The sequence below is a fragment of the Hirundo rustica genome, chromosome 5 (assembly GCF_015227805.2).
Source record: "Hirundo rustica isolate bHirRus1 chromosome 5, bHirRus1.pri.v3, whole genome shotgun sequence".
Lineage (NCBI taxonomy): Eukaryota > Metazoa > Chordata > Aves > Passeriformes > Hirundinidae > Hirundo > Hirundo rustica.
Window position 1 is genome coordinate 34,940,030 of NC_053454.1, and position 72,089 is coordinate 35,012,118.

The following is a 72,089-nucleotide window of genomic DNA, read 5'->3' on the forward strand; positions in this document are numbered from 1 at the left end:
ATCTTTTCTAATTAGCCTGTTTCTATTACACTGAATTCAGGCAAATTATTTCCTTTACATACTGATAAAATATTTCTACAAACTCCATGAAAGCTGATGCCGAAACTTTGGAAACACCTCCTACTTCTATAGAATCAAACTGCTACATTGGAATAAGTCCAGAGGATGAACACTTTAAGATATGTGCAAAAGAATTGCATAATTCTCCAAAATTGGAACCATGGAGGTACATACAAAAAGGGAATATTTAGGTAATGGATCAATTCAAAATTTCACAAAAGGTAGTATGGTTAATTACCAGTTTAAACAAAAGCAAATAAAGCATGGAGCAATTGTACATAATGATAGAGAACAAAATCAGATTTTTTTTTGCCCAATTTCAACATCAAGATTAAGGAAACTGTAGGAACAGTGATACAATAATTTGATGTAAGATGGTAGTCCTACGTTTTTCCCACTGAAGGACACAAATTGAGATCTGAAATGAGTAATTCAAGTGAACAATGCTACAAGAGAGAAAAAGGATTTTATCTGTATGCAAAATCATGGCCTGAAATTCAGTTTTGAAAAAGGAAGGCAATAGACAAGTAAAAAGATAGAGCAATATAAAACACACATTTTTAAAACATTTATAACATTTTAAAAACATGTGTTGCTAAAAAGGAAAATCCCTACTGGCAATTAAGATGTTAAGTAGCTACCCAGTTCTTGAAGTGGACAACTTAAACAGAAGGCAGAATCCAGGAAAACTAACTGGCATAAAATGTAAAGACAGTAATACAACACATGCAAACCAGGAAAAAAGAAATTGGGGAGGGAAGAATGCATTCTTATATTTTGAAAAGCAGAGACATGCTTAAGGATGTAGAGCAAAGGTGGAGGAGGAGCTAAACAATAGTAATCATAAACAATTTATGTTTGAAACTAGGATTGTGGACATATATAAAGGTGGACATAGACTATAACTAATCAGAATAAAACTTGGAGGTACATGGAAAACATGAGGACAAGTGGATGGGATAGAGCCATAGAGTAGGGAGCTACAGTGGGGAGAACTTAGAATGGAAAATAAATGTATGCCCAAACACTGTGTGGCTCCCCCCACAATGAATGAGCTTTTAGAGAAAACTAAACTGATGATGAAGGAAGCACAAAAATTAATGAGAATCAAAAAGAATCCTAAAGAAGGATTATAGAATTAAGTTTGCTAAAGGAGGATTATGGAATAAAGTCTGCAAATGAGAGTCAAGATAAAAAATCAGACAACAAGAATGAAAGTTAAATTGCACAAGGGGTTAAAACATACAATAGAAGATTTTCTAGGAATTGAAGAAGACATTACTAAATGTAATTGTAATAAACTACAACTGTTTATCCAGTCCAAATTCTCTTTGCCATTAACACATGTTGAAATCAATGAGATCAATGGGTTCAGCTGAAGCCTTTGAGTCACTCTTATTCTCCTATAAAAGATGTCTTAAGCTGTGAGCTAGATGACTGCTGTAAAGCCTGAAAGCAATAGCACATGAAGAAATAAAATGCTTTCTTTTACAATGTGCTTATTTTGCATATTTGTCAGCCCTTGAGAATTATCCACATCACTGGTTTGCTGAGAGTTTTCCTTCTTCATCTCTGCAAAACAAAAGTGTATGCCAATAAAAGCAATAGCAAAGGTGGAACAGAGAAGGTAGCAGTGAATTCAGATAATACAGAAGAATGTAAAAATTTATGTTAAGAAAAGTCTGGCATGCTACGTACACTGGTTAGCTCAAAGGTAAGCTCAGCAGGACTGAATAGCTGGCGCGGTGTGCTACTGCAATAGCCCAGCACATGGACCCTGAAATATTACCTGTCCTGAATAGTCAAAAGAAAGACACTAAATGCCACCAAATGGTGCTAAAATCAGAAAATGGTTGAAATATGGCGGAAAGAAAGAACTACACTTGTACTCTGTTTCTAACAGACTTTTTGTGCGTACCTATAATAATTTTGGTAAAACTTGCACATACCACTGAGTCTTTCAAGAGAGAGAAAAGACCCCTGCCCTGCTGGAAGAATTTTGGGCCCCCTGTCTCTCAGCCACCTAACATTGACTCATTTTTTGTTCATTTTGGCAGAAAACCTTCAGCTCTTGAGTTTACAAGAAGAAAAATCATCTCAGCTTTTTTTATCCTGTGGCTGTTTAGACTAAAAGCTATCCATTTAATACATAGTGAGTTTTGTTCATATTTAAGGATAGGACATAGTAGAATAATTTAAACAGTGATTTAGAAACATTCATGTAGAAAGGTTGAGAGATATAAAGTTCAAGAAAAGACAACACCCATAAAATTTTGGCCAGAGTTACACTGCAGAGGGGGAAAACTTATAAAGTCATAGCATACAGCTTAATAGAATTTACATTATTCTATAACCCCCAAAGCAGGGAATCAAATCTAAAATGGAGAAAAAAGATCCAGCACTAGGAAAGTAATAGAGAATAAGATCATATTTGGAATAATGGGCATCATTGTGGTCACTGTATTATGGAAGTGTTGAAACCTCATTGGCTGACATCTGATATGAGGCGGTTTTGGATGTCGCCCTGTTTCTTCCATTATTAATTTTGTGCTCGAGGGCAAATGCCAGCAGTGCTCATTTTAGTTTTTACCTCCTGCTGCAACTTCAACTGTCACAGAGACAGCAGGAGTCAAAAATGAAAGGAGCCACCTTATAGAAATGCTGTGCCACTATGTCATTTTTAAACTGACAGCTTTTTACAGTCCAATTTCTCAGGGAAAGAAAAAAAGGACTTTCATTTTCACCTCCCACTGCTGCTTTGACAGAGAAAGACATTTACCCAGGTTTGAATGCTGGTGGGAGGCAAAAATGTAAAACTGTGTTAGAGTGTTTGTAAGTGGGCTTTGACTACCCTGTAGAAGGATAAGCTGATTTGGGACAAGTTGAACTCTAACCTTTGCTTACCAGGTGGCAAAAGAGAAAAATGTGTCCATCTGCCCTTAATGCAATTGACGGAGAATATTCTGAAGGTTGTAAGTGAATACAGAAGAGCCAGATGCACCTAAGGATTTCAGTTCACCTGAAAACATACAAATGGATGGTTTATTAGTTTTTGGCCTTCAAGAAATTGACAATTGAGAGAACTCTTCAATGAGAACTCAGAGATGTTTAAAAGGAGGAAATTAGGAAAAAAGTGTAATCCTTACTTTAGTAGTGTATAGTAAGGAAAATAATTTCCAATCATGAATGCTGAAGAACCACACAAAGTAAATTTTCTACAGTTTTTAACAGGTACAAACACAAAGTTATTATGATGGTGAAAGCAAAGCAATAAGGAACAGTAATGCTAAAGTGCATCTACTAGAGGGATCCCTCTAGCACTCTAATCTATCTAGCTTCTGTGACATATAGTACTTAGAAAACTCAGAATCCAATATAACATAATACAATTTAGTAGAGACTATAAAAGTAGAAAAAACATCTCCTATTCGCTGCTGGATTTAGCTTTTCATTTTCAAAGTATCTGGTACATACTCTTCTGAGGTCAGAGTTAAAATTAATTGCAAGTGACAATGGTATTCAGGATAAAGGAATTACTCTCCTACAATATTAAACTGTCTACTGTTAATCTTTCATTCCTTGTTTTGGATCTCTGTACAATGTGCATGACCTTGTATGGCTTAGAAGGATGCATTTGAGTAGAACGTGCAAAATGTTTGGCTCTCAAGGACAAGAACACTGAGTATCTCCAAATGCATCGTTTATTCACGCTGTCTAGAACAGCAACAGAGTTGTGGTAGCTGGAAAACATAGCTTTCCAAGAAAAAAACATCAACATAGATGGGGTATGCATTTACATTTAAAAGTATAAAAGAATGTGTGTTAGACACACAAGTTTTACCTGGGATTTTCTAATGCAAGTCTGGAAAACTAAGTCCTGTACGCATCATTTATTGCAATGATATCTCAATTTGTAATTAATGTCTGACATTGTTTCAAATCCATGGGATAGAAAAATAGCATTCTGAATGTAAGACATTTTATTTTCTGTTTTGAAGCAGCACAGAGAATTTACATGCCATCATATCTGAAATAACAGAGAGCATCTTTTTATGTAGGTGGAGCTTATTTTGTAGTTGCAGCTAAAAAGGATATAATTGGCTTCTTTTCTCCCATTCTTGGCTAGCCACTGCTCCAGAGAAATAAGAGAGGCAGACAGCTGGAGGGGAGGCAGAGCTAGCATGGGACAAGGCTTAGGGGAAATGGGGAGGGAAGAAGTTCTCAGGATAAATGGAGCAATTGTCTCAGAGACATGAATCTTAGAAACAGAGTCAGAAAGACCAGGTATCTTCAGAGGTAATTGTGTGGAATAATAGAGATTGATTTGTCCTAAATAATAACCTTTGGAAAGAGAAGGTTTTTACCATTGATAGCAAAAGCAGTGAAATTGCATAAAGAAGGGGTTTGAGTTTTTCTTTTCCTCTCATGTGCTTAATCCAGTTTCTATCTGAACACAGAGCACCTCATCATGCCTTACTGCCTTCCCCACTTACCGTACAATTTACACTTTACAGTGTACATTTACTCCTGAGTCAATTTTGGACAACAGCTTCCGAAAGCAGCATACCTATGAAATATCTGCATATCCAGTGGTTCAGAGGAGGGCCCAGTGGAACTTGTGCTTCGCAAGAAAATCCCATCAAACACTAAAATAATAAGGCAATTCCAGAAAATTTCTGATGTTTCCCTATTTGTTTTAGAGCATTAAACACTCCGGTTGTTCACCAGACTGATAAAGCCACAGGTCAAGTCAAACTGAGTTGGGGAAGGTGATTCCACCCCTTTCTCAGCCCTACTGAGGCCACATCTGGAATGTCGTGTCCAGTTCTGGGCTCCTCAAGTACAAGAGAGACACGGAGCTTGTGGAGCACACCCTGTTGAAGGCAACAAAGATGATTAGGGGACTGGAGTGTCTCTCTTACAGGGAAAGGCTGTGCCTCTTCAGCCTTGAGAAAAAATGGCTGAGAGGAAACCTCATCAATGTCTGCCAGTATCTGAAGGGAGGTGCCAAAAGGATGGAGCCAGGCTCTGCTCAGTGGTGCCAAACAATAGGACAAGAGGCAATGGGCAGAGACTGACACACAGGAAGTTCCACCTGAACAGGAGGAAGAGCTTCTCTATCGTGTAAATGACCAGAACAGATTGTGACTGGAACAGATCCAGTCCAGAGAGGCTCCACAGAGGTTGTGGAGTCTCTCTCACTGGTAATATTCAAGAATCATCTGGACACAGCCCTGTGCAATATGTTCTAGTATGATCCTGCTTGAGCAGGGAGGTGGAACCTGATGACTCCCTGTGGACCCTTCCAACCTGACCCAAACTGTGACTCTGTGATATGTGGGGTGTACACGGTGAGTAAAGGGACGCAGCTGGGAGAAGGGAAAAATCCAACCTCCCTACCCCCCCACAAAACAACAACAACAACAACAACAACAACAAGAAAAATCCTAAAACAATATTGGTTTTCACTTTGCATAGATACCTCCTGATAAGAATTTTAATACAACATATATGAAGAGCAAATTCCTCTTTTATTTGCAGTGATAGCTAAAGGAAATATTTTGACTGGCAGGAAGTCAGTTCATGTTCTGACATACAGCTTTTCATTAGTATAGTGTTATATAAGTTCAGCATGAATCCCTGAGAGCAAATCCCTTGTATATCCTAGCACATTGTTCTTTTCACTCCTGACTGCTGAAATCCTAATTGAAATCTTATGTTTATTTATTTATTTTCCAGATCTTTCTTTGTCTCACTCAAACCTCAAGTGATTTCATTATGATTTCTATCTTTCAATGACTACTTGACCAGCTCTGAAGCTTGCTTTATCCACACTAATGCAAATACTCTGATGAGTTTCACAGGTCCAACTATACAAGTGGCAAAGACTCATTTCAGTGTGTTTGCAGGGTTGGACTTTTGGTTGGTAAATTATTCAGGTTCTAATATTAAAGATATTGTTATTTAACTGGTAGATTGGTTGAATTATATAACTGCAAGGAGCTATGATTTTTTGTTGTTAAAATCCTATGATGAAATGTTTGAGCAATGAAAATCATCAGGATCTGGCTGGAATATTGCAAAAGATGAAGCAGCAGGTACAGATTTCACTTGACAAAGGAATTGCAATGAGCCAGCAAGAGAAAGGTTCAGTTCAGCAGGAAAATGGATGCTACGGTGGCCGGCAAAGCGTAGTAATGAGAACACTTTCTATCAACACACTACCCTCCTCCACAAAAAAACCCCAAAAACACAACCAACCAAAGAAACCAACAATAACCACAAAATAGTAATTATACTCTATATTTTACTAAGTGGGGAAATCAGCTTTATCCAGTCAATTCACCAAGGTACCTCAGGAACATTAATCATTTGGAAGTATGTTAGGAAGAATCACACCTAAAAAGAAACCTTCATTGCCCTTTCTGCAAGTGGAAGAAAGCTCCATGTAAATCATCCCCTCTGCATCATGGCATCACTTTTGCTGTGGATTATGGAGTCACACAAAAAATTTCTTCCCTCCAAAAAACTAAACAGAAGATGACCTGAAACTCAAGTTGTACCTCATGATAACATTATGTTAATGATAACATTACATATCTGACTCACCCAGAAGGAGTTGCAATTTTTTTTTTATTTCTAAGTAGTATTTTAAGGATTTGTGGTAGCTTTTTTCCCTGATGGAAAGACAGAAAGAAAAGAAAAGCTCATGAGAAAATCTCATTCAGTATTTTTCTATACTCAAGGGATTCAAAGGCTTGGAGAGACTCATATTTTTACTCTTTTGTAAACAGAAATGAAAATAAAGCTATCTTATTTCATGACCACCCTGCAGCTATTTAAATTAATGCATATTATTATACTGATATTCTAAGGTATAGATGTACAAGTTACTTAGCAAGTCTAAGCATCTCAGAGTAGCAGCAAATTACACTGTTGTACAAATTATTGAGCTATTTGGATATGTTTGAAAGCATAGTACCAGAAAACGTTGAAACAATAATAAAGAAGGACTTAACACGGAACTTTTTATTTCAGGCAGTTATATGTTTCTCCAGTCATATGTATACATGAATTCAAACAGATACAGACATACATATGAATGTATTTGGATACAGTTTTTAACACAGCACAAAATTCTTAACACAGCAACCACATCCCTGCCATGGGGATCAGAAATATGCATCAGAATTAAACAATATTTTAACTTTTCAAATTCAGAAAAAAATTCTCCTAAAGTTGTCTCACTAACCTCTGTTTTGAAAATCTTATCCAATGGACAGAGAAGGAAGCCCAGACTAAAAGCAGTAAATTTCACTTCTCTGGTAATACAGGTAATTTCTGATTCTGCCAGGATAATGCATATTGAAGCAGTAAAACTGGGCTGCAATTCTGTACCATTTAAAGGAAAATTTCTTCGACACTTTATGGAAAAACCATACTATTGTCACACTGATGAGGAGATTGTTCACCTCTTTCAGAAAGCCTAGAATGTCCCCCAAAGTGCTAAATGTTTTCTAAAATAAACTTGATCTTAGAATAGATATCTCTGTTCTGAGAACTTTGGGAGCATCTATCTGTACTTATATGAATTTTAATTACACAGCACAGACATTCGTATACTCTGATTTCAACAATTCACTTGCTATTAATTATTATTTTAAAACTTCAATAATAGCATGAAATGCAATATGCATTTATTCTCAGTTAGATCTGTAAAGATCAGACTCTAAGTAAATTGAGGCAAAGTTCAATTGCTATCTTTCACTGCCTAAAATCCACAGCAAAAGAAAGGTAACATTGTCAGTGTTTTCTGACTTTAACTCAGTTGGGAGGCATCAGTGGCAAGATTCAACTGCTGAGATGCATTTGATGAAAATCTTAAAAGCAATTGAGTAGTCTAAACTGTTGACTTTTATGAATTTGTATTGCGAATTACTCTTTGAAGGCTCTTTACCTGGGAGACTTTGAACTGCCATTGTTGTGCTAAGCTTCCTGTATTTGGAGATAACAAAAAATTAACTTTTCAAAGATTCAGTAGTCTGGAAACTGGGAAGTTATTTAAAAGGTTTAGTTCCAAGAGTATAGCAAACCCTCAACCCTTAATGACTGGAGAAAATCTTTAATGCTTATCATCCAAATAAGCACAGGTCTATTCATTTTTTTTTCAACAGATAATCTCAGCTCTTTCATTTGTGGATTAGTTGGATATTGTTTTCACAAAATTTTATGGATGATTTGATATGGGCTTTGAAATGTGGTGGGGCCCTGCTGTATTTCCTTCATTTTCCTTTTATCCCTGTAGAACTTTTTTACACAGTAATTAGGAACATAAAAGTAGCTTCATGGTGAGTTTATCCCTTTCATTTTTTAAGGCATTCCCTGAAGGTAAGACACATTTATTATTATTATTATTTATAAACATAAAGGATCTGATTCTGCATGGTAATAAGTACTTTTAGCTCCCTTCAAAACTAACAGGGAGAGAGGTTTTTTGGCGTATTGTAAAAGACACCCTGCAGGATGCAAATCTGTGTTCACAGTGATTTAAAAAGACAGTATGTATTTTGAGTCACATTTCTGCACAAGAAATCTATTCCTACATGACCAAAGAACTAATCAGGCACTCACCTTCTTTCCTCCTTTCTTGTGGCACATGAGACCATATATTTAATAAAACCATATATTTAATAAACTCAGAAGATACATAGTTCAAGGTAGCAGGATAGCCACTGCAGTGCAAGCCTATTCAATCAACCTAGTAAGACAAGTAGATGTGGGGAAAAAACTCTTTAGTATCTCAAGCTTGCCTGAACTTGCAAAAAATGCAATTGTTTTTAACACCTGAAATACAGATGTTTGAGATTTTGCCTTTGCCTCAGCATCCAATGTAAAGTTTGAAAAGAATATGCAGCTTTTCCAGAGGCTCTTTGTTATGATTAGGGCTTTTCACAGAGTATTTCACAAGAATATTTAATTTTCAGTTTTGCATAGTAGAGGGCATGTAGAGTCCTAACAGCTATCTAAAAACTTAGAGTGCTAGCAGAGACGCCAAAGTATGAAATTCAAATCCAGGATGCAAGTGTCTGACATGAAACCTCAATATGATACAAAGATTGTGTTCTTTCAAGAAAAAAAAAAAAAAATAGCAAGATACTTATTTTAAAAATATAAAGTACCAAAATGAGACTTTAGCATTTTTGAGACAAACTGACAGTTTGAAACTGCATAAAGGATTCTAGAAAAAATGATAATTCTTTCCTTTACAGACACTGTCAAGTCCACAAATGTGAACAAAATGTTTTGGTTAGCCAGAGCCTACCTGCCACACTGAGAAGCCTTAATATCCTCAGCAGCCATAATACAGATCTATTCTCAGGTCAGAGGACAGAGTCAGCAGAACAGAGCTGAAAATTGCTAAGCCAAATATCAGAAGAACAGCTCCAGTTAACATACAGTTTGACTAGGACAACATTTATGGTCACTAATAATTTTCTAACACACCTAATCTTCAGATGAGGAGTGGTATAACATACAGCAAGAAGGACAGAAGTCCACAAAGCTGATGGAAATGAGTGAAAATCCTTTCCTCTCTAATTGACAGGATCTAATGCCAGATGGTCTTGCCCTTTAAACAACTGTTCAAACACACATATATAGTCTGGGAGGTGAGGAACAGACAGAATGTACTATTAGTACTGATTTCCAGCTGTTGACTAGGGGTAATAAGATTATTTAAGTTTCCTCTTCCTTTCTCCATCCCTTCTATCTTCCTCAGCCTGTTAACCTACTGCCTCATACTTCGCCTCTCTGAAGGGATATTTACTTAGACTGACTGGCAAAAAACATAGGTAATGCGACCCAACACAAGGCTCTTCTAAATACTCCCTCTCATTGTAATTATATCTTATCTGAAAAGAAGTATGAAAGATGTTTAGCACACAAAGACTTAAAACAAATTTTGATAGGTTTTATCTTACTTCTAAAATACAAAGTAAAATTCAGGTCATGATTCTAACAAGCTGGCTAGGCTTGTTGGATGTCCACACATCTTAACTCCCAGACTCCCAGAGTAGCCCTGACCAGGGATATTTCTGCATTCACCATAGCATTACACCAAGCAAAGCAAACTAGGAGAAAAATATGGAACCAACTAAACTAGAGACAGTCAAAAACCCATTCAAAATCCACAAAACAACTGGACATAAATATATTCAAGCAACACTACAAGAGTAAAAATAAAAGAAAGTATATTTTTCTTTTCCTCCACACAGCTGCAAGATACAGACTGGCAGGCATCAATATCAATTCATGGGATGAAATACTGGAAGTGTTCAGCAAACCCAGGAAGATGGAAATCACAAAGATAAAAGTTGAAAAGGTGTTTCAAAAAACTACTGGAACACAATTTTTCTTTTCCATTGAAAACAATTGCCCTTTGTTCATCAGATGTCAATCCAACTCGCTACAGCTTTCATAATAAGGGCTTATGAGTAGGTGTAAATGAAAGAAGTGTCTCTGTCATTTAAATTGAAATGCTCTTGCAATTCCTTGGTATGTAAATTGCAGATTATGTTATACCTTGATAGAGGTGGTATAAATAGATCTGCCAGAATCTAAAGGGACCTTTTGAATTGCTCTGAATAACACACACCTTGTCTGAATTTGGCCTTGAATACAGACACAGGGGCAAACACAGAAAGGTTTAACTGCTGGAGATAATTAAAATGTAAAAGTGCAGAAATGAACAAGCACAGAAAGGAAGATGATACATCCTCCCTTACACTCAGGGTCAAACAAGAGTATCAGTACACTTTATGTGGAATAGAACATTTCACAAACCACTTAAGATTGAACGGGACTATGAGCAGCAAAGTGTCTCCAAATGACATCAGGACCTAACACCTTGTGAAATCCAACCCTGCTTAGTACCATTGGAGATGTAAAGCACAAAAATCCACAACACAGAAAACCTTTATAATGATGATAAGTATATTTTTTGTTATAAAAACTTCCATAGAAGCATGAGCTTGTTAGTCTTTTGGGACATAACACATGGCCTAGAATTTTACAACACCCTTGTTTCTTAACCGAGAAATGAAGCATTCTACACTTGGAAGTTGCAACACTTGGAAAATTTAACAAGTCTGCTACCAGTATACTGAACTTGTGCAGAAGTTTAATACTCTGGCCTTTCTTCATCTGTAGATGATATATGCTACGTTGGAGGATAATATTTTTTACCCTGTCCCAGTCATCAAAACTGCAACTGACAAGGAGAAACTAGAGGCTGGGCTAAATAAAAGCAGTATCCTGGCTTTAAAAGAAATGTTACATATGAATGCAGTAGAATACCTGTATTGAAAGCTACATGCTAAAATGACAGAAAAGTCATTTACAGAAAAAATTACAGTATCCTGATATGAGCAAGGATGACAGAATGATAAAACACTTAGGGGTGAATTCATAAGGTTATTTAGGTGTCAATCTGCCAATACTAACTCATTTCAATGGAAATCCCCTCCCCTCCCCTCCCCTCCCCTCCCCTTCCCTTTCCCCTTCCCCTTCCCTTTCCCCTTCCCCTTCTTCTTTCCTCCCCTCCCTTGCCCTCCCCTCTTCTCCTCTCCTCTACCCTAGGATATTTCCCACTACTCTTGTTTAGCAGTCATGCTTAGAAACATTACATTTCAAATTGTAGTCAGTGTCTACTATAAGCAACATGTAATGGCCAAAAGAGGAAAATATGAGCATAGAAAAAAGATGAAACTATAGCAGCCAATAAATCTGTGTAATAATTTTCGAAGGAAAACTGATTTTATAAGCTGTTTTAGAAAAAAGGTCTTGTTTGCATAACAAATTCTGTAGGCATTTGTGTGAAGTACGCAATCAATATAAGAAAATAGTTTTTTATCCTATTCCAAAATATAGAAAGAAGAAAGAGCACAAACGCATAACTGAAGATCTTCCTAAAGGTTTTAATTAAAATCTTTCATATCCTACCTGGGATATACAAAAAGTGTAGGTAAGTTTTAAGTGCATCCCTTTGACAGAGGACATCAGTATTAGAAACACTTTAGTTACTTTTTTAAAGTTTCCTTGTATAAAAGTTTTCTTGTGCCTCTCAAAACATCAGAAATGCCAACACCTACAGGCACTTGAAAAGTCCTCTGCTAAAGATGCTTCAATTCTGAAAAAGTTTTAAGAAAAGGAAACTATAGAATGTTCTATTAAATATGAATAGATGCTGCTGAAGAAATGCTGGTGAAAGAAGAAAAGTTAAGCAACCCACCACAGTCTTGACCTCAAGTCAATGACAAGACTGACACTCCAAATCGGTTCTGACAAAGCGTATTCCACAGCTGCATGAAGAAGGTATTGGGACACAGTGGTTTGTAATTCTCTGAACAAATGAAAGCACAACATTTTTACACTTCAGCAAAATTGGACCTGGACAATAGGGAAGCAGAAACTCATTTGGATACATGTGGTGTTTTAAAACACATCACCGGGAGCTTCAAATCGATCCAATACCTAATGGCAGGCAGCACTGAGATATCAGTACAGAGACATATGATGACCAGGTATTGTATAAGCCTGAAATCTCAGTGGTCACATTATTGTACAAGCTCTTATTTTGTGAAAGGAGGGCTGAGCGAGACCTGCAGGCAGGGAATTACAGTAATCCAGACGATGTCACAGAAGCATGAATTAATGTTTCAGTATCTCTATGCGACAACGCACTCAAATGTGTTATATTTCTCAGTTGATAATAGGAGTTTTGTTCCCCCTGAATGCATAGAATCCCCAAAGAAAAGCCCTCAATTAAAGTTTACCTCTACATTTTGCACAGATGAAGACCAAGCAGTATTTATGTGCAGTACCGAGAAGGGACAATCTTCAGACATTGTGTTAACAGCATTATTAAGCACAGTGGTCTCATCTTTTTCATGTTTAAAGCAATTTTGGGGTAGTCAGAGCTACACTTCATAAGAAATGGGGATCAGATGCTCCTATGGAGTCTGTAGCAAAATAATGTAAGTCCTCTTTTCAATAGCTGTGCAAGCTTTTTTCTTCTACTCTTCTATCTTCCCCTGGATCTTATTATCCCCTTTTGTCTACAATGCTTCATCAGAGACACAGCAGTTTAAACTGCTATATGACCTGAGAGATGACTTCTTTATCACCTCTGCACTTTTATAACATAAGTAAGTGACAGATAAATTATATACGAAAGCCTAGACTGTGACCTGAGCTAATAATTTTTGCGGGCTAAGTCTTGGCATTGTAAGTCTTGTACAGTGCTTGTTCAGGCAAAACCCACACAGGAGCAAGTAAGACTTTTTATCAGAGTCAAGCCCAAATGAAAACAGATTAGAGTCCTCAAGATTTGCCCCCCCTGGGACCTCTGAATAGAATTTCTTGCAAGCATATTGGGCCATGTTTTCTTAAGTATTCAGAAGAGTGAGAGTGCTCTCTGCTATTTTAAAAAAACTCAACACTTCTGTACCTACACTATTGGGGTATGTACCAGGAAATCCAATATGCTACATATTTGATATACAATACCACTTCAAGTTTGCCACTAAAATAAAAAAAAAACTTTTGAGTGGCAGGGCCTGTATATACAGAAGTGGGTGGTGTACCCAGGTGATCCGTGTGCTTCTGCATATTGGGAAAACATTTTCACACTTGTTCACCCTGGGGACACTACAGGAGCCTCACCCTTCTTGGGCTTTCAGATCTAGCATAACATATTTTCTTCTAACAGAACTAGTAAAAATAAAGTCAATACTGGTCATTTTGTAGCTTTCCTTCACCTTCTATATCTTTGACCTAAGTCAAGGTTGGGTTTTTTTTTTTCCGTCCTAATTCATCCATTCTTTAAAGTTATAAAGCTGGTTAAAGGTAATAGCAGTTCTGCTCAGCTCAATAAATATGGATTTGAATGGATAAAAACCCAAGCAGTTTACTATTACCATTTACATACTTCATCAAGAATTTCTATCAATGCTCAAAAGCCCTGTGAATCCTGCAAGAAACCTCTGAGCAGTTTCATTCCTCAGTATGCATAGAGTAAATACTATTGGCTTTGATATCCTAGGAGTGCTAGCCTTTCTAAGGACCATAAGTTATGTTCAAGAAGGGCACTAATTCTATTATTACCAAAAAAGCAGATGTTCTCTTATCTGCAGCTTGGAAAGTCAGCTTCATTGAAATCAACAATGCACAAGATAATTTTGCCTGCTAGTATTTTTGAATGCTTTTCCTTTGCTTAAAATCTCTTTCATTTGTCTCATGGATGTCCAGGATCCAGCAATTACCCTGAGCCCAAAACAGAAGGTTTTTCTTAGACACCATAATAATTTTTAAATAATTTTATATTTTTCTTTAGCCTACTGTCTTAAAAAGCCTTTCAAGTCATATGATTGCCTTTCAAGGCAATCAGGAGAAAAAAATAATTTAAGTCAAATCATCAGTTATACCTTAAAAATTCAAAACATACCTAACTCTTAAATTTCTGCTGTATTACATTGCCAGTGGACTTCCCTACTAAAACAGAATGACAAAGAAAGATTTTAGCAGAGTTTATAACATTCTGGTGGGGTTGGGCCTCACTGTCCCCGAAATGAGGGCCAAAAGAATTCTGACATTTTGGGAATTTGTTTACTTTTAATATGGACAGCAAAAAGAAATCTAAAATATAGCATAAATTACAAGTTCTCCTTAATTTGAAACATGCATTTTAACAATAAATGATTTCTTAGTTGGTCCTATAAAATACACGAATCAAAAGCACTGGAAATTCTCAGATATATGACAGGCCTAACCCAAAAAATAATTAAATGTCCTAAATAATTATTGTCTATTTGAGAATTACAGCAGGAATACAATCTATCAAATGAATGGAGGTATAATTGAGAAAATCTGACTCAGGAGCAAGTGCTCAGGACAAAAGATTTCTGGGTCAGACAGACTAAACAATCAGGGTTATAAAGCATCATGGCAGCAAAACCTAAATATAACCTTCGCCAATTTTACTAGTCAAAAGTAAAGACAGCTTAAAAGACAAAAAATTAACTGCTCAAGTCACATAATAAAACTGGAGAAAGCAAAAGTCCGCCTACAGGGAACAAGGCAAACAGTCAGCCTTGCATGAGGACGTTCTGAAAACCAACAAAGATTGAATCTGGTTGACATAAAGTATTCATTAATTCACAAGACAAAGGAGAAAAATAACAACTTGGTTCTATAAAATAGAATGTTTTTATTTTAACTCTTCAGATTTATGTCTATAAAAGGAAGATTAAGCACTGAAGTGAAGCCTATCCATTGCACTATGGCAGTGCCATAGGGTATCTGACGCTCCTATACATTCCATGCACAATGAGTCTTAAAAGAGGGACTGCAACTGATCCTAAGGGTGGTTTCTAGCTCTGCTGTGTCCTATTCTGGCTCCATAGTGCAGACCTCATTTTGCCACAGGTCTCCAGGAGACAGCTCTGACCAGTGTAATTAGTTGGTGCAGCTACTACCTCTATCCCACATCTTTGAAACTCCTGTGGGCATTTTCTAAAGCATCAGTATTACAAGAGAGAAACCCAAGGAACTCACAGACAAAGCTATACACATTTTTGTTCTGCTGTGAATCAGTTTTCACATCAATGCTTACAGCTCTGATATGATCAGAGCAGATATACTTCAGCAACCCATCTAATAAAACATTTCTAATTCCTGTCTGCAATCAGGCTTCTCTCACTGACTGAAATCAACTCTTTCCCCTGAGGCAACTGAGCTACATATGCTCCTGTTTACATCACACTCCATCCCTGCCCTGGCACTTCCAAACGAAGTACTAGAGATGATGGGGTCCACTGGGTCCATGTGACTCTTACGGCTTTGCAATCTACAACAATCTCATCTGTTTTCTACTTAGGTTGTAAATAAAGTATACATTCTTGTGAGCATATTTTTTAAAAAAATAGACTAGGAATTAATGAGCATTTCTTTATTGCAATCCAGTGTAAAACATTTATGTAGTGCAGTTATTTCTGATTGGTTCCGCTCGGCTGTAAATTTTGGACAAACGAGGTACTACATTGCCACCTAGTGAATAAATTCAGAAATTCAACTTAAAAAAAAATTGTCTATTGAGCTGCAGCTTTGTGATAGAGATAGCCATAAAAATAGCCATCTATAGCTCCCTTTTGATAGTCATGTGGCGTATAATCAGGTGTTTACTGACCATGTTAATCCTCGTGCCTGTGTGCGTTTGTGCACGTGTGCACTGCCCTGCCTAATCACTATGCACATACGCATAATAGACAGAGACATCAGTTTTACCCTGAAGAGTAACTGTGTGTGCACTGCCACCAGTACCAAGGAAGTAGAGAAACCTTTACGTGGTGCAGTCTGCTGTGATTGCCACCAAACCACCTATGCCTAAGTAACATTAAATATGATTTGTTAAGAGTGATGAAGCAGTCCAAATTCTGCTTGTACACACAGTGCTCACAAGACTGTGCCGTTTACTTGGACTCTGCTGCCAACAAGATGGCCTACCAGAAGATTCTCCGTAATTGCTAAGATAGATTGCAGGGATAAAAAAAAAAACCTGTGGAAAAGCTCCTGGACTGACAAATTGCAAGTGATATCTTGACAGTCACCATATGAACTTTCATGCCATGCTTAAGGCTGTTTCAGAACTTACACTGGGACACACCAATGCCAGACAAGAGGAGACTACATGAAAATGTGCTAATCAGAAATTATTAAGCCATAAGGCAGCGTTGTACTGAAAATTTTGAATGTACTTCATCACCCTGACTGCCAACAGACTTGTTTCAGAAACCATCTTCCTCACCAGCACTCTCCACCAAATAGGCAAGAACTTGAGAAGTTCAAGGACCAGTTTGTCATTATTTTTTCTAGCAGGAAACATTCAGCTCCTAAACAAAAGATGACAAAATTACTTACATGACAGAGACTGCCTGTTTGGAAAACTCTGCATTGTTACAGAAAAATAGCTGTTGGCATATTTTGTAATTGTGTCTATACAGAAGGATACATCCATACAAAAATACAATGTCTAATAAGCATGAAACAAGTGTAAATTACTGGTGGCATATATCTGAGCCCAGATGTTTTTCCTAGTATTGCTGAGGATTAGGAAATTGGGATTTCGCATTACTGGAGTAGTAAAAAAGCAAAGTATGCTTCACTAGCAGCTGGAAATGGAAGAAGTTCCTTGCAATTATGTCCTCCATTTTAAGTGCATATACACAGGCATCAAGGAGCAATTAAATGTTAAGATACAGTTTATAATGTTTTGTCCTCAAAGCCTGTTTGTCTGCATGCATGCATATATTTACAATTTTAATTGTCCTCTCAAACAGCAAAGGACAATAGAGCCAAAGGCAGCTGATCCAGCCATGCACCTATTACTAAGTCATTTGCTGATCAAGTAATTTTCAGAGGCATACCTTCTAATCTGGATTAATTCTTCTTTTTATAAAATAATCAGAACACAATCAAATACATACAGCGTATGGAACAAGATGCTGCTTCTGTTTCTCAAGTAAAACAATAAAAAAGGCTGCTTAAAAGTCCATACATATCTTAAAACACCAAATAGAGAGGAAATTCCATGTCCCATCTGGTTTCCAAGAGAATTTTATTACAAATTTTAGACACATCTTTCAGCTTCTGGGTATTACGTTTATTACATGGAATTGATCTGTAATCTGTTTTTCTCCTTGACTGAAACCTGGTTTTATGAGTGAGACACTGAAATAAAATGCCCTTTCATCTGCTAGTTCTTACAGACTGTAGGCAGAATCATAATTTCATACTATCTGTAGACTAGCAGGAGTCTATATTTGATACTTCAAAGCCAAATATGTGCAGAGATAATGAATGTAAGTTCTTTAAACACAAGCAGAGGATTGCTTATAACTAAAGCTTGTATAGTTCTAGGAGTAAACACTAGTCAAAGACGACACTTTTGTTGGTATATCTCAACAAACAAAAATTAATTGCAGGAAAAAAAGGTCAGACTTCTAAAACTCCAGACTAACTACACATTATTTGATCCATTTCATGCCTGATTAATATTCCAGATTTATTAGCAAATTACTGTACAGTAATTTGATGTATTTGATTTGATCTCTATGTATTTTACATACTTACTTACCACACATACTTAATAGATATGTCACAGAACATATCAGAAGACACAGAATATACAACAGTATAGCAGTCCACACATCTTTAGAAAAAATGCAGTGATAAAAAAGTAGCAGATTAACTTTGAAAATGTACAATAAAGTAAACTGAAATTGCTAAGATGATAAACATCATAAATTGAAATGACACTTGTCATTTTTTAAAGGAGTTGAAGCCTTTGTTTTAAAAAAAAGCATCTGAAAGAGCAGCCTATTCCTATTGTGTCTTGATGGAGACATTTTTAGCAATCCACTGGGGACTACTTCTGATATTAAAAAATAATGCAGTCCCCGATCCTCTACTTTTTTGTGTGTGTATAGTAAACAAAATTCATACTGATAGGGAATGATACACTATTAGAATGCATATTTGATCAGAGCAAACTCTGATCAGAGCAAACAATAAATAAAACATAATACACAATTTTAGAAAGTGAGTTAGAAAAGTGACGGCACTCATGTAACAACAACCATCTTTGCCCCCAGAATGGTTTTACTCATTTAAGTAGAACATTTGGACATGATCCTGATTCCAATACAAGGATTACTGAAATTAACAAATGTTAGAAGAGATTGTCAAATAAATTTTCTCTCAAAGCCTGTAAGTAGTTTCATCTGAAGTAATATTTGCTGGGATAAGCCTTCTGGACAAAATTTAATTAAATAATGCATCACTTATGGATTAAATCAAAACTTAAATTTAAAAAATAATTATATGGAAAAATCAGCCACAGTTTGTTCAATTTGTTATAACACAGGGCAAGAGCAATATCTCAGGATCCCACACTTCTCCTCCCTGCTGTCATACATGCAGTAATTTATGGTTTGATGAAAATACATTAAATGGCTACATTTTCAAAAACTTTTTAGCTGTCATATGGTTTTGTTTTCTGAAGAAACTATGCTTTATCTGTTAGTTATATGTTATTACCGTTATTATTATTATTATTATTAATAATAATAATAATAATAATATATGCATGCAATTCATTAATGGTGCACAAAATACATTAAGACACATTTTTTGGACTGAGATCATAACTTTTAAAATAGACATAGGAAAGAAAGGTACAATGGAAGAGAAAAATATTTCAAGGAAGTTCATTTAATGTGATTTTGATAGGTAGAAATGAAGAGTACTAGGCTCTTAAGAAGCAGGGTGGAAATACTTGAGTCTTCCATATCTCATTCTAGATAGCTCTTTCTCTCTGTTTTCTAATGTGTGCTGCTCTTCCTTAGCGAATCTCACAGCCACACTAAATCTCAAGTTTTCATTTGTCTTCCCTAGAGATGCTCTGTAGCTGTGCAGGCACTGGTGCAGGCACTGGTTCATGCAAGGACAGAGAGTCCTCTGAACATATTTACGCATGGATATAACTAACGTGAAAGATCCATGGGCTCAGACAGTTCTGCACATCTCTCATAAGACGCAGATCTAGAGACAGTGTGTCAGCCTGTCCTCTATTTAAGTTCAGGGTGATCTGTTTAGACTAACAGGAACACAGAATTATTTAGGATGGAAAAGACCCTTAAGATCACCAAGTGCAGCCACTAACCTAGCGCTGCCAAGTCCACCACTGAACCACGTCCCTAAGAACCCCTACAATTAGTTCACTGCTGTCTGTTCGGGGGATAATATTTCAAAGTCACGTCTTTGATTTAAGTCAATTTTTCAGAAATTAGCCATAGGCCAGGCCACACTTACAAAAGGATTTGGGTTCTTCTTCCTATTGTGTCTGGACTTTTCACATACTTTGTAGTTTGGGAACCAAAGCGTGAGAGTCAACAGCTTAAAATAATTTTGTGGAACTAGGCTTAGTCCATGACTGTACTGCAAACTGTCATATATTTGAAATGTCATATAGTACAAATATATATTTGCAAATATAAACTATGTTTCTCCATAATACATCTCTGGTAACTCTGCTTACAGGAGAATCAGTCATAATAAATTAGTGCTATTATGTAAAGCACCATAAGCATGAAAATCCTGGGTATTTTCTGGTGAATTAATTGTCAGTACAAAGGTTAATCCAAGCAAAAATACATCCACTAGTCTTTACATAGATTTCATGTAAACAAGCTCATAGAGTAGTTCCAGCAGAATATTAGACACCCCTATATTTCTGTTGCTTGTGATCATGCGTTTGAATCTCCAGGTGAAATACAGTCAGCTAGAACCAGCTCAACAGATACCCCCCCAAGCTACATAGCTGTCCCTCACACACATGAACAAAAGAGCACATGGTAGAACATATAATACATCAAATATGTTTAGATAAATAGAAGGAAAGCTGATAACATAATTCACCTTAATAAGAAATGTGTAGTTTTTAGGCACACATATATTTTAAGTGAAAATTCTGGTAAATTCTCTTTACGCCCCAAATCCAAACAACATTAATTCTATTTAAAAGCTTGATAATTTTTATCAAGTCACAAAAGAGGTGTTTGGTGCCAGAGCAGCTCAAAATCAAGTCCTGTTTGAATGAAAGCCTATGGTAACACCATAGTTTCAGTATAATATATCCACCCCTTAATCAAGTCTTACAGCTCCTTTAAGTAAAGCCTAGAGTGATGTTATTGCTACAGCGATTGACAAGCTTGTTAAATATTGATGCAAATCTAGATTTCTTCTAAATAAAGAATATGGAATATTGGGAAAATTATCAGACAATGAAGATGATGGTCTTGACTAAATTTAGGAATTTTAGTATAGTGATACTTCGGTTAATTATTTTAAGATTTTTTTTCTGTAAAGGTGTATGTTAATGTTTTCATGAAAGTCGAGATAATGTAACGATGACCAGAGACTATGGTAATTTATGAATTCAGAAATGGTGTCTCACACACTGTTACACATGTTATTAGAGACCAAGGGAGTTGCAGGTCAGTAGGTCAGATATGCATCCCTTTTTTCTCATATGGCCATGTCCCTGCACAGCACAGAGCTCCAGGCAAGTGCCTGATGTGCCTTGTAGCTTAACAAGGGCTGCTGATGATGAGGAAGAAGTCATTTACCAAATATTTTTCCAATGAAGCCAGTGGGGCCACCAATGGCTTTAAGGGTCTGAAAGGTCAATTTAACTGTTATTCAAACCTGAAGTCGTGTTTATGCTACAAAAACAATGTAGCCTCTCCTTTCAAGTCTAAAAAGAAATTGTAAAATCAGAACCCTGCAGAGAAGAAAACTAGGAAGAGATATATTTTATTGATATTTATGTAGGATATATTATGAGTCTAAGTTACAACATCATCCCAAAAGTGAAAATCAAAGATGAGAGCAAATGCATAAAACAACTCCTTTCTCTCAAGTAAGAGCTTCTGGAATTTGAGAAATATTTATATAGAATGAAAACACAAAATCTGAAGCAAAATTCTGCTCTTGTTCAAACCCACATAGTCTCCTTTACATTCTGTGGTGAGGCACTTGTGTGACCAGAAAAGGTTGAGATTATTACACTCATACGAACAGACTAAAGACTCACAAACTAAGTGAATTCAGACTCACACCTGCTGCTTAACCACTGGCTTGCCCTCTTGTCTCGACATTATATCTTATGATTTAATCAGTAGAGAAGATCAATTTCTGGCACAAAAAATGAACTTAAAAATGTAGTGGTTGGTCATAACTTTGTATTTCTGTGCTTTGTATCTCAGGCATCTTATCTTAAAATATAGCTAGTAAAATGTAACCGAGAGGATCTTTTGTTCAAGACTCTAGTTTGTCAGTCCAAAGTCAAAAAAAAGACTCATTTCCCATTTAACAACCCCTCTGATTGACATCAGACTTCAGTGGAACTTCCAAAGGACAGTAATTGAATGGTTGGTACATTGCTGAAGCAGATTCTCAAAACAACCTTGACCTAATTTGTACATTTCTTCAGTGGTTAAGAAACACTGCACTGCTGTAGATATACCCAGATCAGACATCATGGAATAGGAATTTGCTCTTTATTACTTCTCAGATGCATTCTTAAAACCAATCTTCAAGGTTTTACAACACTTGAAATGAAATTTCAGTTTACACTTAACATTATGGGGATGTGATACCTTAGCAAGCTTTACATGGCTGAACTTAAGTAGGAGACATGGAAGCCAGTATAAAACAAGGGGGGTGGTATATACAATGGAATGCATGGGAAAAAAAAAAAAAAAAACACAAAATGACATTATTAGTGATATTAGTCCTAACAAAGACTACAGTGAAAAACTTTGGAGAAAACACTATGCAGACAACACAGTTTTCTTTTCAAAGATGGGACTCACACATTGTAAATTACCTCCAAAAGCAAATACTTACTGCTTTTCCATGGTCTAACCATGAAAATATCACAGTGTTGCATGCATTTATATACATTCTCATGTTAGACAACCCTAACTCAGTAAGAATCCTAGTTAAAAATATTAGTAGGCATATTCAAATCATTTGAAACAGATAAAGACATCTTAAGTTGCCATATTCCTATATTAATATTTGTATAATAGAAGTTTGTGGTTAGCTTCCTTCCAACACTGAAAACTTTAAATATGCTCATTTACCAACGTCAAGACAACTTTCAGACTTGGGTGAAGTAAAGAGTAACTGTCTGGATGTCCAAGAAGTTTATTTTTGCCATGGATTACATTTATGAAGATATCAGAAATTTAGAAAGAGTTGTAATTAAAAAACAAACAAATAAACAAATAATCAAACACTTTCAAAAATGTACTGTGGTCCATTACACGTTCCACATGACAACTTTAGCACAGCAGTGGACCAGTATAGCAATTACAAAATGGACATATATTACCCATAACTTGTTTTAAGACAAAATGCAACAGACCAAAATGATACTTCAGGAACATACCATTCTGTGACACAATGTGAGAATAATTATTTTGAGGTTACAAAGGAAGAAAAGAAACTACTATAACTTAGAATTTGATTTTAAAAAAAGAAGTGGTAACAAGAGGAAATGTAGCAATGGAAGCATTGCCTTTTTTTTTTTTTTTTTTTTTTGTGATTATTGATAATAATTTTTGTTTGTTTTTTATAATTAGCAGCTGTATTTTTTCCTCATTATCAATTTTAATGCTCATTAACATATTGCCAAGGACCAGAGAGTGCTACAGTAGCACACATTAGTGCCATACACAGTGCAAACTTATAATGGAATGACAACTCATACCCAAAAGACCTGACAGTAGAAGTGAAAGAGAACATGTAACATAGAAAAAGATTGTTGAGAAAGACATGGGAACAGTATGGGATGCAGAGGTCTAGCTTGTGTGATTTAAATTTTATACACTTTGACAGATCACACACTGATGATGGCTTTCATGGGGGATTCAGGTCAGGATAACTAAGTGACTTTGAAAATGTTTACACATAGATCTTCTCAAGCATTAGAGAAGGCATAAGGGTCTTTCATAGTAGATTTCAGAGGTAGTTGATGGAGCCATGCACTTTGAATAAATCTGTTCATTCTTTCCAGTGTTGTTCAATGAATGAGTGAAAATATATATCATAAGCCAAAAAAAGGATTGGAAGAGAAAAAAAGAATTATTTTAAAACCCAGGAGTACAGTGCACCTACAAATCAACTCAAAAGAGAAAACCACAACACTCAGTTATTTAAAAATATATTTTAATTAGCAAGTGCTAATCAAACTTGATTAATTTTATTACGGAAATTATTCTCATATTTGCTTTTCTTGTGTTTATGTTCGTATTAGAAATTGTAACTAAAATGAAGATAAAAATGTAAACAAATTATATAACTACAAAACTTAATTAGATTTCAAAGCACACTGACAGAAAATTTGAGACAGCAGAAAGGAGCTAGGCATGCATTTTTTTAACAGATGATGCTAGATCAGGTCACACTGATATAATTGAGGTTAGAATTTGGCCACTGTAGGAACAGACCCTCTCAGTGAAAGAGGTGAATTTCCTCCTGTGTTTTTCCTTAATTACTCAATGCCATGCAGTCACAGTGTTGTCTGCTGTAGATCCTCTCAGTAATCCCTTGTCCATACAAGTATTTCTCTAGAATACTCTTTCAATACTTTACATTTGAACAAAAATTCTCCTTGTAGAAACACTGATTTGCTTTTTAGCAGCAGAGACAAAGGCTTATTAGCATCACCACTTATCTTAGCTACAGTCTATTAAGATAACAGTAAGTACAGGGAACAAACAGATGAAGGGGCATTTCCACTGCTGATGCAGGAAGGACTGATATAAAACAACAGGTAATTTTTAAGAAAATACAAAGAATTTTTAAATCCCAAGAGCAATTTTAAAATACTTTATGTGAGAGACAGAACATAAATCAAGAGACCATGGATGTAGAAGAACAGACTTGCAGATTTGTTTTGGAAAGACACTGCTCAAATTCTCCTTACCATTTAGCATGTAGAAAGAGAATTTTATTGACCTGCTGTTGCTGTTGTGAAAGTAGTGTTTGCTTTGTTTGTTCATACACAGTATAAAAATATATTTAATAGCATTTTATACAGTAAAGCATGGATTCAGGAGTGCATTTATTTCTAGCAGGAAGTCATTTACATTTGAGTGCCAGTTAAAAAACATGCCACATGCTTAATTTCTGCATGAGCCTCAAAGCATAAAGTTATGCTGTTTCAAGTCATACAAAACATTCTCTCCACAGCTGTGCAAGCTCAGCCTGCAGATGCAACCATCACAGTCAATACTTTTACTTGAATGACACTCATATTAAAATGGTTTTCTTTCATAATGGTCCATTTTATCCACTAAAAGAAAACTGTATTTGAAAAATATCATTAATATATCCACTTTATGAATGTGTTGGATTATATTTCTCTTTTTACTTAATACTACATTTATTGCCTGAAAATATTTTGCTCTATTTCCCTTCAGCTAATATTAATTCGGATCTGTGTTTTGGCCTATCTCCCTTGCCTAAGCTTTACACAGAAATACGTGACAGAAATAAGAACAGGTAACAGTATTTACCTGAGTAAAAGTTTTTCTGTATTACTTGTAGTTTTGTTTTTGGGAAACAGCTGAAACCAAGGCCATACCATCACTGAAGTCAAACCCAATACAGTATTTTATTATTTTGCAACTTCTGTTATAAAGGAAAATACATTTCATTGGTGGCAATCATTTCATTCCAAAGGCTGTGGAACATTTTGTTAAAAAAAAAATAACATTGCTTTGGGCTTCTTAAACCAGCTTGGATGCACTCACAATTCACATATGCCTACAAACTGCAGGTTGTCACACATGAGGTCCATGTATCCGCTCAGTACAAATACAAGACCAACAACATTGCTACTAAACTGTAACTGAGTTTGGCCTATCATATACTGAAAAGGAGTAATTAGGACAAGCCAAAAGAGTATTTGGAAGGAGAAAAAAAAAAAAAAAAAAAAAAAAAAAAAAAAAAAAAAAAAAAAAAAAGAGTAGATTTATATACACATAGGAGCAAAAAATCACCTTTTTCACGTTGTTCAGATATAATAGCTGGTTGTTAATCAGTGGCTCCTTGAACCTAATCAGCCCGGAACACAAGCCAGTGCATTGCACTTACAGCAGATAAGCCTTCGGACCTGGAAATTGTCAGAGTGCTATAGCAATGGGTCAAATGACTTTAAACTATTGCTAATTGTTTATCATGAAAAGCTTGAATTGCAGGGGCAGAATTAAGAAATTACTTGTTATACATTTAATGATTTCTGTAAAGCAAGGCTTTTCAGAATTTTTCTCTAAACTATTTGGCTGTAGTAGGTCCCAAAATAACGCCCTTTGCTGAAATGTCTCTGTGCCATAAGGCACTTTTGACAGAGACATCCATGTTAGCAAGCTAACACATGAAGATGCTGCAAGTGGATCTCACGAGCTCAGGGGGAGATTGTTCCCACCTTGCAGCCCTGCTGCTGCACAGCTTCCCCCAAACCACCACAGCTCATTTCACACAATTTCATCTGCAGCTGGGGGCCCTGCACAAGCAGGCTGGCTGTAACACGTACCCAGACTCAGTAAAAAAGCTGCATCAAAAGCAGCATGTCCAGCAGGTTGAGGGAGGTGATTCTGCCCCTCTCATCTGCTCTGGTGAGATCCCACCTCAAGTACTCCATCCAGTTCTCTGGGACCCCAACACAAGAAGGAGCTTGACCTGTTGGTGCAAGGCCACAGGTTGATCAGAAGGATGGAGCACTTCTCCTATGAGGAAAGGCAGAGATAATTGGAATTGTTCTGCCTGGAAAATAGAAGGCTTCAGGGTGAACTAACTGCAGGCTTCCAGTACCTGAAGGGAACTTACTGGAAAGTTGAGGCAAGATTATTTAGAAGAGCAAGCATTGATAAGACAAGGGGAATGGATTCAAATTGAAACAGAATAAGTTTAGATTACATATTAGGGAAGAATTCATTACTGTGAGGGTGGTGAGGGACTGGAACAGGCTGCTTAGGGAAGCTGCACATACCTCATTCCTGGACATTCAAGACCAGGTTGGATGGGTCTCTGAATAATTAGGTCTACTGGAAGGTGTCCTTGCCTACGGCAGGGGGCCGGAAACGACATGATCTTCAAGGTCCCTTCCCACCCAAACCATTCTATCATTCTGTGAAAAACAAATTGCATTTGTGGGCGTGGACCTCGGCCTTTGCTGGAGGGTTAGCTTTTCCCGGCAACGACACCGTTTCCGGGACTGCAGAGCGCCCCCTTCGCAGCGCCCGCGGGCAGCGCGGTGAGGGCCGGGCGGTGCGCGCCTGCGCTGCCGGAGCGGCCTGGTTGGAGGCGGCGGAGCGGGGCCGGGCCGGGCCGGGCCGGGCGGCGATGGCAGCGGGACGCGGCGGGTGCCGGCCGGGGGCAGTGGTCGCGCTCCTCTTGCTCTCTGTGCTGACGCCGGCGAGCGCCGCCTCAGCTGCCGCTCTGCCTGTAGTCATCAACACCTGGGCATTTAGGACGGCCGCAGAGACAGGTGTCCCGGCGGGGGCCCGGGCTGGAGCGGGGCGGGTGGGGGCGGTGCTGTTCGCGCCGCTCGGTGCCTTTCGGGAGCGTCCTCCGGGCGCACCTGGGTGTTGGTGCTGCTTGAGGAAAAATGAGTCTCTGAGAGCTGCTGTGTGGCCAGGAGCGGGCTGTGACCCGGCTGCCGAACGGCGCTGGCTGCGGAAGGCCCGGGCTCTGCTCCCCGCGCTGCCCCGTCAGGCTCGGAGGCAGCCCCGCTGCCCGCGGGAGGTGCTTCGGCCGCCTGGGAAAGCGTTACGCTTCCCATGGGAAGGGCCGAGCCCCTTGCCCTTCCTTCTCTCTGCCGCTGGGAGCCTGCAAGCTGATGGTGTAACTTCCCACGTTGGGAAACAACGCTAAAAAAACCTTACCAAAACCCACAAAGACTAAAGAGGGTAGTTATGAACTGAGAAAAGCTAGATCGAAGACGTACTTTTGCTAATAATGTGGTTTGAACTCTCGTGCAGTGCTTTTTAAAGGTGGGGGTTTTTTGAGATTCCTTTTTGCCCCCTAAAGAATTAGGTAGTTATTTCTTTGTAACTGTTGTTTTGTGATGTGTTATTGACAGTCTAAGAAGGCTTTCCTATGGCAACACACATGAGTTGTGAATATTAATTTTCAAAGACGTGCAGATTATTTTATTACAGCCGTGCTAAAGTAAATAACCCCTTACTGCAGAATGCGTGCTTGTGAAACGAGTTACCAATAAAGTCTTGTAATGGTCAGAAGTGAAATACACTCATGAAAATTGCAAGGCCCTTTGCAGCTTCTGAAAGCCTGTGCTAAGATTACTCACAGCAATAAAGGTAATAGGAAATCAGAAAACACTCCTCACACTGAAGTTTGCAATCGAGGCAGACATGTGGAGTTGGATGCATGGTCTTACTTCTTCCCTGGTGCAGGCGACTTCATGTAGTTGGCATGCAGCATCTGTGATGAAGCTTCTTGAGGTGGTTTACATCGGTGAATAGCTGGCCGGTGGGCAAGTGCTGCCTTCCCTCTGCTGGGTCTGTCAGGTGATGGAGAGCCAGCACAAATAGGAGCAAAGCAGGGCTGTGATTGACAGTGGCAGCAAGCTCAAGCATCTCTCACCTGAGGTCCATCCTTGTGAAATCTCCTGTGTGCACTGCCTTCAGGCTCAGTGTGTTAAAGTCATGTCATTTGACAGGACTGTAATATCTTATAAAGCTGCACCATGATCTAGATCCTGAACAATAGAAGACCAAGGGTTGAACAGGAGAATGTGGAGACGTAATTTCTTGTGTATAATTTTCGCTTTGCTTTTGTGCTTACGTAGTTACTGATGTAGGTTTATACCTTTTTATTCTGCAGTTGGACACTTAATATTCTCATATAAAGCTTTTGAGGGCAGCTCTTTTTTTAGCCTTTTTTTTTTTTTCTTTTTTTGAGTTGAAAGATTATTTTTTCTTTCCTTCTTCTCCTAGAAGAAAGCTTTAGACAAGCAGTGATAAATTAACAATTGGTTCTGGGCAGAGAAGGGTATTTGATATAGAGAACTTGTGATAGTTGGTAATAAATAATATCTCAGTCAGAAGAAAAGCTCTGTTTCTCAGTCAGAAACACTAACCAGTTATGCAAGAGAAAGAATATTTAGAAAAGTGATGCTTTACATTCTTTTGGTTATATTTTGACTTCATAATTTATAGTTTACTGGCTTTTACCCACTTATGTAGTAGACCTGCATCATGTCCATATTTAGGCAGCAGTGGAAACTGTTTTCCCTAGTGACATTTAATTATTTGTGTTGATTACAGCTTGGAGAGTATTAGAGTCGGGAGGTTCAGAGCTGGATGCGGTCGAGAGAGGCTGTGGGCAGTGTGAGATCGATCAGTGTGATGGGAGCGTGGGATATGGAGGAAGCCCAGATGAAAGTGGAGAAACAACTCTGGATGCAATGATTATGGATGGGTAAGGAAACGGTATGGAGAATAGAATGATCCCTGCTGTTAAAAACGACTCAGACCCCAAGTGGGAATGAGTTATAAAAGTTTTATTGAGATCAATTAAAAAGTTCACAAAGCAAAAGGGACAGGGCTGGGAACGTGGCCAAACACCAGAGGCTCATCCACGAAATGGTGGCCTTTTATACCCCTGGTGCTGCATCAGCTTGATGCATATTTATTTTGATTTTACATAGTCTCACCGTGTCATTGTCCTTGGTGCCAATGCAGTTTCATCACTGTGGTCCTCGGGACCATCACTGGATGAAGTTCTGCTCCTTTTAAGCATGTCCTTTTTAAGGTCATGTCTCAAAGGCTTGGCCAGCAACAGTCTGTCCAGTGTAAACTCACAAACCCACAGCACAGCACACAAAGCCATCCTCACAAAAACCAGCATCACACCTAGGCCACTGCAACATCAACCACTCCATAACACGTATCATTATCTCGACATAATATTTAATCAGCAATATAATTAATAATATAATATCAATTCATATAATACCCAGCGAAAGCCAACTTCCATTAACTTGCTTCTCACACCTGCCGTTTTTAGTACACTTAAAGGTCATTACAGGATCTTGTTGCTTTGGGGCTGACTATGGGACAAGCTAACTTGTGGAAAATGGAAAAATAACATACCTGATTGTTGAAGAGTAGGAAATGACTCTTCACTTGTAGAGCATTAATCCAGTTCTAGGTGTAGCAGTTGAAACAGATGGTTTCTAGCATTGTTAGCTTTCCCTTTACATTCAGTCCATAAATATTTCACTTTTGGAGCAATTGCCTTCCACAATTTATTTGCTGTTTAAAGCTGTCCTGATTAAAAAGTAATTGCAAGTGTGTGGTTTATGTTAGGAGTTTATGTAACAAAATAGTTACTGTACTGAAAATATTACTATGAATGGAAGTATTGTTTCTTGAGCAACATGTCCATGCTTGTGAAAGGAAACAATACATGTAGGAATTCTTTTCCTGCTCATGTGCTGACATCTGTCTGTGACATAAAACAATTAAAGCATTATGTTAAAGAAGCAAATTTTTTGATGTAGATGAGAACAGATTTTGTCTAGTAAAAAATGTGCAATTATTCTTGTGGTTTTAATAAGTTTTAAATATTCCTTATTTCCAGCAACACTATGGAAGTGGGGGCTGTTGCGGACCTCAGGCATGTGAAAAATGCAATTGGTGTAGCACGAAAGGTCATTGAATACACTAAGCATACATTACTAGTGGGAGAGTCAGGTAATTACTCCTTTAACTGTTTCCAAGTCAAACCCCCAATTCAAAACACTTCCTAATGAAATTGCCATGTTTTCATCTTGGTAATATGGGTGGAAGAATTCCTTGACAAATCAATCTACTCAAATAGTTCAAAATGTTTATTGTTTCATTCTGTCTCTGTGAAATAGGTTTATTTTTAGAAGGAAAAAATATTTTTATGTTTTTTTCCATCAGCTTAACTGCAAATATTGACTTGTAATTCCAAGGCTTTGCTAATATCACTGATATCCAAGTCACCAAAGATGATTTATTAAAAGATATTACAGAAACTGTTAGATGTAAATGTTGCATTTAAAACTATGAAGTAACTTTTTCTAATGAATGGCAGAAACTAGAGTTAAAATTAATATTTTGATATATATTGAGTATGATTAGTGTATTTCATAGTTTAAAAGTATTAATGAGAGCTTAAATATACAAAAGCTCAATAGAGGCTGTACTCCCAGGCACAACAAAAGAGCAAGAGTAAATGGGAGGCTTAGTGGAGCTTTTTAAATACAGGCTGCTGTTGGTAGAATAGTACCAGTTTCAAAAAGAGATGTTCATTCTCTGGAGGTGTGTGAGTGGTGAACAGGTTTCTTGGCTTTTAAGAAGCCTGCTCTGAGCCTGTACCTGCTCAGAAAGAAATACAGAGATAAGTGTGGAAAATTACATCCGAGCATTAATGGTGATTCAAGTGTTTTGAAATTGATAAGAAAAGATAAAATATTCTTGAAGGAATTGGCATTTACAGAAGTGCATGAACAATATTTTGATGGAGAAAAATGGAACAATTTCAGGAGGTGAGGATACAATTTGACTGAAGGTGTGAACAGAGAAACCTTTAGATTCTATTTAATTTAAGGCAATTGACCATGATTATGAGTGGCTTTTCTAAGAGGTAGTTCACATGTAGTACAGAAAAAGAAATTGGTCAGGTGTTCAATAGTGGAGGGAGAAATACTCCTAATACTCATTGGCTCCTCATTGTTAGTAACTATAGTATTTTTAAATTTTAAGTAGGAGAATGAGCAGAAAGGATAAGGAAAATGAAGAAGCAGAAGGATTAAAGTGTTGACTTAAAATACATCTTCCAACCTAAGAAGATAGCTCGTTGCCTAGTGGAGGCATGTGGACAAGTTTGTTATGCTGAGTCCTTACTCTCAGTGATGGCTTGCTCAGAAGAAAATGTCTAGCAGTAATGACAAAAGAAAGATGTGAAAGCTGAAGATGTATCTGAGTAAAAAATTGGAGATGTTGTTTAATGTTAATGAATTAATGAAAGCAATGGAGAAGTTGAGAAAGACTATTTCTTTTGAAGAAATATTTTTGTCGAAATTGGAACTTGGATAAGAGAAACTGGTCATCTTCACCAGATGAAGATGAATAAAAAGAAAATCCATTTGAACCTTCAAACTGGCATGTGAGAGAGCTAACAGTTTATTTTCTAAATAGAAATACTTACATTACAGAAAAGATAGCTAGAACAGTAAAATCTTTTTGTTAAATTGCGTGTAATCTCTGCAGGCATTTTTTATTCAAGATGCAAAATTAGGAACTCTGCTTCCTGGAATAGAAACAATTTTTCAAAAATTATGAAAGAATTCCTGACAAACATGCACAAGTACAATTTTATATTAAAAAAAAAAAAAAAGCAGTGAAAAACTCCCAAATTCTGCCTGTTTGTTCTATAAGTGGGAAAATACTTATTTAATTGAAGCTACTAATTTTCTTTTCCTCTGAGTGCTGATACTTTACTTGTGTCAGTTTTTAAGAAAAACATAGAAAAGCAATCCAGAAATAATTGAAGGCTTCTCTTAATTCTTGGGCTGGATATGTTTGTTCAACTGTGTGTTGTAGTGACATTGTTACCAAGGATTGATAATATAAATTCAAGCATCTGAACCTACCAACAGTATCGGTTACTGGGTAATATCAAAGGTATCTACAGCTAAAAGATGAAAGAAGAGTTGATCTTTTTTCTTTTCCCTGTGCCTAATGATAAGTCATTCTTAGAAGTGTCGCATTCTTTCATGGCTTGTGTTGGTATTTCTTTTGCTCTCTTGCCACATACTATATTAATTCTCAAAACAAGAAAGCAGTCACTTTTAAAGTTGCTGGGAATGTGATATAAGCTGGTGGATTGCTTTCTTCAAATATCAGTTTTAATGGTAAATGTTGTGTTGCGGTGTTATTTATATTTGATAAAAACTTGCTTTTTAAGGAAACTATATTCGTATGACTTATTTATTTCTGTGGCCCACACAGCCTAGGCCATTCTTGCTATACGCTCTTAGTTGTGTCCAGTTAATTAACAGAGTTGAATCTGTTTCTCTTTCAATGGGAGAACTTTTATGTTACTGCCTGTGAAGCAAGAGTTGCCTACTGTGATTGTACATCACTCTAATGGCTGATGCTGCTCCCTGAAGATGCATTTCTCATCTCCAAAAAAAGATGTAGAATTTCTTGATTTCTAAAAAGAAACCATAACATGAATGCATTATCCTAAGACCCACAAAACTGTGAATAAGTCAATGATTCTTTTTTATTTCGTTCTTGCTTTTCAAGCCTCCCTGTTTGCTGTAAGAATGGGGTTTCCATATGAAGATCTAACTACTCAGAAATCCCTTTCGCTGTATTCAGAGTGGCTTAATCAAAGCTGTCAGCCAAACTACTGGAAGGTACAGTACAGTGATGGCACTGAAAGGGGGACTTAGAAGATCAGTGGTGTAGCGTTGCCTCTTCCTTTCAGCTTATATTGAACTTACTCTTTACGTGTGAAGAAAAAGGAGTTTTGCTTATTAGACAGAGAAATTTTGATATTACTAAGCACTTGCTAGACTTGGGAGTGTATTATGTGTCTAGTTATTATTTCTTAGATCCTGCTGCTTTTGACCTTGCTGCAGTAGTGTTTTGGTGTGGGAGTTATTTTTTAGTTCTTAACTGGGACAGGACTTAGCAAAATAAACAAATTTTTCTGATGTATGTATTTTTTGATGCATGCATATATTTCTGAAAAGAAAACCTTTGAGTAGTAATTAAGGTCTTTAAGTAGTTAGTGGAGAGGCTTTATGCAGACCTGTGAATATATCAGGTAGTGCAGACGTCCATTAAACTTGCCTGTTGTGGTGAGCTTGGCTTGTTGTTTGAATGAGGATTTCTTTTTCTGCTGCTTTGGATGTTACAGATTTCTGTATGTTTGTACAATGGTTTGAGGGGGTTTTTTTGACCATTCAGTTGAGCAAAGAGAGTCTTTAATTTGAACAACGTAACTTTTAGAGGAAAATCTTTTTACTGTATAATACCAGAAATCAGTCTTTATTCATTATACAAAACAATGTGTGGGATCTCAGTACATCTCTGTGGTTTAAGTACTGGGCATCTAATGCCTTTATGGTAAATTATAGGTATTGACTGGAGTATTTTTTTAATTTATCTGTATTGAATATGTTATATTATTCATGCAAATCACAACCTAATTACAGAATGTGGTGCCAGACTCTTCAACATCCTGTGGACCATATAAACGGCGTGAAGAAGTAACTTACAAAAAACAGACCAGCTCAGAAAGAAACATTCATAACCATGATACTATAGGTAAAAACTTTTGGGAACTCTGATGCTGATCTTTTTTTTTCTCATTCCTCTAATGACTAAATCATACTTATTTAGAGAAAAGTATTTCATATAGGACTTATGTCCTGTTTATAGTGATTTCAAGATTCTGTTACTTATGTATTAGGATGGAATGCCTAAAAGTAGGATTTGGTTTTGGTTTTTATTCCAGTTCACTAGCTGCACAGACGCTTTATTTTTTGCCATTATCTCTTGTTCATTGCCCGGCTGCTTTTCCCACAGATACCTTGGCATAACTGCTTGGGCAGCTGTGGATGCTTAGAAAACTGACTAAATTAAGAAAATTATCTTGATTACGGTGTGCTGTCAAACCAACTTAAAAGACTCTGCAGTGGTAGAAGAAATGAGTGTACCATTAGTTCTGTTGCCAACTAAAAGCAGTTTGTCACACTCCTTAAGCTGATAAAATAAAGTTTGCTTTCATTTTTCTTCTATTCTGGCTTTTTTCTAAATCAGTAAATTTCTATAGAAACTAACATTAAAATAGATTAGCAGTAGGAGTCTCAAAAACTTCTAAGAATTTACTGATTGAGGGCTGTTAATTGCTAAACCTATAAGCTGATTAATGAGCAGATCACACAAAGGACTAGAGCATATATAGATTTATGTATTTAATATCTTTATACTTTGTAATCTTGAAACTTGCACTTTTGGATTTTTCTCAGTTTAGCAATCTGTCTGATGGTCTTTACAATACTAAGAATTAACAAGTTGTTTCAAGTGTGAATCTTTCTTCTTTGCTTCTAGTTAATCCTACTAATAATCAATTAATAGTCTACAAAAGTCAGGCAACCTACCAATTTTTTAAGTTGATAGCTAGCTTACTGGAGTAATTCAGCAAGTGCTGGAAAACTTAGAAATTGTGGAGTGTCAGGAGAGAGGAATCTGCTAAATACAGTTCAAGAATTGATCTATCATTAAGTAGTCCTAAGCTGTTTGTAAATGATGGTACTTTGTATTAATATTTCACGTTTTCCCACACCATTGTTTTACATATGAAATATGTAAATATGTAGTAGCACATTTTGAGAGGAGTCTTCAATCAGCATGCATTTAGGACACTGGTAGGAACTGATGCCCTTCCAGTCTTTTTGCAGAGGCTACTGGGTCTGTGCCTCTATGTTTTCAGCTCCTGCTGGTCAGGAAACTTTTCCGTGAGACGAAAATACTGCTTAGTGAGGTCAGAGAAACTTAATTCAGCTCAACAAAATCTGCATCTTGGCTCCTAGTTTGTACTGGAGTTTTATGCTAGCAGCAATTCATGCCCTCTCCTGCTCTGTGGAGGTAAAGTCTTGTTCTTTGTGGAAGCAACTGGTCCCAAACCCAATTCCAAGTGACAGTCTAAACTTTGCTAGTATGAGGCAGTGGCTTTCTTACCAGCACAAAATTAGCAAGAGGTAGGCTTATCCCCAAATTTGGTTTTCTGTCATGTAATTCTAGTTACTTTGGTAGGCAGTATGTCATCTTCTGCCAAGTGTAAGCTCATTCTTCTGACTTCTTTTTTTTCAAATTCCCTTCAAGTACTGTTTATAGTTTCTAAACTTTGTTCTGATAGTATTGGTGCTCGATGTGGGAACACCAGGTACTTGCTCTCTACTGGTTAACAAAGGTGTGTACAGGAGGCAGTGGCTGCATGGGCAGCAGTAACATGTAGCTCTGAACAGTGTGGCACTCACTGCTTCACGCTCCTTTTTGAGCTCTTGTAATAGATCATCAAAATTTTCAAATCTCTTTTGAAAAGGACTTGTTTTCCTAAAGAGTATGACTCCTGTGTTTCAGGATATTAGTAATTTGATTAGTGTGGGTGTTGTGGTTCTGTTTGATAAGCGTAGTACCAACTAAATAAATATGTTAGTCATGTTCCTGAATATGTTTTGTCCCTGTTGAAAATCTTAGGTATGGTTGTAATTGGTGTGAGTGGAACCGTTGCTTCTGGGACATCTACTAATGGTGCAATCCACAAACTTCCAGGGTTAGTACCTCTGATTTTACAAAAACCTTTTTCCCCCACCTCGTGTGTTAGACTTGTCATTGGGCTTTAAAATGTTAACCTTTAGATCACAAAATGGCTTTGCTTTTGTTTGTGCACTTGCCATAAATCCTGATATTGAGAAACTGATTCAGTTGCAAGACTAGGTGTGTTAATTGAGGGAATGCTTGTTTTTCAGCTTGCTTAATTCACCATATAGAGACACAAACAACTGGCACAGTTCTTAGACAACTTGTAAGGCAAGGCACCAGAGACAAATAAGCATTTTGGAGAGGTGCACACTCTCCTAAGAAATGTACATAAAATCAGTGCCTCAGGCTTGTGTTTTGTTTTTGAGTTACACAGTTAGGATTATTGTCTGTCAACCAAGTCAGACAACTTCTGGATTTAGCAACAAGTTATTGAACCTCTTAATATCCCCAGCTGCCTACTGTTGCCCACAGGCTAAACCTCACCGGCTTAACTATAGTCAGTACAATAACAAGACAGTTATGCACTGGAGGTGGATTAAGCCTCAGGTCAGTCAGGTTATCACAGTTCACCCTTACAGGTAGTTTTAAGACAAGACTTTTGACTGCAGTGGATTGGCCTCTTTACCTGTTCTGTTTTCCTATGGGTTTATTGCTAAGTCAGCTGGAGGCAGTAAGGCTGCCAAAGTTTGGTTTTTATTTTCTGTTGTTCACTACAGCCGTGTTGGAGATTCTCCGATAGCTGGAGCGGGATCCTATGCAGATAGTACAGCCGGAGGAGCTGCAGCCACTGGGGATGGTGACATCATGATGCGCTTCTTACCCAGGTTTGTCCTTAGGGCAGGCTTTGCTAGATTTCTGCAGCAAAATGTGGACTCAGCAAGTGAAGAAATTGATTAAAAATATAGTCTGACTTAGTGGTTGCTGAAGTGGGAGTAAAGGAGGGAGTGGAAGGGGAAAGAACAGTAGCAGAACCAAGTTACCCTTATGATCTGCCTTAAAGAAGAGACTTAAATATCTTGATGACAGATCCCTTAATACTGCCAAGCTGTGAGCTAACAGGCAGTGGGTAATTTCCAACCTATGTGCTTTTAGCAGAATTGATTAGCTTTCTTCTCCAAAGCATTTTGTTGTGTGGGAAAGTATCATAAATTGTAGAAGGGATGAGGTGTGGGTCTCATATCACTCAGGAAGTACCACTGCAGCAATCCTTTGTAATTGCATGTAATTTGAAACTGAAAGAGGTGTTCTAGTATTGTCACCGTGGTTGTATAAACTGTGTAAGATATGGCTCTCTTCAGTCTCAGCAGGAATCAATTATGGAAGTCCGTGCTGAACATAATAGGCACTGATGCTTTAAGGATAATGTAGAACTGGCCTTCATATTGCTCAGGCAACTTTTCTGAAACTCTGGCAGCCAAGAAACCCTGCTAGCTGTTGCATATTTACAGATGTTGTCAGTGAATTTCAAGCTGTTCTGAGTTGGTCTTTCAAATACAAGGCAGCTGAAAACTTCATGAATTATCTATCTTGTCATACAAGGTACCAAGATGAGTAGTGAGTTGATCTGCACTATAAGGTTAGTCAGTGAAAGCTTAGATTGCAATTAAGCAGCCTGAAGTGTTTGTCTGTAATGCTTAAAACATTTCATGTTTCACCAGTGGGTTAACCATCAGACTAGGGGGTGATTTACCTGTTGCTTTATAGATAAAGATTTTTACTAATTCCATGATATTTAGATATTCCCTGAAACATGAAAACAAAGACAAGAATTAGCCTTCCAGAAGGGAAGGAAGTGTCAAATAAAGGGCAAAATTGCTAATTTTTTCTCTATGCCTTCCCTGAGGTGGTAACTTCTTGTCTAGTTTTTGATTAGTGAAGGGACCCCTATGAAATACAGCTTTATATTCAGATAGTTATCTTTAGATAACTTGAACCTCTTTGATTTTTAAATTAAATCAAGGATAATAGGGAGTCTCAAAATGCAAGAGTTGTTCTTTTCTGTGATACTTTGATAACATCTGTAATTAATGCAATCTGTAGATGTCTTAATATAGCAAGTTGGTCTTGGTATATTCATCTTTCATCAAAGCAATAAGATGTTTTGCTTCTAAGTTATGCCATGAGTTATCATTTAATCTTGGGGTGCTGACAGAAAATGGCAACATTAGTAATTTTTTACCTCAGGACATTTTTGAAATGCAACTGGTTCACCTCAAGCAATTCCTTTAGATACAAAGGATATTCATTTTGATTACTCATAGAATAAGGGGGTTTTTAATCACTTTGAAAAAAATTTGAAAGTGGCTCAAAGTCCTGATCATGGTACCTTCATATTCTTAAAATAAAGAAAATATGTCAATTTTGATCTTTTCAGAAACTTTTTTTTTTTTCTGAAAGGTTTGTTTTAATGCTTACTGAACTCAATAATTTATCAGTAATGCAATATTGAGTTTTCCTCAAAAAATTGTTTTGACATTAGCCTTTCTGAAAACTAGCAATTACTTTTAATATTAAACTCAGTCATGTAATGAAAAATAGAAGCCACTAAGTCTTCTAAGCCACTGCTCCTTGCAGTTATTTTAACTGATTTTTTGCTTAGCCGCTTCTACTGCAAATGATGAGAGTTCTCTATTGGCTTGGCCTGCCATAGAATGATACGTGGTAGAGATGTCATCTTGTAGTCCCTTTTAGTCTTGTTTTTATTTTCTTTTTATGTAGAATTTGAGTAATAATTGCCAATATGAAGTTGGCCTAAAACTTATTTATCACGTGTTTCCATTATTCAAAGAAACCAGGGTCTCTTCTGTGGTATTTTAAATTATATAACCTGAGTATGGCTAATTTTCTGGATATGGGGTGGGGTTTTTTTTTTTTTAGTTATCAAGCTGTGGAATATATGAGGATGGGAACAGACCCAACTGTAGCCTGTCAGAAAGTTATTTCCAGAATCCAGAAGTATGCTCCGAAGTTCTTTGGTGCTATCATTTGTGCAAATACAACTGGAAGTTACGGTATGTGTATTTTGTGTTGCAGACAAGAGTGCTTGACCCTAACTAGGTCACAGATGTACAAAACTGAACACAGATTTTAAAGAAGTCTATAATTATTCTTTGAAGACTGCAGCAGTACTGGCCATTCATAGTATGGAATGCTGGTTAGCAGGGCAGCTGTGTCCTAGTGCAGACTGGAGATAATTGTGTGTTTTGATATCTTAGACTTTCACAAAATTTATGGAAGTCTTAGCAAAACTCAAAAATATTTACTACCTTTATTTGTTTTCTTGGGCTGTATATGATTAATTTGAAGGTTAAAAAAAAAAAAAATGCTTTGCCTTCTCTAGGTATGGCATAAGGGAGGGACAATATGAATGTTAAGCATAGCTTCAAAGTGACCTAAGAGTAGTCATTGTGCCAAGAATCTCATTAGTGAACTCTTAGATCAGTAGGAAGTACAATTTGCTAATCAATGTGGATTATATAGTTAGACTGCTTTGCTTACTCTTTGATCTCTTACTTCCTGTAGTTCTGTGTTTAAGAGATTAGTGTGGAAGGAACTCATTAAGTTAATCAGGATTGAAAGAGAGGGAGATTTTCCTGACTTGTGTTACTGTTTTGAATTGTAGTATAAGGGCATTAATTGCCCTACAGCAGTACTGTAAGGTACTGTATTTTAACTTAAAAATTTAATGCTTTCAAGATGTCTTGGGTTAAACAGATTGTGAAAGAACAATTATACCACTGTAGTAGAATTAATAACGGCATCTTTAGGTGATAAAATGCAATGACAGAGACACTAGTCCCAAATGTAGCAAATTAGAATTTTTTTTCTTTTTTTCCTAGGTGCTGCATGTAATAAAATTCCAGGGTTCACTCAGTTTCACTTCATGGTTTCAAGCCCTTTGCTAAGTCGACCAACTGAGCAAGTAGTAGACTGCATTTAATTACTTTTGTCCTATTAGCATCTCAACTTAGAAGAGGACAGTGCCAAATCCCACCAGTTATTACTTCTTAAAATGGTTGTTTCTAGCATTTAATGGCTATTATGGTCTGCTTGTTTTCCTAAGAAGTGAGTAGCCAGAAGTGATGAATAGTAACCAATTGAACAGGCCCATTGCCTTGCCATTTAAAAATACATTTGTCAGACATCTGGAATAACAGACTGGAAATGGAACTATACATATAAAACTTACATTGAGAATATTTAATTGTCTTTCTACGATTTAGTCCAGGTTTTCTTTTCTGTTGAAAATTGCATGAAAATGCTGACATGCAAGGAAGGGGACTTGAGGAGTAGTGGAGACTATTTCAAAGCTTTAATGAGGAGATAAGAACGCCTTATGGACCATTCTAACTTGTTCCACAACAGCTGAGAGTACATTTGAAAAGAGAGTACATGCAAGCATCCCTGCTAGTAGAAACCATCAAGAAGTTTTGATTGACTGGATGTGAAGACAATTGGAAATCATCCTGTCACCTGTTTTTTGTAGTGAGAGTTAAGTTATGAACCATAATCACAGTGATTTCCTTGTCAGTAATATGCTGTGCACTCACCCTGTCCTACAGCACATTAACCTCTGCAAAGGAGCAGTTGAATGCCTCGAGTGTGCCAGTTACCTACAGCTTTGGGTTTTGTCACTTTCTGTGTCCAGAGACACTAGGATTCATTTGTAATAGAACTTTAGCATCATGAGGATTATTCCACGGGTATTTGAAGATCTGTTTGGTCATTCTCTTAAACAGGTGGCTTGCTGATCATTTGATGGAATCTTTGCTAAACTTGAGGAAATGGCAGAAGAGGGGAGCAAGTAAAAAGAGTGTGTCTTGTCATTTTAATTATTCTCTGTCTACTTAAATAAATGAATTGGGTAATAAAAGCACACCTTCATGTATTAGGAAAGTTGTTTAGATGCTTGTGTACTGTGCCTTAGATTGATTGTTGCTTTCTGTTTTAAGTTGGTATCTTTAAAAGCTGGAAATAAACCATTCAAACTAGAATGGCTATCTTCAATGGCCTGCTATTGAACTTCATCAACAAAATGATTTACAGACTTCTGTCACTGGATCCTCAGAGCATGTTGTAGCAGTATTCACTGCAGGCCACAAAGCTTTTGTCAGAGAAACTCCTACTGAATACATCTGTAATGGCTTAAGATAAGTTTTCTACTTGTGCTACCTACAGTCCTTCTGCCATGGCTGCTCTGTCTTCAGATAATTTGAGCAGTCAAGTGCAAATAGATTAATAAAATCCTAGTGATTGCTACTTTGAAGATTGCATTGTAGATTATGAATGTAGAAGGTTCAGTACTGGGAGCTGAGTGGTAATATCTCAAATTGCTGCACTGAATCCTCCAGGATCCATTTCTGAAAGAGATTTGGGAACATCCATAGCTTGCTTTCTAGAGGGCTTATGTCGCACTGTACTAAAGGTTATGAGTGCCCTATAACAATGTACCTTGAAGTCACTGTTACAGTGCTAACTTCTATATAGTCAGCTTATCTGTGCTGCTTGACAGCAGCTGAACATGAGCCAGCTGTGCCCAGGTGGCCAAGAAGGCAGTGGTATCCTGAACTCTATCAGAGGTAGTGTGGCCAGTGGGACCAGGGCAGGGACTGTATCCCTATACTCAACACTGGTGAAACTGCTGGTGAAGCTTTGAGTGCTGTGTCCAGTTCTGAGCCCCTCACAACACAAGGGACATTGAGGGACTGGAGTGACTCCAGAGAAGGGTCTAGAGAGTAAATTCTAGGAGCAGCTGAGGGAGTGGAGTTGTTCAGCCTGGAGAAAAGGAGGCTCAGGGGAGACCTTGTTGCTCTCTACAACAGCCTGAAGAGAGGATGTAGCAAGGTGGGAGGCAGCCTCTTTACCCAGACTACCAGTGACAGGACAAGGGAAAATGGTCTCAAGCTGTGCCAAGGGAAGTTCAGGTTGTATATTGGGAGGAGTTTCTTCACTGGAAGGGTAGTCAAGCATAGGAATGGGCTGCCCAGGGAGATGTTGGAGTCACTGTCTCTGGAATTATTCCATAAAAGACTGGACATGGCTCTTTGTGTTACACTTTTGTTGGCATGGTGATGTCTGGTGAGAGGTTGGACTTGGTGATCCTGGACATCTTTTCCAACCTTGCTGATTCTGTTATTCTTTGAAAATTACTTGTCTCCATGAGACATAGGCACTAATCATGAGGTTTGATAATGTGGTTTGCTTTGTGATGATGCATTAGTTATAAATTAAAGGGTTAGTTTGTGTAATTATTTTGATATAGCATTAATTTGGCAATATATTAAATCATAATATTAAGAATGTACCATTCTGGTGTTAGGGACAGAATTCAGAATTAGAAAAATAACATGCTTGATATTTTGTCTTAAAATTTCTTTAAAAGTTATTAATGGTGTTCTTTTATGCTTAGCAGACACACAAACTCTTTTAGGAAAGATAATTATCAAGAACAAACTCCTGTCAAAAGTACACAAAAACGATGACAATTTCTGTTGGGGTTGCAAAAAAGTATTTTACTGTTTTCGATTTCAGTTTTTACTATCCAGCTTTTACAACACAGAATATGAGGATTTGTGATTTTAGTGGTTCAATTGAATGCATCTGTCTGTAAAGCTCTGTAGCTTTTTTAAGTTCATTAGCTTCTTTATAGACATTTTTTTCTGTTTCCAAAGACAGAAAAAGAATCTTTGCTCAATGGTCGGACTAAAAGTGAACTATGCTCTGTTTTTGCGTGGCATCAAATTGTTCCTTAATAACACAATCTGTGTGTGCCCTGGTAATGTTTTGTATGCACTTACTGACGAAAGTGCATGAAACACGTGCTGAAACACGTTCTTTCATTTGTAACTGCCTCAGTCAGGAATAATTCAGAGTTTTAGAGAATTCGAGATTGATATTTAGATGGAATCTACAATACTGTCTAAATTGCAGCAAATTTATCAGCATTTGTTGTTTGAGTTTAGTTTATCACATGACTGTTGTAACTCATGAACAGTGCTGTTCATTCTTGTTTTGAAACATGGAATGTGTGCAGGATTTCTGTGCTATTATCTGTAGTATGTGTGCATGAAGAAACATCATGTTAAATTTACTCCAGCTCTAATATAGAGCATGTATGTTATATATTAAGCACTGAAGTAGAAATATTTTCATTGGAGGGTCCGTTCATTCCTCTGCATAAATTCCATTAAATTTACAGCAAAAAACAAAATGTTCATGGAGCAGAAATGACTGAATCTTGATTTTGTGACTAATATCGTTACTGTTTAAGCTGCTGAATCAGAAGCAAACATTTATGTTTGTGCATTTAACAACCTTAGCTGTGTTTTCATTTCGTTTTTTCCCCTGACAGCTGGAATCAACATAAGTAAATACAGCTGCTGGTGCAGTGCTCTCTTGGTGTGATTAGCTCATACCTTTACAGTGACAGATGGTGGTCTGTGAAATAAAAGGAATAGCAACTTCAAAGAGTGCCAGTTCAGGGAAACCCTGCTACTGGTGACTTTTTTTCCTAATAAGATAGGGAAAAAGCTTTACAAGAAGTTTTGATTGTACTTTTTCCTGGTAGAGCTTTACGAAAGCAATTGTATTGTAAATGCCAGAAGGTTTTATCAGTTAGAAATGGTGATTTTGGTGCTCTGCATAGAAATAAAACCTGTGTTAGATGAACAGGAAGTTTTGTGTTTTCACCCTTTACATACTTGCCAAACAGACTCTGAGATACATTTTCACCGTAATTCTGTTCGATGTTATGATTTTGATTGGTGTTGTGAAATTATATAGAAAGCAGTGGATTTTGCCACTTGAGTGTAGTTGGAAAGTTGGGTTGCATTTTATATTTCTAATTTCTAAACATTTATCATTTAAAGATCTGGAGAAATAAGAAATTCAATTTAGTGAGAAATCCTGTGGCCTTGTTTTTTTTTGACTGTTCTTATGTACAGATAGGAAGACTCGAACATACTATTTTTCCAATACAAGTATAGAAAGATTATTATAGACCTAACACTCCCAAATAGGAGAAAGGCTTTTTCCCCTATAATGAGAAGAATCCCAGTGGTGTTTTTTCTTGTTCTGCCATTAATGGTACTTTATATTTTCTTCAAATCTGTAATTTGTTCATTTATAAATGTTTTCTTTATGTTAGTTCTGCTTGCTTTGTTGTCAGCAGACCTATCCTAACAGCTTTCTTGACACATTCTGGCTGTACCCATCCAGGTTCAATTGTTGCTTAATTTTCTTTTGGAAGTGTACTTCATGCATGATGTAGACAATATTACAGTATAATTTTGTCACGTAGTATTGGCAGGGAGGATTCAGTTCTATATTATATGACCTTATAAAGGTGACATAATTACTGAAGCAGTAGATTACTTCTAGTAATCTACTAGAAGTAGATACTAGTAGTATGGCAGCAGTACTGGTTTAGAATTATGCTTAGTGAGATCATGAATGCTTATTGTTCACAAGTAGATGCTTGATAGCAAATGTGATTATTTAATAAATACAGTGTGACAGGCTTTTTGAAAATAAAAACAGTTACACTGCTAGCTTAATGCTGCTTCTGGATAGACATTGTTACACAAAAAAATCCAAGACAAATTATCATGGATCATCTGTGAGATTTGTGGTTGTGTAGGCAGGCTGATCCATAGAGAAGTACAAAGGAACTGCAACTTCCCATAAATTAATATTTTTATCTGCAGCATTTTTCCTGAGCATTGGGTAGCAATGTAGAACTGACAATTTCCTACTTTCCTTGTGTAATCATTTCTTTAGCTGTGTGGGTTTTTTTCTGAAAGATTTAAAGTAATAGATGTAGCAAAATATTATAGTTTAAAAGGGTGGATGTTAAAAGTGTTGTATAAACAAGTTTATTTCATATGCAGTCAAGTGTGTTGTGCTAATCTGGTTGTTACTGAAGACTAATTTGCTAGTTACAGAGTAGAAAATAAATTACATTAGAGTAGCTGCAGTGTTAATGAACTGTAGCTGTTGACATTCCATCTGTACCCATTCTTACAAATCTCCCAACATGAAAAGTCCTGTGATCTCGCTTCTCAACTAGAGTTATGACAGTTTTTGTTAGTGCTTAGTGAAAGTGTTAGCCCCCAAAATCTGTCTTTAGGGGTAACATCACTTTGCCATGTGAGTTTAAAGGTATTACCAGCCTTTAACTGATTTCTGCAGGGCTACTTCTCCCTGCCTGCTGTGTCTCTTTGTGGGAGGTTACTGTTCCTATACTGGGACTGGCAGACTGGTGCATGCTTTGTTCCAGATCCAACAGTTTAGCCTCTGACCTCCCTCTGCACTTTGCACTGAGAAGAGCAGTTGCCTGCACCCCATTCCATGAACTCTTCTGTGGGCTTCATAACTTCTGATCCCAGAGCTGCAAGTAAAGGCTGCAGGGCTTGCTGGGGGAGCATGCATCAGGTATGTATATCACACCATCATCATTCATGTAAGCATTTGAGCTCCAGCAATCATAGTTACAGCAGTGCTAATAAAATCCACCAAAAGCAACTGTATTGGACAAGGAACAATTAAGTGTTAATTAACAATTAATAATGAAGGGCTGATGACAAGGTTATATTTTGTCCATCTCTCAAGGATGAATTCAGCTGAAAAAAGATTTCGCTGCTCAAAAGGGGTGGTACTACCCACATCCTGAAGTATGTGTTCTCTCTTCAGTTATGCAGTTGGTTCTGGTAATTGTGCAGCTCCACAAACTGGATCAGCTTGCTCCCTGGCTAAATACAAGTAATTTTTTTCAGAATGTATGCAAGCTGTTCTGTTTTACTTTAGGGCCACACAGTTGCTTACACGAACAAAAGGTAGAATGCAGGAATACGCAGTAGGGTACTGAGGAGCACGGGAAATTATCCAGCTAGTGACAGCACATTCTTAGTTTGGCAAAAGAAAACTCTTCTAAATTTTCCTGCAGGTTGAAGTGAGGTGCCTGTCTCTCTGCAGGTTTGATGATTCAACCCTCAGGCTAGAGGCCCATCTACTGGTTTTCCCCCAATAAAATTCAGTAAAAGACATGAAAAATTCGGATTGGCATCCAGTGTTCTTTTATTTTTTTTTTTTTTATCAACAGGCTATTGTCATGTTTCCCTTATTCTCTCTTCTGTCATGTAAATACTTAATTATCTACCATAGGTTTCCAATTTTTAGATGGGAAAGTACAGACTCCCCATATAACTTTCGGATCACCTTCTCTTTGTTAAAATGTGAATTTGAATTTATGCTGACTGAGGAGGCTTTACAACTTCAGAACAGCTGCTGCTACTACAATGCTTTATGAAAATGTGAGCACTATGAATTCAGTCTCCTTGACTGGCTATTTAATTGAAAGTTTCTGTGAGATGTGCTTTGTGTTAACACCGCTGTGTTTGGACAGACTATAAGATTGGATTCTTGGGGGGTTCTGTCACAGGGACGTCTGGTTACTGAATCACAAAGAGTTTTAGGAAAGAGACAATCACCAGTATGCTCAGTGAAGCTAAGATAACATCTCCAGGCACACTCCATAGAGCCATAACCCTGTAACTTAATTTAAAAAATCAAGACTCTTTCAGACTTGAGAATAGAAGTTGATCTTCCATAAAGTTGTACTTTTATAACAATAATGTAGTGCCTCAATATGAGAAATGTAAGTGCTAATGCCAGATAAATATTCCAACTGTCATTTATAATTATCATTTTTGCACTTTGGTCAGGCAGCTATTCATAATACGCCTATCAGTGTTGAACTTAACCATTATGTTCTGCTTTGTACCTATGATTTTTCCAGGTTTGGCATTTGGGAAGAACTTCAAATACTGGAAGTTGAGGCAATGTAGTCATCCAATAGACTATTTCATGTAAGTGCCTCTAAAGTATTTCTCACAGCATATAAAGTATTTCTCACAGCAAATAACAAAATCCCTGGATAATACAGTACTACTGAAGCCTTTAGTCTCAGTATTCATTTAGAGTGCTCCAAAAAGGGAAAATTTGCCTTTTCTTGAGAAATTCCAGAAGAGACCTAGACACCAGAGTCCAACATTTTAAGCTTTATGAAGACCTCAGTACTTTGTAGCAGCTGCTGTTTTCTATCTTTGTAAGTATCCCACATCTGTATGTGATTTTGTTAGTGAGGTTGCATAAAACCAGTAACTCCCACTGCTAGTAAGATACCAAGCCCTCAAGTTCAACCCCACGGCCTTATTGGATGGACCTGCTGGCACATTGAGTGTTGCTCAGCAGGCAGGGTTTGGGCATCTGTGGCTTGTTTGTTTTCTTCTAATGACTGTGCTATTATGTGTGAAACATGAAAATTCCTGTTCAAATAATAACCTGCTGTCCTAGGGTAACTTTATGATGCCTGTATCCCCAATCGTCTGTTCTGTTTGTGCTGTATATTGAGTCCTGTGCCTTTAAGACTGGTTCTAAGAGCAAGGAGAAGCGCGGAGTTTGTTCTGAGAAAACTGCCCGACTCCTCCACATTCTCCTGCGGACGGGGTGTTCGGCGGAGGCTTGGAGAGACTGCAGGACAGAGATCTTTTTTTTGCTTTTAGTTAGTTTCAGCTAGCTAGGGCAGAGAAGTTCCCTGGACTGTTTTTTTTCCCTTTTTCTTGGAACTGTTTAAACCTGCTCTGGACTGAAAACCCAGGGGAGCACTGGGGGCTGCACCTGCGGCCCACCGGGGCCTGGACCTCGGCATTTTCCAGCAGCGCCGGAGGGACTGGGACTGAGGAGAGACTGAGAGAGAGCTGAGCTCCACCCACGGCAAGGACTTTCTCAATTTGCCATCTCACTTCAGAAGGAGAGGTTTTATTGTTTCATACTATTCATTCTTTATACTTGTATGCACTTCATTTGTTTAGTAAAATAGTTTTTTCCACTTTTCTCCAAAGAGGGTTTTGGTTTTTTTTTCCGGACCGGTTGGAGGGAGGGGCCACGTGGGTTTGCTTCCTTAGAGGGATCCTATACAGGGGTTTTCTCCCAAATTTGTCCCAAACCAGGACACCTGCCTAATTATTCTAGAACACTGAGGCTAAAGAATCTTTTTCTCCTCATTTTCCTTTAATAAGTAACAGTTGTTTTATACTAGGTGGAACAGTTTTAGTAAGAAACATGAGATGATGAGGAAGAGAGCATGTGAAGATCTGCTTCTTTAGGAAGATGGAAGATTCCACAAGGATACACATCCTGACCTCTGTCTGTTCCTGTCAGTGCTGGTTAGGTAAACGTGTGAATCAACAGGTAACCAAGGCTACCACCAAGCCACAGCTAAAATGCAGAGCAGATTTATTTAATTATCTTGTTCACAACACAGGGCAGCAGAGACACACTGGCACACAGGCTCCTTGGGCATAGCTCATCCTAGTGGGCACCAGGAGGGTCTCTGCCTGCCTCACTACTACAAAAGGCTTTGTGCATCTCTGTGAGAGTGTGTTATATTTACAGGAATTCCACTTAAAACAGGCAGAGGATAAACCACACTAGACATAATAAATGGACATATTTTTTCCTACACTGACATTTTTAGCACTTCCAGCTGCAAGGTCACTTTGAGCGAAACTATTCCCTCCTCCTCATCACATCTGCTTTTAACCCTTTCCTCCCAACAGGTGGTATGTGGTAAGCATCTGGTAAGCATTCCTTGAATACCAGCAGAGCTCAGAAAACAGACCAAGTTCCTGAGTGGTTCACTAATAAGGTATTAATGCAACTTTCTGGTAAAATTTTGACACCAGGAATTTGCTGTCAGTGTGGTTCTTTAACTTCCCATTTATGACATTTTCATTTTCACAAGTATTTGTTCCCAATAATGTTATGACTTCATAGTGAACAACTAACAGCATACATATCTTATGCCTCAGAATTAAAAGCTAGGCTTGTAATTCTTTTCTCATGGAATGAGTAAATTTTATTCTCAAACCAAATATGTGGGACTACTAGCCTAGGCACAACCCTTTTCTTTATGCAGTTGCAGTTTCAGGTCTGCCATCCGGTTTGTGGAATTGACAGTTAACAAATTTCAGTATTTGTAATTATGTTCTGGCAATGTTAGCAGCCTATCCACAGGAGAACTATTCAGCAGCTATCATTGTAATTTCAGTAATTAATTAATGATCAGCAAATCTTTCTTACATCCGAGAGTGTTTACCTTAGCCTTACTTAACAAGGTTATGCAAACGTGTTTGGAAATGATGCTTCAGGGTTAGCTATCTGGTAAAGCAGTATTACAGCCTGAAGAGAACAGTGCACACTGATTTAGGTAAGAGATTGTGACTGCCATCTGTCTTAATCATATGGCCAAGCACATGAAATTTATGTTTCAGGATATTTTATAACTGAAACAGCTACAGTCTTTCTTTCTTTCTTTCTTTTCTTTCTTTCTTTCTTTCTTTCTTTCTTTCTTTCTTTCTTTCTTTCTTTCTTTCTTTCTTTCTTTCTTTCTTTCTTTCTTTCTTTCTTTCTTTTCTTTCTTTTCTTTCTTTCTTTCTTATTGCAGGGAATAAATGGGAGTTGTTTTATTTTCTTCTGCAATCTGAGTACATATTTATTCTGCATCTTGACTGCCTCAAACTCACACCTTTTTGAAGTCTTCCAAAACTCCTGGAAAAATTACAGTTCTAGCCAACAAATTGCTGGACTTGTTTTTGTGCCAGAGAAGAAAGTTAGGGTCATCTGGCAAGGATGCAAGGAAATTATAGAAGAAATTACCATTACTATAATGTATTTATCATGGTGGCAGAATTATATGTGAATGGACATAAAGAACAATTTTGACCTTACTCGTTGTTTGCAATGCAAAATCCTTTTATTATTTGCAATATCTAGGAAACAATGTTTTCAGTGGATATATACAGTATTCTCTAACTTAGCAGCTTTCAGAAGGCAAGGTAATTACAGATACCCTTCATTTTAAATACATGCTTTCAGTTGGGTATACTTTCAGATGGGTATACTTTCATTTTCAAAGTTGATGTAGTTGTGCTTTTTTAGCACTTAACACAGAGTATGGCTGGTTCTTGACTCATTCATGAGCAGATGCAGCCTGCTGCCAGTTGGTGGCTGAGCCTGCAGTTCTGCAGTTCTGCCACTAAAGGAGTAGAATCCAAGAGCTGAAGATTTTGTGTGTCCCCTAGTTATTCTTGTTCCTAGGAAACAATCCCAACATCAGTTACAAGGGTTTTTTTTCTTTTTTCAATCAAGCAGCCCAAACAATCTCTAAATATAGCATGAATATAATCACCTAAACTGTCATTAAAAGGCTCGTCTCAATCAGCAGAGCCTGCTAGCTGATTGTCACCTGAAACATAGCAATTAACACAATGACTGGTATTTTTGACAATATAGAAGGGCGTAACATGATTACTAGTGCTATCTCAGGAATTTTTTTTTCCAATATTTATTACCATTAAAGCTGTCAGTCCTGCATACCATATCAATTTTCAAGACTTCACAACAGCTACAGCTAAATGGATATATGAAATTAGGCTTCTATAAATTTTAGGAACAAAGTTCAAGTGCTTGAATTTTTTCATGTTTTTTATGTATTGGTCTAGCAATAAATTAAGTGAAGTTAATCCACCATGTGAAATGGCAAAGGTTTACTTTAAACTGAATTTGAAAGTAATGTGTTCTAGGTAGCACCAAAATGTAGCTTGTGTAGAGCACTGAGGAGGACAAAAGTTGTTTCAATTGCAGCTGGTTATCATTATCAGGGACTGAGTTCAGTATTATCTAATGTATTACATTCAAACTAGAATCACCTGAGATCTGCTAAATAAAGTTTTAGGTTAGTAATTATGCCAGTTTGTGTGTGGGGTTTTTTGTTGTTGGTTTTTGTGTTTTAGTGTTGTTTTTTTTTGTTTTTTTTTTTAAATTTCTTTTTCCATTTGTTTGTTTTCTTTTGTTTTCTTTTGGTTTTTTGGGGTTTTTTTGGGGGGGCTGGGGGGATGGTATGAGGAGAACCTTTTAACATGCACTATAGTTTCAGGGGTTTATTCCCATCACCTGAATCCCACCTTTTATTTTGTCCCATAACTGCTTTTCTCCTGTTTCAATCAATAACTAAATAATTCCTGTTCTAGTTTATGAAAACAAATTATAATTAGCAAAACATAAATAATTGAAACTTGTGTAGATACTGTAATATTTGCATATCTTAACAGTTTTATGGTAAAAGTTTTTTCTGTGCTTATGTTTCGTTCTGGATTGGTGTGTCCAAACATGCCAAGTCAGGCTGGAGAGAGATACTTTGTATGGTTACACCTTGCTTTGATGACTTGATCTTGGTCAGGGTTGGGCTCTAGGAATACAAGAACCTTAAGTAGCTAATCTCAAGAGTACATGTTTAGTGCATTTCCGCTGCAAAAGGAAAACTTATTTTCTAGCGTGATTATATGATGGTGGCTTTTTTGATTTTAATTCCTTTTTAGTGGTTCCAGGTCTTACAAAGATATAAAATTTCAAAGGTAACTTTCTGAAACCTGCTGTCCTTATTGTGATATTGTGATCATCTTGTGCAACACTGTTGCTACTTTTAGCAACTGATGCTGGTTTAAATTACTTACAGTAATCCTGAGTAATTTATGGGAAAAGAATGGGATATGATAATATTAGATATATTTGTTCTGGTCTACTTGAAGTCAGTTCATGTTTTTAAGAAATGCATTTGCTGAAAGCCTGCTTTTATAGAAGGGTTATTTTGTATTGTAAAGCCTTGTCCATTAGATGAACTTCAGACAGATTAAAAATAAGTGTATTCTGTTTTTCTAGTGAAATGTAGCATGAGACATAGCATGGATTTCTGGGTGAAACTGAATGGCATTGAAATACTAGGTGATGACTGAACCTTGGAAAGAAGTGAGGAGTGGTTAATGCAGTACAACTAACATGAGCTGCCGGAGAAGCAAAGGATAAGTTATATATTCTGTGTGTACAGTAAGGTAAAGAGAAAAGACAAGTGCATTATTTTTCTAATTTCTTGTTCGTACAAGTGGATTTTAAGCTTGTTTGTGCATTCTAGTGTTGAGTGCATAGTGCATTTTTTACTTTTATCCTCTATAAGGCCAAGTATTGACATAAATGTTATTTTTCAGTTATAATCAAAGCAAGTTACACTGTTATATTCAAGACCGCTTCATGTGAAAGTACCATCCTTAAGCAGTTTCCCAACAGCCCACCATCTTTGCCTTAAGTGTAACTTTGGTTAAATGTATTTTTCACTTCCACAGGCTCAGCAGTATTGCTATAGTAATGAGTTTAACTTTTATATTGCGAAGTTGCTCTTCAAATGTAGTCTAGATAAAATTTAAATTTAGATTTTATTTTGTTGATATATGTCTTGTAAACTGAGTGTTTTTCTAAAGGCATTTCAAAATTTTCATTTTTATGGTTAAGGTCATACTGAAGTTCTAAATGTATTTAATAAATTAAGAAATGCCTGGATTTTGTTTCTTTTTTACTAAAACCTTTGGGGTTTTGCTGGTATAGAATTATTTATAGTTTGAGAAATGTAGTCTGAATTATTTTTATGAGAGGTTATGCATTACTTTTTTCCCCTAGTTGTTCTTAATGGATATTGCCTTAGATTTGAAATAATGTTAGCCTAAGTCAATACTGTGCTTTTCAAAAGTCAACTAGCTGGAGCAAAAGCACCTTGCAAATGCTACTTAACTGGGGGTGGGTAACAAAGCTGGTGATCCCTGTGTCGTGCTGCATGGTTTTTTGAATAAAGCTTAAAATGCGTTTCCAAATTTTCCCTATTTCAGGTGGTTTTTTCCATACTGCAGTGTCCTAGTTTCTGATAAATTATGAAGGATTTTTTGCACATCAAATTGTTACTGTCACTGTCGTCATGAGTACTGTGATAGAATAAAAGAAGGTATGTTTACAGAAAAAAGCCACAAAAAATTCTAAATCCACATGTTTTCTACAGAAGTGTACATTAGGTGATTATTTAATCCTTTCTAGATGTAAGTGTATGTGAATAAATACCTCTGAGGAATATGTGATGCTCTAGCTTCTATGGCAAGGCCCATTTTGAGTACTGTATCTTTGGAGCTGTCTGGAATCCACCTGAAACAGTCAGCAGCATTTACACATAAATCATTTTCTAGTCTACTGAAATCTGCAGTTGGATTTACTCATAACCTGAGATTAAAGCCTGTTTAATCTGAGCTCAGAGCAGTTGGATATCTGAAATGCAGATGGAGATAATAGAGGTTGGAGTGAAAGACCACACAGACTTTTGGTGTTGTAGATTTCAGCTCCATATGTAGTTGAACCAGTCAAATGGGCCTTGTCCTGCCAAAACAGAGGAACTCTTCCTTCACTTTCCCCTTCCTTGCTCCTACCTACACACTTCATCCCACCTTTAAGTCAAGCTCTGCTGCTCAGTGCCGAGAGGGTCTCTCTTTCCTCTGCCATCTCTCTGTTAAGAAGATTCACCAAAAACCTTTGTATTAAAAGATGAGTAGTGTTAGCACCTTTTCATAGTATGATCATATCACATGGCTATTTGCTGAAAGACAGTCATGTTGTTTGAAGTTGATTTTATAATAAAAAACTATAAAGCATACAAACTCTGCAGCAACCTGCACTTTCTACAGCAGTGGCAATTCACTAAGTTAACTAAAGCACTAACTATGTTTAGACAATACTGTGTACACTCTGAATTCTGCTCACCCCTAAGTGTGCTTGATGCATTTTTAATAAGTTTTCATACAGAAAATAATTTGTTGGGTTCTCTCCTTAGATTGGATTTTATTTTGTTGTTCCACTAAGATAAATTATAGCACATTCCCACACACTTTTAAATTAATTTTCAATGTTTGTTTTGAATATTCAAGTAAAAAATTTGACATAATAAACAACATTTCAGGCATCAGAGAAATAAAAAACAGATGTGCAGAATATTAAGTTACACTTGTTGCTGAACTCTGCCTGTCATCAGCAAGCTGAACTACAGAAAGTGCAGAAAGGTACAAGAGACATTTAAAAGAATTTTATATTTTCTAGAGATGTTCACAGTTGCTATGAAGTCTGTTAGAGACCTTATAATACCTTTTGATTTCATGTGAAAGAGGCTTAGCCACTAATGATCACCATTCATACAGATATTAAGGAAGGCATCCTCTGTTTCTTTGAAAGTCCCTTTCCATCATCAGGCTAAATGACTCTTACTTAAATTTCCATTGCAGAAGAACAAGTATGAACTAACACCTTTTTACACAGGAAGGTGGATACAAAATAGCTGCATAACTATAAAAGTCTGTAGTCACAGTTGTGACACAGTCATGTCCCAAAACTTGAGTAAGTATTTTCAGTGTAAATTTAGTTGTCCCTCAGTGAATTAATAAGTAGCATTCTATTCATCTATTTGCTGAATTTGACATCAAATGACATGCCTGTGTTTAACAAATATCTGGTTTAAAAAGTATTTTAAATAAGGGTTTAAAGACATGAAACCAGGCATAAAATCTGTTGATTCTCAACAAAATGGCACAAATTGGAAAATAAACATTAGTTTCAGTTTGAAGGGTATACTTTGCCTAAACTTACTTAAACTGTAATAGACTGTAATAGTAATGAAAGTGCTACCAATAAAGCAGAAACTGGTCATGGCATATGGCATTAGTATTTTCTAAGTTTAAATTTTTTACTCCAAAACTTGTGTGACCTTGATTTGATCCTCTAAAACCTCTTTGTATAGCATCTCAGCTGAGTTCAGGGGTTTTTTGAGGATAGTTTTGTGGTATATAGAACATGTTTTCAGCTTAAGGTGAAAGACCGGCTTCTATTATGAGCCATGTTATCACCATGTCGTGTTAATGTCTAAAAAAGCTCTCTAAAAGTTGTACACAAGTACTTAGAAGTCAGCTCTACTGGAATTCTCCTTTTTATTATGAAACTGTCATCACCACCTCTTTTTAGAAATCATCCAGTCAGAGGAGCTTATGTGAGCCTGTCATTCCTAACAGCCTCCTGTAGGCAGTGGTAATAATCCCATTTCTCTTGGTTGTGTTTAGGTAAGGGCCAGAGTAACAATGCTCTGTCAGAATCCTGAGACCTTTAAAAGGGCTTTATTTTTCTAAAAGCTTTACATTTCTTTTCTAAAATATTTATATTGCTTTCATTAGGAATATAAATTACAGATAATCTTCGTGAAAAACAGTTCCCTCTTTTAACTTAAGTCTTGTTATTCTTTTTAACCGTCACAACTGATTGTGTGCTACACAAGCCATTAAAATGTGGAAGCCAGAAACAAATCTGAAAGAAGTGTGTTCCATCAATTACACTGTGATAGATGAATCAATGTGAAAAAATAAAAACACATTTGTGTAAGCTATTAGAATAAAAGCTGAAAATCAGGACTTTTATCTGGTTTTGCACCCTTGGTTGCAGGTTTTTTTTGAAAGTTTGACCGGGGATGTATTTCAAGATAAGTGTTGTTGCCAGCTTTTTTTGGTCAAAACTTGTTACAACCAGCTATCAGCCAGACCTTGTTAAACAAGCTACAAAGTGCCATCCTCTCTAAGGGAAAAAAAAAAAAAAAAAAAAAAAAATTTAAAAAGGAGCGTTGGCAAAAGCATCTAGTGAATTAGAACTGTTTCTTGTTTCGTTTCCTACTGCCTTTAAGTGTAAACATGTGAGATTCCTTAACATGCCAGTTCACTGTAAGAAGCTCAGGGTGTCCTTGCCCTTTGATTTCCTTGTCTGCTGTTTCTCACCTTGTGACATTACACAACCAGTGTAAAATTAGGGTGGTACAAATATACCACCCTTTCAAACCAGATTTTTTTTTTTACACATACAACATATTCAAGAAATACAAGAACAGAAAAAGCAAAGTGATTGTAATAGCACTTAACCCTTTAAAACTTGTATACATTTTATTTAATCAGACACTTCCTGTCTGGCTATTAAGCTTTAAAAAATACATATATGTAAGAGCCCAACTTTTATTTTTCATGTGTTAAAGTTTGAAAAAGTCATTTAACTTCCAGCTTTAGAGAAATCTTAACATTCACAGAAGGCAAGTAATCAAAAATGGTTGTATTTCTTTTTTATTTTTCAACTTTAACTGAACTACTGAAGATTTATCCCTGTACCAGACATCCAAAAGCATGTACAATTTAAAAATAATCAAACATTTTATGACCATAATGAATTGTACAAATACAAGTGAGGAACCGGTTAGATAGCAATTTTAAAGATTTAGATGTATAAGCACAAGCTAGCAGCAACATATCATTGTAACAGGAAGCATCATAGAAAGAGATGGCAATGGAAATCGTTCTTCACTATGTGAAGTAGCTTGTTTTGTTCTCAGGTGGAGTTCTGCACCTCATGAAAGATGTATTATTTGGAAAGAGGCCATTGAGCAACATAAAGATTATAGTTTCTACAATTTGAGTAAAAAAGATTTCCTTCACGTAAGGAAAGTTTTGAAAGATTTCAAAGGTATCAAAGGCTACTGAAAAGAGGAAGAAAAAAAGCCTTTGAATTTGTGCTGCTTAGGGAGGGAATTAAACAGTTTCCCTGGCATCATGGAATGGAAGATTTAAATTAGACTGAAGCTGTACAATGTTCTCAAGAAAATCAAGCCCTTCCCCATAAAACAAAACACCACAAGTATTTGCACAGACCAAAGAACCATTTGCAAGGTGCTTTTAAACATGCTTCATCCCACATATATTGCTGGGAAGGAGCACCATTTCCCATCATTTTGAATTAAAAACTGATTGCAACTGAATGATATATGAAGCATGTCGTGGTGCCTTGTCGCTTCGCACAGACCACAGGCTAGCTCAGAGGCACTGCGGCTGGCGTTCTGTGGGTCGGGGCAGCAAGGCACGCAAGCTACCTCCTCCCCGTGGGTGCTTGGTTCCCCCTCAGGCGACAGGACTGAAGATATATTCACGACTATGGCGGCAGGAAGAAGTCGACTCTCGAGAGCAGTGCAAACAGATGGTTTATTTAGGGAGCATAGAACGGAGCTCTACCTCGAGAGGCGACTGCTCTCAGAGAGCCCCGAGCAGAGCTGTGCAAGAACTTTTAACCGGGGGAGGGTTCAGGGGAGGCGACAACGGGTCAGCCAATGGGAAAATGAGGGGGTGTAACCGGGGGTGTTAACCATAAGATGGGGGTCCAATCCCAAGAGGGAGGGAGGAGATTGCTCAGGCACCCACCAATCACTCGACGCCCTTCCTGGATCTTTCCAGAACCCAGGGAAGGGCCCCGAAGTGACGGACAGGGTGCCCAAGGGGAGAGAGAGGGGATTGACAACTGGGGTAGAGGGGGTAGGGATGATTGGCATTTAACGAAGGGTTATATAACAATAACAGGGCTGAAACCATCGGGTGAGAGCCGGGGGGGTACAAGGAACAAACTAAATTACAGAAAACTTTAACACATACACGAAACTCATCAACAAATCTTAAAAACACGCCGCTACATCTCCCCCTTTTTTGTTTTTATGATGAAGTGAACTGAAAGGGAGGAGGGAGATACTCGGAGTTAGGATAGCTGGAGGCGAACCATTCGTGTTGGGTAGGATACCCCAGTCCATGGTCTTCTAAATCGGGGTTCCTACCCTCATCGTCCTCCATTCTGTCCATTTCTATTTCCTCTTCCTCCTGTTCCTGTTCTTCTTGTTCTACGGCAACTCTGTTAATCGAGGGGGAGCGCGAAGTGGAAATTAAGTTCAAAATCATTCTTTTAAGGAGTCCGAAGCAAATCAGAGTCAGTAATAAGATAAATAAACACAACATTAAAGTCTTTAATGTAGATGAAACCCAGCCTGTGAGTCCCCAGTTTCCAAAAAGTTCGTCCAGCCAGCCACCTGTCTCCCGTTTGATGCTGGTGATCATTTCTTTCATCCGCTGGATGGTGGCATGGATGTTTTCCGCCTTGGATGACAGGTTAAAACAGCAGAGACCCTCAAACTCCTCGCATCGGTGGCCATGTAACAGAAGGAGGTAATCAATGGCCGCCCAATTTTGAAGAGTAGCTTGCCTCGATGTCTCCGCTTCACCCAGGAGGTTTGTCAAGGCATCAGTTGTCAAATTAGCCTGCTTAGCTACCCAGCACTCTAGGTGGGCCAATTCACCTAGAGCCTTAGCAATTGCCACCCACGGTAAAAAGATGGTGACTGCAACTCCTTTTGCTTTCGACCAATGCACAATTTCATGATCACAGTCAGGGTCAATCGAACTGAGATCCCTCTTTTGGATTGCCGAATTCCGGGATAATTTACGCTGCCAATTTGCTACAGACGTTTTATTGGGCGTAAACAGGCTCAACTGTCCTAATGTGCAAGGTCCTCCTGTGTGGAGAGGGGGGATGCCTGCCCATGCTCTGTCGCCGCAAATCATAAATACCTTTTTAGGGAGTCTAAGGGGTTTGTGCCTGGTAGTAGTCGGGATATGTACTTCCACAGTGTCCAGACACCAGTTATCCGGAACTAAACGATGGGGACGGATCTGATGATAGAATTTGTCCTGTCCCTTGGGAGGGGCATATATAAACTTGACACAGAAGGAAGCATTAACTGAACCAAGGAGTTCCAACTCAGTGGGGTAGGAAGCTAGTTGGGGAAGGGAATGTTCAAAACGATGCCAAACAGAAAAAGGGTTTTTAATGGGACCTCTTAAAGTATAAGGGTGGGGCCGGACCTGGTTGGCGGTTTGCAAATATCTGAGGAGTTCTGCGGGGAACTCCTCGGGCTTGAAGGGGATCCCCACGAGGCAGGTTGAAAGAGGGTCATCTGCCGACGCAGCCGCAAGGCAGATGTGGTCTTGGCCCATGGACCTGGCCAGCGTCACCCATACGTTGGCCTTCGGCTGCGGGATGATCCATCCAGCGGCGTGGGGACAGAGGCTGCTGACGATTAAGTAGACCCCGAGGAAAAGATGGGAATTCCTCAGGGGAGGAAACTGTGCTCCGGAGGGGCTCATTTTTAACTGAAAAAGACTGAAAAAACCATATATTAATTCCAGTAGGGAACATCGGGGGGAAAGGGGAGCTCTTCCCAATGATTACCATCCCTCCTTCTGCGCCTCCATGCTGCTTCTGTCACCTGGATGGATTTTTTTCCATGGGATCCAGAGACTTTCGGGACGTAGGGTCTCACCCACTTCGATGGTACCCACTTAGGCCCAGTGGGGGTGGAAACGCAAGCGTATCCACGACCCCACGTGACCAACTCGTGAGGCCCTTCCGTCCGTCCTGTCTCCGGATCCCTGACCATAACCGGCGGCTTTTCCCTTTGACGGAACTGAGGGTTTGCACCAAAGTGCCGCACGACTGGGGGGTTCAATCCCTCGAAAGAGCAGTTTAAAAAGTTGATGGTAAACAGTGCCCTGGCCAACCGAATTGAGGGTGGTTCTGTCTTTAACACCTGTTGTTGTTGGTGCAGGACCCGTTTGATGTCTCTGTGGGTCCTTTCGACCACGGCCTGACCTGTGGGGGAATGGGGGATGCCGGTTTTATGCTCCACCCCCCATTGCTGCAGGAAGCTGCAGAACTCCCTTGAGCGGTACGCCGGACCGTTATCAGTCTTAAGCTCCCTCGGGATCCCCATAAAGGAGAAGGCCTGGATGAGGTGTTTAATGGCATCCAAGGACTTCTCCCCTGTGTGGGCGGAGGCAAAGACTGTCCCAGAAAAGGTGTCCACCGATACATGTACGAATTTAGAGCGGCCGAATTCCGGGAAGTGGGTGACATCCGTCTGCCACACCTCGCAACTTTTAAGCCCTCTGGGGTTTACTCCTGCACTCAGGGTGGGCAGTGCATATTTGGAGCAGGACGGACATGCGGCCACGATCGCCTTGGCCTGTTCCCGGGTAAGGTGGAACCGGCGAACGAGGCCAGGCGCGTTCTGGTGGAAGAGTTGGTGGCTGAGTTTCGCCTGCTCAAAAACATTTGGCAGGGGGGCCATTGCGACTGGGGCAGCAAGACCATCAGCTCTCCTGTTACCGTCCGCAATGAACCCAGGCAACTCGGTGTGCGATCTCGTGTGCATAACATAAAAGGAATGCTCTCGGTGGGAGACAAGCTTTATTAGTTTCGAGAGCAGTTCAAAAAGAGCAATGTTGGACACTTCCTGCAAGATTGCTTGCTCTGCCCTAGAAACCACCCCCGCCACATAGGCGGAGTCAGTGACCAGATTGAAGGGTTCAGGGAACTTCTCGAATGCTCTAACAACAGTGGCCAACTCAGCAACTTGAGGTGATCCTTCCACCTCAGCAATATCTGCCTCCCACTGCTGAGTCTGAGGATCTTTCCAAGTCATAACTGACTTGTGGGATCTTCCGGACGCGTCAGTGAAAACAGTTAGAGCCTCGAGAGGTTTCCTACTCTGAACACTTTTTACAGAAAGAACGAATTGAACATCTTGATTGAAAATTTTGTGGGCAGGCTGATGTATCGAAATTTGTCCTGTAAAGGAATCTAGGGCAAATTGCAGGGCTTCGTTTTCCTGAAGCAGGTGTTCTAACATTGCTTTCGTAATTTGGCCCGATTTTAATCCAATTGGTATGTGTATGCACTGAAAATCGCACCCGGCCAGATCTCTGATCCGCGATCTCGCCTTGCGGATCAACTCAGCTACTAACTCTTGTGGCCGGGTCATCCTCTTGGATCGCTGGTGGCTAAGGAAGACCCACTCTATGATTAAGAGAGGATCATTCCCGCCTCGATCCTTCTTGGTGGTATTGCTCCATTGGAATATTACCCCATGGAGGTGTGGCAATCTTCCCATTACAATAAATTTAAAAGGCAAGCCCGGGTCGCATCTGTGGGCTTGCCTGGTGGACATACAATCTTGTACCTTTTCCAAGGCACTCTTTGCCTCTGGGGTAAGGGTCCTGGGAGAACAGAGCTCCTCTCCCCCTTTCAATAAATTGAAAAGGGGGGCTAGGTCCTCGGTGGTTAGGCCTAGCCAGGGCCTTACCCAATTCAATGCCCCACACAGCTGATGGAGGTCCGCAAGGGTGCTTACCTTTGTTTTGATCTCCAATTTCTGAGGAACAATGGTCCTCTTACTGATCTCAAGTCCGAGGTACTGCCAAGGTGGCATCCGCTGAACTTTTTCTTCTTGCAGCTCGAACCCTGCAGCAATCAATGCATTGATTGTCAGGTCGAGCGCGTGGGACAGAACGTCATCGTTCGGGGCACACACAAGGACATCATCCATATAATGATGAATGATGGCCTTGTCCGCGGCTGCGCGGACAGGGGACAGCAAGGAAGCTACAAACCACTGGCAAATGACAGGAGAGTTTTTCATCCCTTGTGGGAGAACTCGCCAGTGGTATCGCTTCCTTGGGGCTGCTCGGTTGATAGTTGGCACCGAGAATGCAAAACGCGGGGCATCGTCAGGGTGGAGGGGAATTTGAAAAAAGCAGTCTTTAATATCTATAATTGCCAATTGCCAATTTTGGGGTAGCATGGTCGGGGAAGGCATCCCTGGTTGTAAAGATCCCATGTCCTCTATAACATTGTTGATTTGTCGGAGGTCGTGGAGGAGCCGCCACTTGTCCTTCCCCGGCTTTTTGATCACAAAGACCGGGGAGTTCCAAGGGCTGTTTGTTTCGACTATATGGCCTTTAGCCAACTGCTCTTCCACGAGCTCTTCGAGCGCCTTCAATTTTTCTTTGGATAGCGGCCACTGCTCTACCCAAACTGGGGAATCCGTTAGCCAATTTAGTTTTTGGGTACGGCGCTCCTCAGTGACCGCTACGGAAAAATCCTGTGAGGGGTCAGGAATGTCGATTGTGACCCCCCATTGGGACATAAGATCTCTTCCAAGCAGGGGTTCCTTGTAATTCAAAACGAAAGGGCGAATATTGGCCAATTGCCCTCCCGGTCCCTTAATTTGAACCACGCTTTTCGATTGTTTTGCCAATTGTAGGCCCCCTACGCCTTGTACGTGTCCTGCCACGTTTTGCAGAGCCCAATGCGACGGCCAGTCTTTGGCGGGCACAACCGTCACATCTGCCCCCGTGTCTAACAGGCCCATGATTTTGAGGGCGTCCCCACCCACACTAAATTCACAAGCTACCCGGGGTCTTTCTTCTGTGATGGCCTGCACTGGGCAGACCATCAAGGTCTCAGATGTTACTCTTGATCCCCGGGTAGGAATCATCTGGGCGATGACTTGGCCTTTCGCTAAGTAAGTAGGTGGGTGGGCACAGCGCAGCCAGAGAACGATTCTCCCAGGGTTGTTAACCAGCGTACCTGGGAGAATTTCGATCTCTAGCGGTGTGTGTTTACAGTCCCCGATTACGATGAACTCACCTTCTTCGACCGGCCAGGGGCCCTGCTCCTCGGTATTTACCGATGCAAAAACCCAGTTGGTGGTCCTCAGGTGCAAGCCCTCGGTGAGCCGTAACCAATATGGAGAGTGTCTTGAATCTGTAGATAAAATCGGTTTGGAAAGGTCATGGTCTGTGAAAATTGTCACATCCGGTGAAGTTTTATTGTCGTTATTGATGTCATTGGGCAGCATATCATTGGCGCTGTGATGGTCTTTTGCTCCCCCTCTCATCTGGTCCACCCTATTTTTGTCTTGGCGCCGGGTGGACCTGCGCTCCCCACTCAGTTTTTTTGGTTGTCCATATAACTCACTTGCCCCTCTCCCCCACCTCCCCCTTTTTTGTTTTTAAAATTGTCAAAATCTTTCTTTAGTTGGCACTGTGTCGCCCAATGCCCTACATCCCCACAAAGATAACAACGTTGTCTGTTAGGAACATAAGATCTTCTTTGTGGGGTTGGTCCAGCAGGAGGCTGTGCGGTGGCTGCAGCAACTTTGGGAGCCTTCTTCTGTTGTGATGTTTCTCCAGACTGTAGCAGGGGGACTTTAATCTGGCAGACGCGTAGCATTTCTGGTATTGTGGGAGGGGGGTCCAAGGGGAGGCTAAGAATCGCAGTCCTGCACAACGCGTTAGCGTTGTTAAAAGCCATCTCCCTTAGAATCCCCTTTCTCGCGGTCACGTCTGGAATTTGAAGCTCAACCGCTCTAGCGAGTCTTTCTACAAAAGCGGTGAACGACTCCTCCTGCTCCTGAAAGATCTTAGAATAAGATGTTATAGGGCCATCGGGGGCCATCCCGAAAAAAGCTGTTATTGCGTGGTCCCGCACAATATCGAGGGCTTTAGGTGGCATGATGTTCGCCTGATCAACAGGCGCCGTCCAGCGTCCCTCACCCATCAGATGATCCAGGGTGAGGGCATTCCCTTCCTCGTCGACTGCGGTATCTGGGTCGACGAGGAGACTCGGCAAGGCATCTGAAAGCAGCCGCTTCCATGCTGATTCCCAGAGTTGGAACTCTGTGGAATTCATCAAGCATGAAAACAGCTGCCTCAGATCTGCAGGTGTTACAGCAGCTACACTCAGATCAGAGCGGAGGAGTCCCCTAAAATAGGGACTCTCCCGCCCGTAATCCTTGTGGGCCTTGCACAAGTCTTTGATGGCTGATTGGGGGAATGGGTGGTACACTGGACGCACCTGATGCCCTCCACGAGAATGTTTATAGACCACCGGGGCTAGTGTAGGGATGGGGGGAGGCTGGTGAAACTGGGAAGGCTCAGACTCTGGCCCCGCCCCCTCCGGTCCCAGACCGTGGGAACCAGGGGGGGGAGCGTGGGAACAGGAAGTGGAGGAGCCTCGCCTTCCGGAAGGGGGAGTGGTTTGAACAGCTGATGATGTCGTTAAGGTGTTTCTGGGGGGCGGAGTCACAGGGAGGAGCTAGGGGAGGGGCAAGCATTTCTTCATTAGTCTCATTTTCCTCACTATCAATAGTACACTTTTTAGAGATTTGAAGAATTCTATTTCTGTTTTGATAGCTTAGCATATCCTTGGTTCAGCAAATAGTGGCAAAACCAACACACACAAACTGAATTTTAATCACCTTTGAGGTATTATCCATTTATTTATTTATTATCCATTACATATGGATTGGGGGAAAAAATGTTCAGTAGCTAGGAGAAAACCTTAATATATGGATTTAGAATATATAATTTAGAAAGCTGAAGAGTCATGTTATTTGTTTTATGGCAGTTTTTTGTCTTTGTTTTCCAGATCTAAGGTCAATCATAGTAACATTTGAATTGTACAGTTCATTGTTTCATCTTAAGCTCTGAGAAAGCACGAAGTCATATTTTATAAAGTATATTCTTTTTATTTACTTTTGTTAAATAAATGTTTACATTTAAGCAAATATAAAATTATATATGAAAGTTTAAAACAATACATGAAAAAAGGAAAGTGCATTTTTTATTAGAAATACAACGGTATGTCACAATATATTGCAAGCTAAATGTTTATTTCAGAATTGTAGGCAGCATAGAAACTGTTTAATTTTTATAGGACTATGTAAAATTACTTTTTCTAGATCTGTTCTTTATATTGGAGCTATTTTACTAGTTAATGAGTGCTCAGGGAAAAAGAACAAAACAGAAATTACTACAAATGTTGTGCACACTTCAGACATCCTCAAGAACAGGTAACTAACATGAGCATCATGGAAGAATCTGCATACCTCGCCCATTTTCTGCCCATTGGAAGAAGCCACACTGTTTTTCATTCCCAAGACGGCACACAAAAAAGTTCTTTCCATTATTGGGACCAATCTTCAACACAGTCTTCATAACACATCGTTTGCCATGGTTACAAAATGGAAAATCCAAATCCGCCCACTGCGAAAGAAACAGGTTTCAGGCACATGTGATGGCTGTGAATTCCTTTTTTTAAAAATGACAATAGAAAAAGATCTACAGAGGATGGCATGGAAAAAAAAATTTCATAGTACTTAGGATAGTTTTATCTCTTTTGCAAACACTTTCAACTGCAACTGCATGCACCTTGACTAGTGTAACTTGATGTTAACATACAGCTTTTTTTCAAATTTAGGCATAATGGTCATTACTGTCTTGAGTTCATCTATTAACTGCCTGATAGTCATGACTGTCAGGTCACTTTTCAGGTCAAACTCTTTTAAGACACGTACATTCAAAGCAAGGAGCAGAGGCCAACACTTGCAGCTAGGAGGGTCATGTTAGGTATTAGTGCAGCAGTAGGAGGGTTTGCCCAGGCACATTACAGAAATCATCATCCTAAGAGGCTACGAGGATTTTGGCTAGCCAGAAACATGGCTGACAATTACATTGTAGTTTGCTATAGTCTTTCAGGAAGAAGCAGATATGAACAACTTGTAGAGGTCCCCTCAAACAAGTATTTCTCTTATGCGTCTGTTTTACATCACTCAGAAGTAGATTAAGAACAATTGCACAAGCAGATGCCTTCTCAACAGTAAGAGAAGTAACTAAAACTTCTCAGTTAAGTTCATAGTTAACTTTAGTTAAGTTCATAGCTATTATTATGCTCTTAGTTTCAATTCAGTGTGCAATAGTATTTATGTCAAACATTAAATGTAATTATGTCAAACTTTAAATGTAATTTATCTGTCCATGATTGACAGGTCACTGGGCCAAGGAGGCTGCAGGAACAAGCACTGATTATAAAAACAGGTCCTGAACTCTTATACATACTTGAAAATAGTCACACCGAGTTTCCTTGGGAAGAGGGCAGCAATAGAACTGCCTTCCCTTGTTTTCTCCATCCTTTCTCACAACTCTGAGGCTGCAGAGGCGGCTGTGTTTACTGCAGTGAGGACGCCCCACACTCAACGTACGAGTATCATCTGTCACATTAGTTGGAGATGCTCTGTAAAGATAGGTTACAAAATTACTTCTGTATAATTTAAAAGGGATTACCAGCCAAAGAATTCTCTTCTATCACTACAATAGCTCACCCAATGTACTTCTGCACACGGTGACAAAGGACTTGCTTCTCTAATGCACCCAATTGCGCCTTTAAAGCTGAATGATTGCGAGTAGTGAATAGACATGACCTTGTGCTTTTCTTGAGGTATTATACCAGTTTCCTCACCAGGTCTTAAATTATTTTTAAGTACTCAAATTAAAGTATGAAACAAAATAAATACTACCACTGATTTTGTACTGTCCACCTCAAATTGTGACGTTCTAAAAGCGTATTCTGCTCTCGGTGGGAAAAAGACCAATATCACTAATTACTCCAGTCTGATGGCATTTGTATGCTTCACAGAAAAGACTCCTAACCTATTTACTAAAGAGTTACAGTAATGCTCCAAATTATATTTGGACAAGTAATCCAGATGATGGAATGGAATAGAATTCTCTGAATGGGATAAAGTTTCTTCCTCATGATTGAGATAATTTCTGACTATCTGCAATACACAAGGTTTCACTTAAAAATAGTAACATGAAAAAGATTAATTAGAGAAAAAAAAGCAGTGATGGAACCTTAGTGAAAATAGAAAATACTAATTCATTCTGGTCAAGTTATCAGCTTCAGAATTTTATGTTGTCTTCTATGTCTGGAAGATTGCAGTCCTGCAGACACCAGCAGTTTTATTCCAACACCTCATTAAAACATGAGATGATAAAAATAACCAATTGATTTTTTGTTGGTTTGGTTGTTTAAAAAAATACTATAAAAAAAGCATTTCAGTTGATGACTTCCTACAACAACCTGTTGTCATGATTGATGCTGTCTCATTTCTTGTTTACAGTCCTCTGTATTCTCAATTCCCCTGCCTCAGCCTCAGTTCCTCAGTCTGTACTGAGAGGGCGAGGAGAAATTGTATTCATTCAGTCTAGCCTGGCTAGTCAGCAAGATTGTTTGAAAGCTTGTGCTTCAACAATGCAAGAAGTAATTTCTGTATTTCAGAACAGACACGTGACCAAGAATTTTGTAACGTATCATCAATATTTCACATTCAGCCTGCATAATTTACCATTTTAAGTGACATCTACCTTGCACTTCAATTAGTGTTGCGACTATCGGCCCAACTTTTCCATGACAACCCTCACAGATTCTCACATTTCTCTTAACTAGGCAATAGATGTGTCTGAACAGGGCCCTGTAAATAAAAGTGTGGGCAGAGCATTGAAGTGGTTATACATGGAATAGGGAGGGAAGTTAAAAGCAGTGATGGGAAGCTCATCAAGGTAACTATACAGAGCTTCCTCTCATGGAAGAATGCTGAAACCTGGTAATTGACAAGTAACTTTAATTAGAATATATTCAATCAGATAGCTTCCTTTTGTGATCTTTCACACTGATGTCAAGATCTCTCTAAGCAGATAGCAACTACAGTGCTAAGATTAGACAACTCCTTAAGTAGAAATGTGCTTGACCTATTAAAACTCAACTGGCCTATTCAATGGAAATAGCTGAATTATGAAGAGCTGTTTAGCTTACACCAGTACTGGCTAGATGCCAAAATAAGGACTTTCCTAGTGACAGCCTAGGTAATTCAGTGCTTTTGAAATCTGAATTAAATTATAGTTAGTCTAGAATGAGTTACCTCTGGCAGAAATCCAAAGACAAAACTGTCTGAGCCCAACAGCACAGTATTCTATTAATCTTTAAGGATAAAGTTGGTTTATGGGATTATAAAGACTCACGTTCATTTTAGAATACATACCTGATTGCTGTGTTATATGGGTGAACCGAAGGTACATGATCAGTTTTCTGTTTCTTCTGTATGTGTTTGAAAGAGCCAGGTTGCTGACAGGAGGATAAAGCCAGAGCAGTTACATGTGTTGAGCAGTCCTTGTCTGTGCTTCCCCCTGACTGACAGGCATTGTTTTGGACCTGCTTACAATTACTTTTTGGAACAACACACTGAGACTGTCCACCAGATACCTGGGTATCATTCCTCAAAACAGTTTTGTTTCCAAGATCTGTTAAGACAAGAGTTGTAGTTCCAAATACAGTTTTCCTATTGATCTTTATTTCTGTGCTTGGTTTTCTGAAATCATTACAAGGGTACTTCATTAAGTTTGTGTTAAAGGCTGCAGAATCTTCAAAACTCTCCATCTTTGGAACTAAGGAAAAAAGTTATTAGTTATTAGTTATAATCCATTCATATAGAATTTTACATTATATTTCTGACCTGTATTCATAAGTTGTCATGTGGAGAATGAAAGAGTAAATTTACAGTACCATCTCAGAACCTGTCACAAATTAGAGTACAAAATTTCTTACAATAAAAAAAACCCTCCGGCACTCTTAGGGTCATTTAAAACGTGTTTCAAGGTAACATTACTATTGCTTGAATAGGATCTACTGCAGAGTGAAACATACTGGTTTCAATCAGACTTCTTAAAAAAGGATAGTAGTAGCTTGGCCTTGCACTTAGCAAAGGAGCATGGAAATTGCAATGTAATGGTAAATAATTATCTGTCTACAAACTGAATTATTTCAGCTGTAGAGCCAGCAGCTGATTTTACAGACCAAGTATTCTGTCCTCAAAAATTCAAACATTTCTGCTGACAGTAGTTAATTTGGTCAAACACTGAAGTGAGAAGGGAAAGATGTAAGGATTAAAAAAAAGAGAGGTAGACAAATCCATATTTGAAAAAAAAATACCACTCCTATGCAAAAATAAAGTCTTATTAAAAAAAAAAAAATTCTTAACAGTATTCCATCAAATTTAAGACATCTTTAAATTCCAGACTTGATTTCAGTAATTGCATATAACTAAATAAGTAAAACTCAGAAGTACAGGAGAAGGATTAAGATTTTGTTTCAAAGCTTAAAATAAAGCATTTGTGCACATGGCATAATATATTATAAAGGCAAGCTGACAGTATAAATTCCAGGATAAATGTTAGCTAGTAAATCTTATTCTGTGAACAGATTAAAATTTTCAGGTTTCTGGTGCTGATTTGGCAGAAGAATTATGCAAGATTAGCCTGTGTTGGCAACAACTGTCATCTAAGGTGTGAAGACATACTTTTATTGATTCCTGACCTGAGGAAATGAACTATAGCTAGTTCAAGATAAGGTTTTTCCAAACATCACTCCAGTCATAAAATGATTAAGCAATGAAGCAGTATTTCATGTAGACAGCAGCACTAAAAGCTCCAGCAAGAGACAAACAAATTGAGGTAAGAAGTTCAGAATCATTTTTACTCTGAACTTGAAGGGGAAAAAAGTAGCCCCAGACCCTGCAACATTATTGGCTGGGGACAGCATGGCTGCATAGTGCCCAGGCGGAAAAGGACCTGGGGTGCTGGTGCCAGCAGCTGAACATGAGCCAGCAGTGTGCCCAGGTGGCCAAGAGGGCCAAGGGCATCCTGGCCTGTATCAGGAACGGTGTGGCCAGCAGGAGCAGGGAGGTCATTCTTCCCCTGTACTCAGCACTGGTGAGGCCACGCCGTGAGTGCTGTGTCCAGTTCTGGGCCCCTCAGTTTAGGAAGGACGTTGAGACGCTTGAGCGCGTCCAGAGGAGGCAACGAGGCTGGTGAGGGACTTGGAATACAAACCCTGTGAGGAAAGACTGAGGGAGCTGGAGTTGTTTAGCCTGGAGAAAAGGAGACCCAGAGGTGACCTTATCACTCTCTACAACTTCCTGAAAGGTGGATATAGTTGGGTGGAAGTTGATCTCTTTCACCAGGCAGCAACTGACAGAACAAGAGGACACAGTCTTAAGCTGCACCAAGGACAATAGGTTGGGTATTAGGAAAAAGCTTTTCACAGAAAGAGTGATAAGGTACTGGAATCACCATCCCTGGATGTGTTTAAAAAAAGACTGGATGTGGCACTCAGTGCCATGGTTTAGTTGAGGTGTTGGGGCATGGGTTGGACTCAAAGATCTTGAAGGTCTCTTCCAACCTAGTGATTCTGTGAAAAGGTTACTAAAATACACCGCTTTTGTTCACATGAAAGAATGACAATTAATTTTCTGACCCTTGATTTCTAATTTGGACTTACACTGCAAACTTTGGAATGATTTTAAGGAGAGTTGAAATAATGGAGATTTTTCTCACTCCTTGCCCCAATAAAAACAAAGGGTCACTGAAGACACTTATCCATAGAATCCCACCTGCACACCAGGTTGGAAGACGGCACTTTTAGGTTTTAAGACAAGACAGTTTCCATATTGTCTGTGTAAGATTTCCTCAAAATCTGACTTCAAGTTAGCTAGTTATATATATGTGATTCACAATGAGACACTTCTACATAAAAACTACATCAAAATCATAAACCCCTCTTTCCCAATACAGATGCCAGACAGCCCTTCAGTACCTTCAGGTCTTGAAGTCAAACAGGCATCACAAATTTCAGCAGAAGGCTTGTTTATTAGGGTGCAGCACATACACGTCCACTCCTCTTCAGATTTCTGAGCTACATGTTCATTAGAACATGACCCCCTGCCATATGCCCAGCCAATTAGGCTATTTCTAGCTGGCAGTTTGCTGTGAAACAAAGAATGATGTTAGTGTTTTGTGACGTTCCCTCTACAAATTGCCTTACACCACTCTGTGCAGGGAGGCATGGGCTAGAGAACAAGCAGTACACAGTGTTATGCCTCCTATCAGAGCTTGGACAGCATGTCAGTGTTTAAGTTTGATTTTTCTTTTCTTTACCTCAAGGGAAAACCTTTCCAGATGCTGCAGAAGTAATACAAATAAAAATATTTAAACAAGAAATTGACAGAAAGTTAATAATTAACTGGTGTACTCTCCAGGACAATGCCCCAGTCTCTCAGATTCCCTACCATTTCCAAGTACTACAAAAAAGCTTGGCGAGAAAGGGAGACTGTTTCAGGGCTTTCCCCCCATCCCTTGTGCACGACACTTGCTAACAAATGCATTACTGGATGAAGAACTGTTTAGAAGATGAACTGCAGAAAATCACACAATCAAATATTTTTTTTTTTTAATTTCTCAGTTAAATGCTACCTATAAGTCCATTTTGTTATCATAACAGCCAAAAGCACTGAAAGCCTTAAAAGTCAGAAAGTCTCTTATATGTCACCATTTCCTGGAGAGCCTTTTAAAATGTAGGAACCTGTTTAGAGTTAAGGAACCTAGCTGTGACTTGTGTGACAAAACTACTCCAGACCACTAAAGATTTAGTTTTATATATTTTCCTGTAAAATATAATACCTCATATGTTGATAGACTGATTTAGAATCATAGTTGCTCCTTTATAGCTTCCTGTTACCAGGGACTACTCTTGTGTCCAAACATTGACAGCATGTTAAATGTAATTTAACATGTTCAGTATGTATATTTTTAAGTACTATCATATCATCCAATTTATGGTTGATAAGCTGTCAAGAGGGTTTTTTTTTTTTTCATCATTTTTGTGGAATTGTGCACTTTTTGGAGACTTTTATTAAACCTAAGAATTTAAGCACTTCAGTCAATAACGCAAATGGTGTAGCTGGGCACTGTTGTGACACTCCTTTGACCTATCACTTTTTCCATAATGATCACTTTCTGTAACAGACTAGAGTTCTAAGATTATGGTAGAGATAACCACTACCTACCACATCTTCCACTACCGTAAAACTGAGGAGGCTAATGAAAACTGCTGACATACCAAATAGACTGTGCTGTTAAGAGGTAGAACAGACATTACAGTAGCATTCACCAAAATACTGTGGCAACAAACAAAACGGCTGAGCAGTAGGTGTTAAAATGGGTATTTTCACAATATTAGATCAGTTGTACTAGTCATTTATCAAAAATGCATTACTGGACTGAATATATTCAGTGTGTCGTGTTTGGGAATCCATGTAGTTCCCCTGGTTTATCTGTCCTGTCATTACCCCCCCACACCCTTCCCCAATTTATGAAATATGTGGGGAAAATTCTATTTTTAAAATTCAAGGTACATTTGAATTTGATGGGCTAAGTTTATTATGAGTATTTTCTTTTCTTTTTTTTTTTTTTTAGTTAAGCAAAGACATAAGCTACTTGACTTGACCCAAGAACCACTGGGCTGAATTCTACACTTTATGATCTGTAGCAAGTCAGTCAAATCACATGGGCCTCTTCCAGTCTTCAAATGTGAAAAGTCTGGAACAAATAAATTGTTTGAGCTATACATAATTTTACATGGTAACAGTTACTGTGTAATTGAAAAGAGAGCAGTAGA

At 38.5% G+C, this 72,089-nt stretch overlaps 2 protein-coding genes across 7 annotated transcripts in view; one reads left to right on the forward strand and one right to left on the reverse strand.

The window, feature by feature from the left end:
- Positions 1–27,081: 27,081 nt before the first annotated feature.
- On the forward strand, positions 27,082–47,966 carry AGA (aspartylglucosaminidase). 2 transcript variants are annotated; one of them, XR_005700989.2, is made up of 10 exons: positions 27,082–27,235; positions 29,037–29,190; positions 30,355–30,467; positions 33,054–33,166; positions 33,971–34,082; positions 36,018–36,093; positions 36,800–36,907; positions 38,961–39,094; positions 39,923–45,515; positions 46,879–47,961. XR_005700989.2 is itself a non-coding variant. In XM_040065104.2 (9 exons), the coding sequence occupies exons 1-9, from the start codon at positions 27,091–27,093 to the stop codon at positions 40,021–40,023; spliced, it is 1,056 nt and encodes a 351-aa protein (XP_039921038.1). In that variant the 5' UTR covers positions 27,082–27,090; the 3' UTR covers positions 40,024–47,966. The 2 variants fall into 2 exon arrangements, 1 of the variants encoding a protein (XP_039921038.1); XM_040065104.2 differs by having other exon boundaries at positions 39,923–47,966.
- Positions 47,967–64,258: 16,292 nt separating this feature from the next.
- NEIL3 (nei like DNA glycosylase 3) overlaps positions 64,259–72,089 on the reverse strand; it is a 19,205-nt gene continuing 11,374 nt past the window's right edge. For all 5 annotated transcript variants that reach the window (XM_040064549.2, XM_040064552.2, XM_040064550.2 and 2 more), the window contains 4 exons: positions 70,230–70,399; positions 67,621–68,023; positions 65,639–65,813; positions 64,259–64,786 (listed from right to left, as the gene is read on the reverse strand). In XM_040064549.2, coding sequence (XP_039920483.1) covers positions 64,610–64,786; positions 65,639–65,813; positions 67,621–68,023; positions 70,230–70,399 — 925 coding nt within the window. In that variant the 3' untranslated portion in view covers positions 64,259–64,609. The remainder of the gene's footprint in view (positions 64,787–65,638; positions 65,814–67,620; positions 68,024–70,229; positions 70,400–72,089) is intronic.

Bases quoted from the DNA above. Each gene is read 5' to 3' on its own strand.
- AGA (XM_040065104.2), top strand. From the start codon at position 27,091: ATGGCAGCGGGACGCGGCGGGTGCCGGCCGGGGGCAGTGGTCGCGCTC. The intron at 33,167-33,970 runs GTACAGTACAGT...ACCTAATTACAG, and splicing joins GTCAGCCAAACTACTGGAAG to AATGTGGTGCCAGACTCTTC. The intron at 36,908-38,960 runs GTTTGTCCTTAG...TTTTTTTTTTAG, and splicing joins ATGATGCGCTTCTTACCCAG to TTATCAAGCTGTGGAATATA.